At 42.1% G+C, this 71,452-nt stretch overlaps 4 protein-coding genes across 4 annotated transcripts in view; 2 read left to right on the forward strand and 2 right to left on the reverse strand.

Moving 5' to 3' along the window:
- Positions 1-4,926: 4,926 nt before the first annotated feature.
- LOC139663316 (serine/threonine-protein phosphatase 4 regulatory subunit 1-like) lies at positions 4,927-23,822 on the reverse strand. Its single transcript, XM_071541955.1, is given in 22 exon segments — positions 4,927-7,316; positions 7,450-7,591; positions 8,189-8,323; positions 8,750-8,870; positions 10,123-10,223; positions 11,394-11,555; positions 11,805-11,990; positions 12,171-12,257; positions 14,032-14,067; positions 14,197-14,330; positions 14,510-15,030; positions 16,059-16,183; positions 16,674-16,711; positions 16,714-16,831; positions 17,142-17,207; positions 18,316-18,423; positions 18,769-18,915; positions 20,266-20,408; positions 20,867-20,973; positions 21,653-21,782; positions 22,384-22,428; positions 23,775-23,822. Coding segments are annotated over 22 exon segments (2,805 nt in total). The 5' UTR covers positions 23,782-23,822; the 3' UTR covers positions 4,927-7,170.
- A 233-nt stretch (positions 23,823-24,055) lies between these two features.
- LOC139663313 (ras-related protein Rab-22A) lies at positions 24,056-34,959 on the forward strand. The gene is made up of 7 exons (XM_071541952.1): positions 24,056-24,344; positions 25,007-25,086; positions 25,822-25,903; positions 29,646-29,717; positions 30,311-30,417; positions 31,261-31,370; positions 31,598-34,959. Exons 1-7 carry the CDS (start codon positions 24,309-24,311, stop codon positions 31,693-31,695), a joined length of 585 nt encoding a protein of 194 aa, XP_071398053.1. The 5' UTR covers positions 24,056-24,308; the 3' UTR covers positions 31,696-34,959.
- Positions 34,960-36,189: 1,230 nt separating this feature from the next.
- LOC139663315 (vesicle-associated membrane protein-associated protein B-like) lies at positions 36,190-54,257 on the forward strand. The gene is made up of 6 exons (XM_071541954.1): positions 36,190-36,403; positions 42,064-42,216; positions 46,613-46,716; positions 49,032-49,112; positions 49,984-50,163; positions 51,503-54,257. The coding sequence occupies exons 1-6, from the start codon at positions 36,346-36,348 to the stop codon at positions 51,659-51,661; spliced, it is 735 nt and encodes a 244-aa protein (XP_071398055.1). The 5' UTR covers positions 36,190-36,345; the 3' UTR covers positions 51,662-54,257.
- A 5,323-nt stretch (positions 54,258-59,580) lies between these two features.
- The window catches only part of LOC139663317 (protein APCDD1-like), a 12,645-nt gene continuing 773 nt past the window's right edge, over positions 59,581-71,452 (reverse strand). The window contains exons 2-4 of the mRNA XM_071541956.1: positions 62,874-63,057; positions 61,708-62,227; positions 59,581-61,261 (exon numbers count right to left, since the gene is read on the reverse strand). Of these exons, the coding sequence (XP_071398057.1) occupies positions 60,488-61,261; positions 61,708-62,227; positions 62,874-63,057 (1,478 nt within the window). The 3' untranslated portion in view covers positions 59,581-60,487. The remainder of the gene's footprint in view (positions 61,262-61,707; positions 62,228-62,873; positions 63,058-71,452) is intronic.

The following is a 71,452-nucleotide window of genomic DNA, read 5'->3' on the forward strand; positions in this document are numbered from 1 at the left end:
GAAGCAGGATGTGAATTGTCGTTAAACAACCTGGTTCACATGGGAAAACATAAGGCTTTTACTCTGAAATGGCTGAAATGGAGCGTCCTCTCCGGAAGTTTTGTTTACTTCTGTTGTGTACTGACAAACTAAAGCAAAAGGGAAAAATGCACATCTCTCTTTACTTTTCCGTGGTGTCCACTCAAATGCAAAAAGCAAAGAGGCAGCGAAATTGCGTTTTTATTTATTGAATTTAAATGTGTAAAACGATTGAAACGATGGCAAACGCAAACCTGCACACAGTTTACAGCGGCATTACTCCAGTATGGAAGTAGATTAAATTGGATTGTCTGATTGACTGAAATCAATGAACTTCCATCAACACATTCAGGCTGATCAGCCTGAAAGCTGAAGGGTTTACTAAGCAACCGGTCTACTGTAGAGACAGCAGTCTGCAATTGACCAGAGTGTGGCGCTGTAACTCTCAATATCCTGCTCAGCTGGTTCTCACTAAGAAAAAAAATATTATAATAAAAAAATATATATATTAAAAAATATATTATAATATTGTCTTTTTGGAAAATTTTTGGCTGTATTAATTACAGAATGTGGCATAGACTACAGATCTAGTTATATACTGCTCTCCCCAGCAGCCATGGCCAGTGTTCCAATTGGATCACAGCCATTGTGATGTCATCAGCCATTGTGATGTCACTATAGCCAAGCCGTTTTAGTTAATTTGGTGTGTTTACATCTGTTGCGTTCATTCGATCAGTTCTAAATAAGGAGCAATGCATCGAACAAAGCATAAGTAGAAGTAGAACGAAAGAAGAGGTGTAAGGTCAGATACTGATCCATCCAAATTTAGATCCATTCTTGATCCATCTAGGTTTCACCCTCAGGGCCTTCCCAGGAAGGCGACATGGACCCAGACCGGGGGTTCAGTCTGGGGCTTTCTGAGCTTCACCAGACTGGCCTCTATACCATGATAGTGAGCTTCTTAAAAAGTCTGGATGAAAGACAATGGAGGGAAGTCACTACTGGCTTAAGCGATCTGGAAGTGAAGAAGGAGTTGGCCGCGATGTGTATGGACATGCAGAAGTTTGTCACAGAGTCCATGGTTGAGGTTTTTGTCCCAGCTATCCATCGCTTTGTCATCACATGTGACACTGTGCTCCCTGGGGTCAGGCAGCAGGTTAGCCAGCAGCTGTCCTCAGAGCCTCTCAGCGAGTACTATGGCATCACGGTGGCCAAGGTCCAGAGGGGTTTGGAAAGCTCCTTCAGCGAGGCTCTCTGCGAGGTTGTTGGTGTGGACAGTGCCGACGGCATGGTTCCCAAAATCACAGAGGCCATAGTGGAAGAGGTCGTAACAAAAGTGAACTCTGTCCTGTCGGTGGCCATCCAGACTTCTCGAGGATCCTCGCGTGTCACCATTGCCAGCAGTCTGATCTCAAGCCCCCAAGTGGCTGAGGAGATGTTGGAGGGAGTTGGCAACACCATGCGCTCTGTCTCCGAGAAGGGCATAAAGACTGCCTGGAAACAGAAAGTTTCTGTTCCTGACAGCAACAAGCTGGGTAAGTTATTGTCTGTGTTATGCTATTGCAAGGGAAGCTCCCACGTCTCCCCAGCAGCAGAGGCTGTGCTGGCCGCCCAGTCAACAGCCAACAGTTTATCCAGCAGCGTTTCTGCATCTGCCATGTCAGATGACATCAAACTGACCTCTCCGTCTCCTCAAGTGTCCGTCACCGAGATGTGCTCCAGAGAAGACATCAGGGCTGTTGTCAAAGCAGACTTGAGTGCCAACTACCTGCTGGTAGTTGACAGCCCGGTGGATGAGGACATCACATCAGAGGAGACCAAAAAAGAGGACGGACCCTCCACCACCTCAGCTCCACCCACTGCCTCAGTAAGCTCCTGCAAAAAGGTGCAGCGGTGGCTAAGAAGGTTTTTCACTCCATGTTGTCAATTTAACAAACATCGTCCTGTTTCCTTGCAGGATGATAATGCTGACAACAATGAGAAATCAACCACCGGAGGCATGATTTCTGAGGCGTATCTGCCTCAGAAGTATCCAAGTGAGATACTTCATCAGTGCAGTTCCATCACAGATATGACACCCCGAAAGTGCCAGAGCGAGTCCTTGATGGCTCTTGAGACCCAGCTCCGAATATATGATCTTGAGACCGGCACCGTGGAGGTCATTGGTCCAATTTCTTCCATTTGTGAAGACCCAGTGCTGGCAGAGTCCATGCAACAGTCTGTATGTCTCAGGAAGACTTACAAAGACTTCCTGAGACAGACTTTGCAGTCAATTATGAATATGTTGACAAGGTCAAAAAGGAAAGCCTCAGAGGAAAGGAGCTTAATCGCGTCCGCTGTTGACTCCTTGCTAAAGGATGTCGACATGCTAGAAGACAGACCATCCTCATCGAAATCAAACATTTCGTTGATGACTCCTGATAGGACATCTATTCACTCTGAGACATCTGGTTTTGAGTGGACTTCTGATGGGGCACCTTTTCACCCTGAGCCATCTGATTTTGGGTTCACTCCCAGTCCCAGCCCACCTTCTCCATCAAGGTCCTCCATACAGCTGGTGCAGAAATCAGTGTCCAAAATAGTGGACAGTATCATCAAGGAGACCGGCCTGAAGGAGGACACCGTCCAGGACATTACGGCCGCTCTGTCTTCCTCTGCACAGAGGCTTCAGACACTGCTGTCTAGTGAAGCCATTCGCTGTGACTCACACAGGCTCATTGACAGAGTCTGCTCTGTGATTAAGAATGAGAGCAGCAAGACTCAGGAACAGTTCCTGGAGGCCAGTAGATCGATCTCTGACTCTGTTTTATTTGGGACATATGGAACAAAGCAGTTCCCAGAGACATCCAGGGACTTCTCCAATCAGCTCAGCTATATGTTTGCAGAGGAGATGATAAAACAACTGCTTCAGCAGGTTGTCCATGCTTCTACACTGTCCGCAGATCAGATGCCTGCTAAAACTGACAATGTGAAAGAGGAAGTAGTGACTTCTTCCCATCATCAGACCACTGATTCTGGTGATGACAACTATGTCAGTTTAATCTCTCTGCTATTGATTCAGCTCTTCACGGAAGTCAGTGAATCCCAGAGTGTTGCAGAAGACATGAGAAGAGCGACCGCTGATCTCGCTAACAGGATTGTCTCTCGGTTCTGTAGAGACTCAGGCATCAGCCACAACCAGGCTCATCCACCAGATTTAGACGTCAAGAAACTCTACAAGAGCATGTACGAGACTCTTGTTGATAAGTACGGGACAGAGAAGCTTTTGAAGGCTGCTGTTAATACCAAGGACAAGTGGTTTCCCACTGTCCTGGTGGAGACCTGCTCCCAGGCCCTTGGAGCCTCATACAGCCAGACCTCTGTGGCCCAGTCCCACTCCAAGAAGACCAAGAAGAGCAAGTGGAGCTTCAAGTTCATCCGAAAGCTGTTTTCAAAGGCTCCCGCTAAGGACCAAGTTCTTCCAGAGGAAAAGGCCTCTACTCCAAAGTGTAAACGGCCTTCTCTGATGAAGAGAATTCACCTGTCCCTTGTGAGACTGTGCTACTGACAGTCCCACCAAATGTCAGTAGACCAAATAGCAGCGATCCATCCGCTGAGAGCCCTTTGGCGCTGCCTCTGATGAGCTCAAAATAAAATAAAATAAAATGCTTTAATAGGCTTTGGTTTGTATTGTGGTTTTGATTTAGTTGTTTTATCTGTTTGATGAAGCTTGGTTTAGTGTTAATGTGTCATCCAAAGGTTTTCAGAGAAATTACGCTTAACGGCAGGTGAGGGAACCACCTAGTGGTGAAAGTCAATCACCCAGTACAGCCGACAGTCTTTATGGCTGACTTTTAGGGCCTGTCATGATTTCTCTTAAACCACTTTGGCCTAAATGTTAGTGTATTGTGAAAGTACTGTTTTGACATAGAACTTGTGCAGTAGGAAGGTGATGAATGAAGGTGAACTGTGCAATTTAGTCTGTGTTCTGTATGTATTCTGCACAGTACATGCAGCCTTTATAGTTAAAAATGACACATATTATGGCATTTTTCATTATTATTATGACAACAGATATTATTACTGTTATTTTCATAGGATTTGTTGACAGTAAGCAATGCATTAAAAAACACCAGCCTTATCCTTTGTATATCCTGTTGAAACAGGATATTGGAGCGGGACATAACGCAGGAAGGGATCAATGTAAACCAATAGGGAGAGAAATGCAGGCAGAGGGGTGGCATTGTTCAAAAATCTGTGATGTTTTATTGGTTGAAATTTTTATGTACGTCTCCTGGTACACAATGAAGTCACCTGAATCACTTGTTTTCCAGGAAGTAAAAGTAATTACATTTTTATATAAAAATACAATAAAATAAAATGTAATTTTTGGGGCTTAATTGTCAAATAAGTGTATGGTACGATGGTTAGAATGAGCTACAAAGCTGAAAAAAATAAATTTTTCATTCCAGCGTGTCTTTAAATGGGAATAGTGTGGCTTAAAACTTGACATAAATAGCCTGCTGCCATTTGGCATATTATGATCCCAACTTCTGTGTGTTTAAACTTTAAACCATCTGCCTCACCATGTGCGAATAAAATGTAAAAATATGTATCAAAGACTGTTTAGCTATACAACTGCTCACTGTAAAAAACCTATGTAGAGATGTAGATGTATGCAATTTTTAGCATGCATGAGCTGTGCGATTATTCAATATTATCGTTTGTCTTTCAGTAGAATAATAGCGTGATGATATGGTGATTTTGGGATATCGTGACAATTCTGCAATTGATAACAAGCATATTTAGGTAGGAAAAAAGATAAAGGTTCCTTAAAAAACATTTTAAGGAATATTATTTGAAAATTTCAGATTTGTTTGGCATCACACCTGTTACCATTCGGTTCAATGGGATTTATTTAATGTGATTTTGAATACATGAGCCATATTGTGACATACTGTATAGATAAAAATCCTTATGATTATTGATATTGATTTCAACCATATTGCACAGCCCTAGGTGAGTCAGTATTTCAGATTTGTCCACTGTTGTCCATTATCCAGAGGCTATTCCCAGCTGTACCAGTGCTTACTGAACCATAAATTTAAAAACAACAACATTCTAATTTTCATCATTTTAATTACAGAATACTAAAAATAACATTACATAAAATGTCTTTTTAAAAGAAACCATTGAATATTACAAAGGTCGTAAATTTTGTAAAGTTAGGATATAAAATCTTTGAACAGTGGTGCATAATTGAAAAGAAAAATAATTTTCATAAAATGCATATATTAACAGTTCTACTACATAAAAAAAACGAGATGGGCACAAATTGCAGACAGATGAGATGAGTAGACACTGCATTACCGCAGTGAGCTCTCCTTTCGAAGGAAGAAAGACTTGAGATACACAGCACACACCACAATCAGCTTAAGTTCTCAAGTTATGTCTATGGTCAAAAATGGGTTACCATTTGCACACAGAGGAAAACAAAAGACCTCAAAGAACTACGAAAAGTGACTTGGTGACTGCTCCCAATATATTCACACACATCTCATTAGGTAAAAACCCTACTAAACTGGCCTTGGTTCCATAAACGCATACCGTTTCCACAGGTTTAAGCTGTACAAAGCAAAATTTAGAGAAACCTCATACTTTAACGCATTTCACCAAGACAGGGAAATATCGATCAGTTGTCTTTCAGTCTCTTAAGCTCTTGACTGTGGAGCCACACACAGTCATTCCTATATTCTACTATACAACCGGTCAATCAGATCCACTGAAAAGCTACCATGGTCACATAATTCATTATCAGGAGGTCAACCTAAAGGAACCGGAACAGACTGTACACAAACAGAAAAAGGGGAGGGAGGTACGGTGAGGAAACATGCATATTCCAACAGTGTGCTTGCTATCTTCTTCTTCTCTCTGAGGTTTATATCACCCTGTGTCACTTCATCATAAGCCCTTGTTAAGATGTTTTCATCAACACCACAGAACACCCCAAAAGCATCACCAATCTAGGACATTCAAAGCCTGTTGAACCCTGGACGTCCCTCTACATATGACACACTGGCCAGAGTCGTGTCCAAACAGAGGTATTTCATTAGTCTCCTGCCGTTTGGGAGACGTGCTGTGTCACATTTTTGGTAAACACACATACACACAACGGGGGGGAAGCGATCAACGGTGTTCTTTCAGAAATGTCAAGATATGGTTTTAATCAAGAGTTACGCTGAGTGGCAGAGTCACTGTCCCTCCTGTGCAGTAGTAGTGGTTTCAGTGGCCCATGAAGACAACGCGGAGAATGACGGAAAGAACGAGCAGGAGAGAAGGTAGAGGGAGAACAAGACATTAACCCAGAGGACATCTCAGTAGGCAGAGAACATCTGAGAAAACAGAGGCGTTGAGGAGGAAATGAGGCGAGAGACACCAGCAGAGCTACTTGGTTTGGCTGGTATGTCGCTCACACAGCTGGAGTTTTCACCAGGGATCCGGGAACCGCTGCAGCAGCGGCTGCTCATTATTTAAGCTAATGCTGTTTAGGTTCAGATCAGTCCCCCTGAGTTAGTGCACACGTCAGAGTCAGGCAGGCTTCGTCTGCTTGTTCGTTAAGAAATCCACAAAAAAAGAAGCGATAAGAAAAATCAATCAAAATTCAACAATTTTATATCACAAGCTTACAATTAGCTTTGGAGAGTGAGCCCGTCGCACAGTTTTATAAGTCTGTGATGAGGGAAAGACCGAGTCATTCTGTTGCTAGTGTGGAGGAGGGGCGGAGTCCAGGTGGAAATATGGTTGCTACCACAGTGGGGTCCAGCTAACCTGAGGCCTGCTCATTTTCAGAAAATTCAGAGAAGTATGTGTTTTGAGTCATGTTGAGTGAGTGTAATGTGCGTTATGTAGTGCACACCCAGAAACTGGTTTGTGCGCGAGCATGCTCATGTTTGTGTTTGTATACTGTCATCTGAACATGTCTGTATGCAAGGACGTGTTTCTCAAGTGGTCATCGGTGCCTCGGTACAGGTCTGTCCAGCAGGCGAGTGGTCGGGGGGGTCTGGTCTGGTCGGGTGCTGGTGATGCAGTTAGCTGACTGTGCCTCAGTCAGACAGGTAGACAGACAGACAGGTAGACAGGCAGGTGGGCTGGAAGGGGACTTGAGAGCCGAGGCTAGATTAAGGGAGCCGTGTCCATCAGGGCTTTATTGGGGTCCAGGCTGGCGAAGAAGCGGACGTCCCGGTCCTTGTCAGACTGCAGGGCCATCACGGTCTCTTCCAGCTCGTCCGAGTAGGCACAGCCTGGCTCCTTGAAGTATGCTGCAGACAAACCAGAAGATACAATTAGTGAAAAAAACCTACCAACAAAAGGCTACGGGGTGCGTGTGAGAGAAAGTCGCATAGCATGTTGTGCGCTGAAGATATCAATTGTTCAGTTTATTTGTACTTTTACCTTTCTCCATGACGCTCTGTCGTAGTGCCTTGGCTACCAGTACGCGGACATTGGCCACAGGGTCTGAAGAGAGGCTGAGCAAGCTGGGCAAGAGGTGCTGGGCGAACTGCTCCATGGGCATGCAGTCCTCCTCCACTATGGCCTAAGGAAAATACAAGATGACAAAAACCACAGACAGTTAGACAGCTAAACAAACAGGCAGGGCAATTGGTCCAGAGGCGTACATGAGTAAGGTTCTCCCTCACAGTGGCCAGGGGAAGATGCAACAGAACAAAACAGGAGTTGATCAGACAGGTTGACAATAAAGTACTGTATTGTATTGTATGAATAGAGTTAGACAGGCTCATGGACAGATACGCATGTGAGTAACATGCACGTTAAACAGAAAATAAATAACAAAAAAGAAAATTACCATCACTGCTAGAGAAAAGGTAAAATAGTATAATTTAGCTAAATTTCCCTCTGAAACGTTAAGATATGGAGTTCTAATGTTTAAAATCACACTTTTCTATTAGGGTTAAATATCGAAAATGTGCTGTGACCTTTACTAAAATCTTAGTAAAGGTGCCACTGCAACCAAATAGTGCATTTCATAACACTAGCTTTGACAGTCAGAACAGGCAGAGCAAAAGGCAGACAGTTACACAGCTATGTATGGAGTAGAAAAACAGCGAGTCAGATATGTGGAAACTGCTCTCTTCCACCATTTCCTGTTGAGTAGTGTGACAAACCCACGGACCTGACAGATGAAGGCAAAGGCCTGCCGCCCCACCCACTTGGGACAGTGGCAGAACCTGACGATGAGCTCGTTGATGAAGTTCAGGCCCAGGTCATGAGCTCCACATGCATACAGCTTCTGGAGGATCTCTACCACCTGAGAACATAGGAGACAATGACGCACTTAAAAAAAAAAAAAAAGTAATAACCAAGATGCCAAGATGTGAAAAAATGAGTTTCTCAGATATGAAATGCACATAGCCTTGGGCTGGGTTAGACTGTCGGGCACAGACTTATAACTGCACACTCATTTACATCTCATAGGTGAACTGACTACAAAGAAGTTGGAGAGTAGTTAGCTATAGGTTCAGGTATTTATTCTCCAGCTAAGACAATAAATTACCACCGCTATCAGTGTAATACTATCTACCATACACACATTCCGACTGAACATAACATCGTCCATCAGTGTGACTTATATTTCCCTTTTATCTTACATTTTCCGCAGTGTTTTTGCTGACCCACAACATCAGTCACAAGCAGTTAAAGCTTCAAGCCGTTTTTAGGTGTCCCCCAGACGTACCAGTTTGTAGGAGATCCACCTGACTTCTGAGACTTTGTCAGAGCAGAGTGTGAGTGCTATCTGTCTGAGATAGTCATACACATCGTAGTGGCTGTACAACTCTATGATCAGAATCAGCTGCCTGGAAACGCAGAGAGAGCACTTCAGTCAGACGTACATAAAGGTTACAGAAACTGTCCTGTAAATACAGTCAACAACAATAATTTAAAGCATTCTGCTTGTTAGGCATGGAAATGATTACAGTCGGTAAACTGCTTGGTGACACTAACTGACACTATTTGGTGGAAATAGTATTTAATCCATATACAGTTAGTTGCCAGAGCAACTTCAATTTTCAATATTCATGGTTCATCAATTTGAATAAAATTGTCAAACCATATACTTTACATTTATCAGATAACTGGGGAAAAAGGGGTTGGATGTTTTTCGGCATACATAATAGAAGGAGACATCAAATGTGTCTGTTTTTCATATCTTTCCATTTTTATGCAAGTTGGATACATGACTTTAAGATTAAAGGATAAGGCTGGTGTTTTTTAATGCATTTCTTACCGTCAACAAATCCTATGAAAATAAGAAAATGAGCAATGATTTTGTTTTGCCAACAAGTCTCGCCCATGTAGCCGGTGCCCAATGAAGCCATGTCCGAGCAGCCATAGAACTCCATTGTATTATAAAAACGATTAAAAACATGTCAAAGAGCCATGCCATTGCTCTGGGCATCATATTTCATCATTGCGATGCACCGGGCCAGCCGACTTTTTCCTCTAACAACTTAATAAGCCAGCTGTAAAGACGTTTGCGATCTCAGGAAAGTAGTTCCGTAGCACCGAAAGTAGTCCCTGTCGTAATGAAGAATTTGTTCCCATTTGAATTTGATTTGGTAATAACTACAACAGTCTGACTTTTCATGGTTAACAGTTAGCGATTTTTAAAATTGAAACTGTCTTTGTGAGCTGTATTTAAAGCTTTTTAGCTTACAATTGGAGCCAATGACTTCCGGGTTGAAGGCTAAAAACGGTACGTGGAAAGTCGGAAAGTAATGGGAGTAGAGCAAACGCATTGTTGATTTTGTTATTTTCATAGGATTTGTTGACGATAAGAAATGTATTTAAAAACACCAGCCGTATCCTTTAAAGTGAAGGTTGGCAGGTTGGCCAAATGGTTAGAAAGATTGACCCGTAGAGGGTCACAGGTTCGATCCCAACAGTCATGAACCATCATGTGTCCTGTGACTGTCAAAGTGTCGTTGAGCAAGACACTGAAATCCCACCTGCTCACTCATTATAATTGTTCACAACAGAATCAGCTAAATGTCTAAAATACAAATGTTATCATTCTCATCCCTACTGAAGAAAGAAAAGGAAACCTACTCTGCCAGCTCGTATCTGAACCTCCAGTTGCGACTGTTGTCTGTCACCATGAACTCCTGCAGCTGGTACAGATACTCCCTCCTCTTGTCTGCATGCAGCAGCTGCAGCACAGAGATGCACATGAATCAGTTTGGTTGTTATAATTAGCATTATTCTCTTTCCTTTGCAAGTACCATTGCTAATGATGTCATGTTGAAGTATTCAAAGTATGCAATGCTTGATTGAAATGGATTTGTTAATAACCAGGGATGTAATGATTCAAATGGTTCTGTTCGATACATGACACTGTGGTCACAGTTTGATATTATTACAATATTTTGAGCAAAATCTACATGAAGACAATTATTAAAATTATGCTGTTACATCCCTATAAATAACCAAGCTTAATTATTTAAAATGCAAATTACTCCAATTCCATTTATACAATTTTACAAATCCCACCAATGAGAGCATGGCAATTGCAAACAGTTTTGTTACACATGAAACAGCAGTGGATCTGACTATATCACAACAGAAAGACAAATAGTATTAAAAAACAATCAAATAGACTCATTTCACATATGCTGGACCCCATTTATCAATATCACTTGTCTACCCATGTAACACAAACCAATATACATACATACACACACGGACACATTCTCACCCAGATAACAACCTCCCCCTACTGACACCAGTGCCCCCCCCCGCCACCTATACATACTTGAACTGTGGATTAGACAGCCCTCAAGCCCTGCCAGGACCCCCCTATACTACAATAGCGGACACTTCTAAATATCAATTACAAACCATCTATGTATTCATTTATTTATTTACTTTTCATTCTTCCCTTGTTATTACCTATTTATTATTCATTCTTCAATATATGTATTATTATTATTACTATTATTATTTTATTTCATAATTTTTTTCTTTTCTCTACTCTCCCATACACACACAATCATACACATAAACACGCGTTCTAACATAGATCTTCCCTAAAACACTAATTTTAAACTGCAGTAACTGCATGATGTCACTACCATCATAATTGATACGTCTATTTCATCTCTGTTTGTTTTGTTTTATTTTGTTTTTATTTTTGTTTTATTTTGTTTTTATATGTGTACCATGTCAAGTGTTGTATGTCACCCTGTTGTTGTTTATACATTGTCTGCCCTTGTTATTCCTGTTTCAATCATTGTTTGTTTCAGTCAGTTTTGTTTTTGCACCAATAAAAAAAAAAAAAAAAGAAAAAAAAGAAACAGCAGTGGATAATCGTCTAATCTTACCTTCAGGAAGTCGTAGAGGTGTTTGAGAACACCGATGCGGACCTCATCCAGGTCTTTGAGGAAACCGTTGAAGATGGGCACCAAGTCAGCGGCTGTCAGCTGGTCCCCCAGAATAACTGCCAGCTCATGGATGGAGAAGGCTAGCGTACGGCGCACCTTCCACTGAGAGTGAAAAAAAAAGGCAGACGGTAAGAGTGAAAGAAATATAAAAAGGATTACCTACTTTGTTGGCAGAGGTGTGACGGCCCTCGGTGCCGCTAGAAATGTTGCTTGTTATTTTGTTATTAAAAGGCTTTAAATGGCCAATAGCAAAAATATTCAATAGTGAGCTTTACTTTCATTCCAGTGATTATTCTGTCAGATTAGTAGTCACATTTTTCATGTGGTGGGTTTTTCCATTGCCCTGCATACCTGCACATCGGTAGCAAGGGTTTCATATGTGTCCTTGAGGCAATGCCAGTTCTGCCGTCCCAGAGTGAGGGCCACCCCAGGCAGGCTGAAGGCACAGTGCTTGGCTATCTCTGTATCCACTGTCTGGGCCCGTGCTGGGTCCGTCATAGAAAGGTACTGGTCCAACAGCTGCTGGGGAATGACATTCTGGAGACAGAGGAAGGGGAGGATGGAGGAGATGAAAGTGTCGTGAGGATCAAAGAGGAATGGAGATACAGGGAGAGAGAGTATTTAATAATCCATTTTTAAGATAATCTACATGCCAACTGTAAGGACCAGCTAAATATTTCCTGGATGTACGACAGCATTTGCAACAGGCAGACGGACCTGGATCTTAGGCTTCTCCTCAGGCAGTGGGCTGGGAGCAGAGTCTCTTTTCCCCTCCTCCTCCACGCTCTCGATTAGTTCAGACTCCTGAGGAAAATACAAATATGCATACAAACCCCCTTAGGGAACAAACAAGCACAGCTGTACACAAAAGAATCTTAATTTCTTTAGCAGTATCCTTTTTGTCATTCTTTTCATAATCTAGGCACAAGGCCTCTCTGAAATCCTCTTAGGTCTGTGAGTATGGGTGGGCAATATGGCCAAAATCTTCTATTCCGGTATATATGTAATTTTATATCACGGCAATGGTATAGGGTCTATATCACGATATAGTAGTTTTTCTGGAAATTCAATTAAGAAATGGTTTATATATAAAATAACCATATGGTAATGCCTGTTTTTGGCTAATCTAGTGAATTAAATACTTGACAAATTAAAAGGTACTTCATTACATTTGATTATTTTCTCTTTTTTATTTTGAACTAGTCTATATTTTAAGATCGACCAAAAACAAAAGATAAGAGTAATCATAACAAATGAATAAATATGACCAACTGGCAGCTGCCTTACATTAGAAAACACACAAAGCGAAAGACTAAAAGTATAACTAATATTCTTTTAAAATTTAGGCTTTAAGCTTCCAAATGAGACCAATATTTTCAAGTGTTACAGGTATTAAGGTTAACAGGTGCAAATAAATGCCAGTCTGGTTTCATTCAGTGCAAAATAAAAATCACAGCATCCCCAGAAATATGCAATTTAAATTATGTAAGGGCAAAAAAAGACAGAAAATATGACATCTCAGTAGATTACAGAGTTCTCGCGGACAGCTGATAGAATGTTAATGCGTAATGGTTACCATGGTTACCATGGCATGCTCAGCTTTAAGCTACTTTACACTGAATAAATCCTAGTTCTGCTCCGGCTTTTTTACTAGATGGAGAGGTTGGGTCAATACCGGAATAACTAGCCTTCCTTTTTACTGCACACATCATTTTTATTTTCAGCTTTATGCCATTCTCTGTGCAAAGACGGCTCTAAAAAGGACAAAAAATGACGCCAGTGTTCTGAAGTGAAACGATTGTACTGAGTCCAATATTTACCTCACTATCTCCTAGATTTTCCCCACTTCTACATCGTCACAACTGTAGCAAGCCGATGCTACCTTCAAATGCTGTCAGAAATCTTGCAATTACAGGTAGAGCGTACTTAAACGACCCAATAAAATGGTAAACACAAATGGGAAAGTAGAATTTTAGGCTGCATAATAACCAAGATGCCAAGATGTGACAGTCTCACTCACGCAGCACAAAGTAGCCGAGCTCTGTATGGTACTTTGTGTCAGGGTCCATTTTGTTATTTCTCACTTAAAAGTATATGAATACACAATGAGTTGTCATTACGATTGTGAAACTTGGAAGTACAAGCTTATGAGGAGCGCCTGAAGGCAGCAAGACTCTTCCACTGGATCTGACAGCCGAACGACCCGTTCTGTCTGGCTCGACTGTTAATAAAATGCATTTGTTCAATCATTGCCTTTGGTTTGTATTGTTTATTGCTATCTAAATTTACTCTAGCCTATTCCGGTAAATATTCTACTTGTCCAGAATCCTGGAATCTTACCGGCCTAGTTGGCCAGTAAAAAAAAAAAAGTCTAGCAGAAACCCTGGTAGCCAGAGATACTAAAGAGATAGCTACCACGGTAGAAGCTCTACCGTTGTATAGTATATACCGTCATGCCGCCCAGCCCTATCTCTGAGTCCTGCATATTTACTTATTGAGAATATTCTGTATATTTGCTCAACCAAATAATACACAAATGCTGACTTACCACACTGCTGTGGTCTGAATCGTCCCGAACTAGAATGGGGGTGTCAGGAGGAGACTCTTCCTGGTCCTCCTGGGGCTCCGTCTGGGTCTCTTCCTCTCCTTGCTCCTGGACAGGGCATGACTCCAAGGCTGGAGGAGGTTCCACTATTTGCTCCTCTTCTGGGGTACTCGCTCTGTCCTCTGATTGAACCTCCACAGATTTACTCTCCACCAACAGGATATCAATCGGGTTCTCAGGTTGGCTTGGTGGTTGGGTTTCAGTCGGGCTGTTGTCTGTTGGACTGTCAAGCTGAGCTGCCTTTAGAGCTGCTGACAAAACCTGGACTTGAGCTAGAGGTAAATAAACAAGCAAAGCTCAGTCTCAAATACATATATGTTGCCAAAATAAATAAATAAATACAGTGACAGCAGATTATCAAATAATGCCTGGAAAGAGAAAGGTCTGTCATGTTGCATGTCCATGGCTCCATACTCCTGATCGGAGAACTTTTCTGGCTCTGTATACTCACCTTGTACATCAGGGTCATCCATGTGTGGCTGCAAGCAGTCCAAAACTTTCTGGATCTGGTCGCTGGTAGCTTTACCAGGGCCGCTCTTTGAAGGAAGACATTCATCCTCAGCCACCTCCTCCTCCTCCTCCTCCTCCTTTTCTTTCTTTTCTACCACTTCCTCTGTTGTTTGACAACTTAGCATCTCCAGTTCGCCACTGATGTCTGGTAAAGGAGGCCTCCAGTAGTGGAAAGAATTAAAGTTCTCATCTGCCTGCTCCGTTTCTTTTGTGTTCCTGGTGTTCTCTGTGGTTGTAGGGCTGTCACTGTTGTTTAGGGTTGTATGAGCGAGGCCTTTGTACAGCTCTCTAGGAGTAGGTGTGGGGTTGTCACCGAAGGGATGCATTTCCTCACTGTAAGCGGTCGACAAGTGCTCCGGGGATGGGGTGGCACGGCCATCCTGGTTGGGAGGCGTGTGAGTGATGGTCCTTTCTGTGTGGCAGCCACTGATTTCAGTGCAGTTCAGGGAGTTTAAGGAATCGCTGCAATGAGATGGACAACAAAATATATAGGATTACTTGACTAGAACCTTTCATATATTACACATTTACAAGTTCTTTTGACATCCTTTCATTAGCCTGCTCCAGAAACTAAGCACTAGCCACATCCATTCGTTCAGTTTCTCCACAAGCATTTGAGCTTACCAATGTAGAGTTTTTATACGACACAAAAGTTAAAGTCCAGCTAAAAACTGGTCTATTCCAAACCCAGCCAAAGAGTGCAGCATGGAAGCATTACTGAATTACATTTTTATAAAGGGACAGGGGTAACCCTAAACTCACTTTTTCAGCTGTCAATCAATGTTCATGTTCAATAAATCTTAGAATTAAACATATACATCCTGGCCATAATCTTGGTAGTGCACTGCATAATATTTGTTTTCTTGGTTTTGTGCGAAAATCACGGCTTTGTATGGCCAACTAGCATGATGTTTTGGTGGTGCGGAGATTTCGAAACATCTCCCTTTCCCTCAGAGGCCCACATATGTGCCCATGTGCCACCTACTCAAGCGCTGAAAGCGTGTAATTGAACTACAACGACCATAATTCATTGCATCTATGACATTGTGCTATGTCTGTGCCAACACAAACTGAATAGAGAGGTAAAGTTTGAGTAGCCTACTTTTGAGGAGGTAACCTATTTGTAATTTGCTATACGTTATATTTGCTTCACAAAACTAGCGATAATAAGATGGGTGTATAATAATCAGCTATTATTGTAGCACCAAGTTAGAAAATTCAGTGCCTGAACAAAGATATTGCGCTTGCTAAATGAAACGTCAATAACAATCCAGCCAAAATATAGTGAAATATAGAGACACACACACACACACACACACACACAACATCAAGTCCATCATTACTTGAGGAATAAATAACATTTCAAAGTAAACTGCCAACCTGTGGGCACTGAACCCTATGCTTCAAATCGGGCACAATACAGTTTGGAAACAGAGCCAAACCTCCATTGTAACAGTGGTGATGATGGGCAGTTGACTGAGTGGTCCTACCTGTCTAAGGTACACCTGGGGACCTCTAGTAGGGTGCCGTCCTCTCTGAAGAGGAGGCCTGTGCTGGAGGGGTTGGCGAAGGTGGAGATGAAACGCCCCAGGGACTGGAAGGCAGCCTGACGCACCTGAATAGAAGTGGAGGAGAGATGTCTCAATACTTATCAATCATCTCTAATGATGACAACAGAGAATTGACAGAAGTCTGAGGACCAAAACATCTTCCTTCGCTTTTTCTGGTCCTCATCACTTCTTTAGTGTTTGTTTTACATTATGTAACTGTCAAGTTTCTCTTGTTTTTCTAGTTCAGTTAATTTGCACAAAGATAAAACATTGAAGCAGCGATAAAAACAGTGGTAAAATAAAAAAAAATTAAAAAAAAGAAGATGAACATTACAAATTTTGCACATGGGGAGACAACAAAGTGGAAAATAAGGAACAACAAGAAGATGCATAAAGTGGCAAGGGAAATAAAAATCAATTACTTTACCTACTTTCAGGCCAACAACTGCCACAATTTTATCATCAATGGGGACGTAGTTGTATGTAAAATCTGTGTCTAAACATTTGCAATCGCCTGAATGATTTTTTTTACCAATGTGTGTATGTATGTCTTACCCAGCGGGACTGGTCACTGATGAGGCTGATGAAGAGGGGGACAGTTTAGTACGTCGCACCTCTGGAGAGGTGGAATTGGAGACGATCATGAAGCACTCAGCACAGGCTTTCCTGATGCCCCACAAGCTGTCTGAGCACAGGTCGAAGAACTTGGACATCTGCATCCAAAACAAAACCAAAGTCAGTACAAGTTGAATCTAACATCCAATGACTGAACTGTGGTTTGGAGTCTGGCCACAGTGCTATTGGAACTGTGACTTATAAACGGAAAGTAAAATGTGATGTGCAACCAAGTCACATGGCAGCAGTTAGGCTAATTTGCTGTACCATAGGTCATGTTATGTGACTTGCCTCAAGAGAAGGACACCGATGTTAAAGCATATTGTTACATAATGACAGGCTTATATAGAGGGGTTGTGGTTTTGGAGTTTGCAATCTAAGAAAGAGAGGAGTCCCAAAGCCTCTCACCAGTAGTTTCTCTGTGGCCTCCTGGCCTACAATGGAACAGAACTCTCCGAAATTGGCTGCACAGACCTGTAACATAATGAAAGACAATGAGACAAAATGAAGGTGCCAAATCCATCTCTTCGACAAATGAAGCATACATGTTTTGATGACAACTCATTCAGTTGTTCAGAGCAGCGTACCTGAAACAAATGGGGCAAAAAACAGGTCACATATCTACATACATTTATCTACATATCTAGAGTGTTTCAAAAGTAGGTATACAATTTTGTATCATTATTATTATTAATAATAACCATCATCATCCAAAAAAAAGCTGTATCATTTTAGTAATTTTAAACTTAGTCATTTTAACAAAATAATTCAACATTCAATTGAAGAATTTATTAGTCCTACAAATTATACTTGTATTACGTTAATACCAGGAAATAACACGCAAGTAAAACTTCACTTGCGTCCTCACTTGCGTAAGTGTTCAAATTGTTTCCCCATCACTGTTAACACATGCTTTCATTCTCTCTGCAACACTGTCACAATGTCCTTTGTCTGCACTGATATAAATATAAAAATGCATATCTACTTTTGAAATAGCCTGCAATTCTGGTGGGTCCCTATATGACAAGAGGATTTGTACATCTTATTGAGCTTTTAGCCCTGGGCAACACCACATTTACTCATTTTGGGCCCCAAAACAATACCTTAAAGAACAGCTGGTTTAGGAGTGTAAGAGTGACACAGAATGGCAGAAAAACTCTCACACTTAACAAGAGCTCAAAAAAAAAGAAAACTCACAAAGTTTGACCATATTTGCTACTCCTAAATACCCTTTCCCAACTGGCACCAGTTATGCCAGGGAATTAACATTCCAGACCGAAAACAACAGCATAGTGTAGGCTGGCGTGATGCGCAAAACAGAATTAATGCTGACTCTCAGAATATTGCATCAGTCCTCATGCAAGACCATAAATATAATTCAACTCTAACTCGATAATCCTTTGATCAAATTCATATGCATTATCCACAAATTCAATAGAATGTAGTTTAAAACCGAGAATATCTCATTGGTTTATCATGAATAATTCTGATTGATTAACTCTCTCTAGCATTGGGGGGGGTTTGGGCTTAGTCGGACATTGAAGAGGTAGAGGAGGAGGTGAAAAGGGTTTAGAGATGTTACCTTGCGGACTTGGAAGAGTCTGGCATCGCTGCACAGCTCACAGAAGCGCAACAGCAATAGATGCTCCACTGTGTCTTTACTCAGCATGGTGACCAGTTTACACATGATCTGTTAAGAGTATATGGAGAGCAATTAGTGCCAGCAGAGACTGTATTTTAATTGCATACAATTGAATTTGTCATGTGATGTCAAATTCACAGTTTTCTTAACTCAGATTCAGCTTCTTGAGACACACATTCAGGCACAAGATACTTTTATTTCCAGAGTGACAACTAGAAGGCAGCAGCCTCCTCCAAGGCTGCCAACAGTGGGCAAACACTCTTCACTTAGTCAGTCACAAACCATTTGGCTCTGTGCTTCATCTCGTACCATGACAATGAATCAACAGGCCTTTTTTATGGAATACCCTACACAAAAACCTTCTGCACTCTTAATACAAGGGGATTTTCTTACAGCAACTGCCTCAATTTTGTAGTCATCGTCACTGCTGGGTTCTGTGAGGTCCAACAGAACGGGACAAACTTTGGTCTCCATGTCGGCTTTAGAGATGAGGCCCTGCTCTAGCAAAACAAGCAGGGCTGCCTGGCTGGTTTTCCGCACCTGAAAAAAACAAAACAAAAAACATAAGATTATAGCTGCTGCTGCAGTGTCGGGGCCGGGCATTTTGAGGAGGAAGAAGAAGAAGAGGAGAAAGAGGAAGAAGAGGAGGAGGAGAAGGAAGAAGAAGAGGACGACGAATGAGAAATGCATGAAGGTCCATCAGCAGAACTGCCCAGACCATAATTATCATTAAATCATCTTTTGAAATCATGTGTCTCTAATCCACACAACACAATGCCTGAGTAGGCATAAACCTGCATCCCCCGGGGCTCGAACTCACAACCTTTGCCACCAATGACAAGTTGTGATCGAGTTGAGCTACCTGAGAAGTGGGAAAATTAGAGGTGGCTTCACACTATGACTTAGCCAACAACCAGGGTGCAGGATAACAGCTGTCCATGCATGTAAAGGCAGATTTCAAGCTAGCGTCAAAAATTCAGTAATCAAGACAAATTTCTGAGAATTTGTGTACTTCATCTAGACAACATAGAGATGTCTGTAATTTTCTTTTTACAACGATTGATAGCTCCATTAGTGAAAAACTGATGTTTAAAGATGCTCTATTTCCACTGACTGCAATAGTTACATACATGAGGGCAGAATTCAAAATACTGTCAAAAATTCAGTTTTTGAGACAAAATTCTGAAATTTTACACACTTCATCTACCATGACAGCAAAATTTTGTCATTTATTTTCATGAACATTGGAGATTTATGTAGCGAGAATCTGCAGTAGCTGTTTACAGTACTGTTTACAGTAAAACATTTTGATGCACTGTGGGCTCAATTTTTGATAACTCAAAAATCTGGCTGGATCGCTTGTGGAGGACAGTCTGAAGATGCAGTGTAGCAAGTTTGGTGTCAATTGAGCAAAAAATGTGGTAGGAGATAGGTTTAATTAGTTTTACAGTTTTTGAGAAAAACAGAGTGATGGACTTCATTATTCCTGGCAGCTCAAAGCATCTGAACATTTCTGCTCACTTGGGCCTACATTTTGGTGCAACTTGCAAAGCAGTAGCACGTACGACTGATTTGTAATGAATTTTCAAAGTTTTAAACTTTAGATGGTTGCTGCAGCGCCACCATCAGGACTATTGACCCCCAAAGTCAGTGGAGTAAGTTTGGCATGGGACTGGGCCTATGTGCAAAGTTTGGTTTATTTTCATGCATGGGAAGGCAGATTAGGGGCAGCAGAGCTGCCCGGCCCCTAATAAGATATAAGAATACACAGTGTCACCATTTTAAAAAGTCAGTTTGAACAGTGGATCAAGTTATTTTTGAAAACTTGCACCTCCATTGACCATTTAATTTTAAAAGACAGCTAGAACAGTCTGCTCATTTAAAACCCACCTGATTATTTGGGTCAGTGAGGTACCGGACCACAATGGGTACCAAGTATCTTGAGAAAGCTGCTGGGAAGTTGGGCCGACTCTCGTGTAAGAACATGGCAATGTTGGGGACCTGTTCCATCAGTTCAGCTCTCACTGTTGGCTCTGAGCACATATGTTAAAATATTAGCCTATGTACACACACAAACATGTATATACACACTCACTAAATCCCACTAGTGTTAGGTGCTTGCAACAGTAAACAGGTCAAGTCCTAAGTGAGTTTCTATAATTTAAATTACCACCAAAAAAAAAAAAAATCAAACTGCATTGCAGAAATTACTAATTAAAATGGAATGAATCCTAACATTCTGCTAGAATTCTCCAACCATGTGCCATCACAAGCCACGTGTTTGCAGGTTTTCATTCCACTCAAACACTATAACAGCTGATCATTAGCACATCATCAAACAGAGAGGAGGAACTAATCAGCAAAATCACCTGCTATAGTCTTTGGTTGGAACAAAAACCTGCCTACACATGGCTCTCGGAACATGGTTGGAGACCACTGGCCTAGAGACTTGAGACACAACTAAACAGACAAAAAGAAAAAAAGCATCTACCTCCATCTTCTGACATTCTGGCAACTGTCTCCATGACACTGATAAAGTCATTTTCATTGTCACTGAACTCTCGAAGCACATCAAGCAGGCCGCGTGCCACGATCTGCCTAGAAAGCAACAGGAGCCTCAGGTTAGTTGCCTGCCTGCCAATACCTACAAGTGCACACTGCGCAACACAGCGCTGCCAGAGCTGACAAGTACATGTACTTGGAAATGACAGTTGGGCTTGAACCCTGTGAGCTGCGCATGAAAAGCATGAAAACAGGATCCAAGCGGGTATGTGTAGGGGCAACACAGCGGTGTTAAATATTCGCAGAGGCAATGCGCTCAAACTAAGCAAAAAGCACACCCTGAGGACTTTAAAAACCATTGAGGCTATCTGGCAGGCTTTCATCTTTCACCAGGAAGAAAGTTGAAAGAACAACATCAGAAAACACACATACATAAAACAAAATGTGTCCTCAGGGCAAACAGTTCATGGCTTTAAACCCATAGTAAACTGGCACCGCTATACCCAGCCTCATGCCATGTTTTGAAACCATCCACCCATGGCTCGACATCAAGACTTGTGGCATTCCTGCAGTATAGAGTTAGCCCAGGTATGTGCCTAGTAAATAAACAGGAATGCAGACAGCCTTACAGACGACTATATGAAAGTACACTGTTCTGGTTACAGAACCTGCTGTACCACTGTGCCAGTCATAAATATTCCATTATCTGATATTTTGCATTTTGTCTGGTTTGGAGTAGTATTGAGTCAATAGCCTGACGAGGGCCTCTACTTACCTGTTGAAGACATTCTCGCTGAAGGCATACTTCTCTAGCCTCCCTAAAGGAGTTAGGTTGTCCTGCCCCGCATCTAGGAAGGCTGTGATGCGGATTCCATCGCACTCTGAACCATAGTCATCAAATCCAACTGTGGATGGGGAAGAAAGTCAATTTTAAAATCACACAGACTGCTGACACATTTCTGAACGCATAAACACACAAATATCCACATATACTGTATACAAAAACAAAACACTTAAATGAGGATACTGATAGACGAACTACTGTCAAAGAGATGTATTAACCATACAGAGCCAGGCTAATTGTAAGGAATGATGAACCACCAATGAATGAATGAGTGAATAAAGCAGAAAGGCTCAGTTCTAACTGATTTGATTTAACGTTCCAACCCTGAACACATGCTGGCTAGAATGCCGTTTCATCACCCCGTCAAGGAAGACAACAAGGACAGGATGGGCTGTATAACTGCTAATAATAGCAAGGCGTAAACCCTGAAGGAATCATCTAACATAATGTTAAGGGAGGAGAACTGTTGACAGCTTTAAATTTCACATGGGCAAACAGGGTCACCCAGAAAGATCATGCTTCCTCAAGGCCACTTACATCTGAGCAGCGGGAAAGAAAACAAAGTTCCATAAATGCATGAAATGAACCCTTCAATTTGGGTATGCTTTAATAGAGATTTGTTCACAATATAAAATAACATATAGGAAAATGGGAATACTCACAGTCATCCAAATCATCATGACCATCTTCAAAGTATAAAGACAGACCTGAAAGAATAAGCCATTTAAAGGGGAAAACCATGGCGGCAAACATGTAATCAACATACCATCACTCTACACACCGCTCCCCCCTTTAGCGTGAAGGGAGTTCCGGGTTGGCTGGTTTACAGGCTGACAATTACTAAGAAGGGACAAAGTCTGCTTCAGTAAGATTCACAATAACAATACAGTGGTCTAGCCAATTAATCACTCTACAGTAGAAAAAGTTAATGCATTCACATGACATGTAGGCCTAGCCATGTGTTCGAAGAAATTAGTAAATAACAACAATTGTTTTCCCTGGATCCGACACACAGATTAGACCCAGATGGACTTAAAAAAAAAATCAGACTTTCAGTGGGGGATTGCCAGGGATGACACCGTTTCATACAGGATTAGTCTAATCTATTCAATGTCTGGGTTTCTCCTCTCCTGGTTTGACATTGAGGGAACTTGTCTAAAAACTGCAAGATGGCCAATATCACTTAGACAACTGCTAGGTGACAGAGATACAATGCTATGCTTTAACTGTCTTCGACCATTTGCAAATATGAGATTCCCCGAGATCTAGTCACAAACATCTTGACTAATTCCTCCATTATTTGCAAAATCAAATCACAGCAAGATACAGGACAATAGGTCTGAACAGCTCAGTCAAGAAAACATCCCATAAAGAGGTGGCAGAAGGAGCAGTGTGTGGCAAGATGGCTTATGCCAATGTTTACAACTGAACAAGCAAGGGCATGTGCCCAACATTTAAATAACAGCCCAATCTTGAAAAGGGACATTGAATATAGCTTTGTTTGGTGTGTGCAGTAAAGAGGGCTGGTTATCTGCAATGTCCCACAATCAAGTTGGCTAATAGCAACGTTTCCCTTTGTTATGGTTTGGAGGAGGATTTGGTCAGCTTATGGCTGAAAATGACGTTAGCAAGTAGGCTAACGTTAGCTAGGTCAACTCGCTAACCTTAGCTATAACAACAGTTCGATGTTGCACGCCGCTGTAGACATTGAGATGGTGGCTAACTATAAAAGAAAGCGGTAAACTAAACATTCATATATAAGTGCTTAATATTTATACGTTCAAAATTTAGCCTTGAATTCAACTATTTCGTTACTCTTGGGAAGGTTTCGTTAGCTAGCTCGCTAGCCATGCTAGCCATGCTAACTAACACAGCTTGTCCAGCCCTTTCGCTTGACTTGGCTCGCCATAGCAGTTCGCTTGAAAATACCGCAAATGCAGCAAAGTGTTCGCCTCAATCTAACTATTGAAACACTGAGGACCATATGCTGTTGAACAAAAGAGAATACTTTGTCAAAGTAACGAGGAAAACATTATTAAGAAAGTGCCATTACCTGCCATCTTGATTATCGGCTGTGCTCTGCGGGCTGCCGTGTGGGCTGTCACCACCACACAGCTGTCACTCAAACAAGGCAGTAAACTACTTCCTGAAACTACTTCCTGATGCGGCTTTTCATGGGTTGATTGTCTATTAAATATAAATTCCGACAAATATTTATCAACTCAGGCATAAATGTAGCATAAGTAAGCATAAACACAGCCTCTGGGCTTTGTGTATCTCCAAACAAAAAGAGCCAAAGCTGTCACGTGACCACACACTGTAGTTCAAGATGGAGACGATGCGATTTGGTAGCTAACTGGTAGCTAGCTAGCTGTTTACAATAATTAAAATATGGCAAATAGGACAAGTTACCACGCGTTTGAACGCTGATAACATTTATCGTCTCACCGAAATGTGCATGCGGAGGCCTTTGGCCACGATGAAGTAAAGTTGTTTGTAAACACAGACCACCTGAAGAATATTCAAGAGGTAGCAATAGAAGAAACTGTCAATGTTCATCATAAACTAATTCTGAGAGGAGATAGATATGGCGCTGAGAGAGTTAAAAGTTTGTCTCCTTGGGGTAAGTCGGGATTGATTTTATCTGTCAGTTGTGTTCACTGTAATTTGTTAGATATTCGTGTCAAGTCCCTACTGTACCTCTGACTGTACCTGTAGCATCAAATGACTGATCGATACTGCTCTTCCTTTAGCCTTTGCCGTACTGACTGACTGACTGACTCTATTTACATGAGTCAAATGTGTTGGCCCTGTGATCAAGTGGGTAACAACCTCTAAACCCTTGTCTCAAATAACGTTATGGATCTTATGGATGGTTGTTACCCTATGTTATTATTATTAATGTGTTTTCCTCATACATATCTGGACTACATACGGTCCTGCTAAAACAACATCATCACCCTCCTGGAGTAACCTCTTCATGTCTGCTCCTCTCCATCATCTACTAAAAAGATAAAACAATAACTGTAAACAATGACAGCTTGACATCTTCAGGTTAACTACAGCTGCCCTGTTTAACTGTCACCAAGTTACAGGTCTAGAAAAGAAGGGGGGAGGTAGAAGAAGGCACAGTAGAAGTAATAGTGTCTAGGCATATTGCCAGAGAATGTGTTTTTCAGTCAGTGAGACCAAGTTGATTCTTGCGATCGTATTCCAGGATGGAATAGTTCTAGTTATTATTTCTGACCATGTTTAGTAAGCATTGTCTTTATTTTGTCTCTTCAGGACACTGGTGTTGGAAAGTCAAGTATTGTTTGGAGATTTGTAGAGGACAGCTTTGACCCAAATATCAACCCAACAATTGGGTAAGTTCCTGCTGTCATTTCTACTGTTTATATTCTTTCTCTTTTGTTGTGCACATGGTTGCTGTCGGGCATTTTCATCTACTGAATGTTTTGGATGTTGGGATGTTACAATTCCTTACTAAGGGTGGCACACACTACAAGATATTTTGACCCAATTGAACCTTTTCATAAACATGGCTGATGTATTCTGCAGGGTAAAGATCAGTTTGCACGATTGCCGCCAATGTTAAAAAGCCAAGTTTCTGTCGCCTCCGACTCACTCATGTACTTGTGCTTCAGTGTAGCTTACAACACAATACAGGTGTTGTCATAGACATATCTTTCTGTTTCTGTTGTCAGACAACTACACAACTATAAAACAGTGTGATCAAAGGTCACAAATCCTAACAGCCCAGAAATTACCATTAGCCACTTTGTATTTTGTAACCCTCAATCAAATCACTTTTTTATAGCCGTTGTCTGATAACAGAAACAGAAAGATATGCCAATGAAAATTTGTGTTATAAGTTATACTGAAACACAAAGTGAATGATCACAGACAGTCGGAGGCGACAGAAATTTGTCTTTTTAACATTGCTGGTGGAAATTTGGATGCTTGAATGTTTCAAGATATCTCTTCTGTGTGTCTAGCCTACAGTCCCAATTCTATTGTTAGCCTACGCTTTGAAAAATGGTGAAATCATATTTCCATTTTTGTAATGTGACCTATGCTATAAAGGCCTTTCTCTTCACCAGGGCATCCTTCATGACCAAGACAGTGCAATACCAAAACGAGCTGCACAAGTTCCTGATCTGGGACACGGCAGGACAGGAGCGGGTTAGTAAAATCCATTGAGGTACAGGCCATAGCATTTTTTTAATAGACTGGTGGATATAAAACCTGAGCAGGACTCACCTATGTTTTGTTTTTTTTACAGTCAAGCCACAATAGCACTCTTGTTTTGATATTGTAATTAGAGAAGTTTGGCATGGCTTATTAAAAATCTGCTCATCCCTGGCACTTGGTTCTAAGGAACATGAGAAAGCTGCATAGACGTATCACTCACTGAACCAGTCTGGGGGAAAGAAAGGGGCTACTTTGTGCAGTAATTCATTATTTCTGATAGGGGGCAATATTTACCTTTCTATAGGCAGAGTTCTGCCTCCTAACCAACATCCCACATTTTAGTGCTCTTGTTTCAGGAGGCCCATTTTCCATGGTTTAAATGGCATGCATGGTGTGATGGGTTTGCGTTCTCTAGATCAGTCTGTTTAGTCTAGTGAATAACATCAATATGTCTGTCATGATTTAGTCTCTCTCTCTTTCACTTCTTTCTCCATCTTCGCCCTGTCTCTCCCCTCTCTCTCCCTCTCCCTCACAACACACATACATTTTTAGACACAAGCAGACCTGCAGACTATGTGCTGCTTCAAAGGAGCGCCATTGTTATCCCTTTGTGCGTATTTTGTGCTGCATACGCCTTTGAACTGTCAAGCGGAGTTGTTTGTCAGCAGTGAAGACATGATAGGCAGTGCTAACTTGGTGTGTAATCTACACTGATGTTTGCCTCCGATGTTATATGATGCCAAATCTGAAATGCCTTGTCGCCCACACACACGGTGAAGGACTGAAATGCACACTTACAAATGATACGTGATATAAGAAATATGATAAGGTTATGTGTCTAGGTACATTATTAGCATTTAAGTCACCCAGCCCTAGACAGCAGTGTAAGGAACCACTTTCTTTTTTGACTCATCTTGGCCTCATACACTGCATCCTACATTTCTCTGCAGTAGCTGTCCACATCAGTTCCCCTTTCCTGTTCATGCCCTTCCCTTTCTTCCTGCACAATCCCCTGCTATTACAATGGGTTATTCCCTGCCGCTGTCTTCTCCAGAGGGGTGAGATAAGATGCTACTTGTCTTTTGTCCTGTTCCCCCGGGGCTCGGCTGCACCACAGCCTCGAGGGGACATAAATGAAAGTCTGTTTAAGATAAGATGAGAGGATGAAACCCAAGATGTCTCTACAGTGTCTTATCTGAGAGTCACTGCCACTCCATGTCAAAGTGTCCTTTTTTTCCCCTTTGCACTCTCTCCTTCGCAACATCTATTTTTTTTCATTTCTCGGTAAATATCGCTCTGTTTTTTCTGTAGCTCTTTTACGTTCAGTTCTTTTTTCTCCACGTTTTCACTCCCCCAATTCTTTTTCATTCCCATGTGGCCTCTTGAGTCTCCCAAGTGGTTCACATCTGTGAGTGAAAAAGTAGCAACATTCTTTTGGTAGGCTGTGTGTCTGTGTGTGTGTTTTCATACAAAGCTGCTGTGGTATTTTGAAGCCTTTCATGGCCTGTTTTTTAACCTCTGCTGAGTTTTGGCCTATCAAAACCTGTTGAATTGAGAGAGGGGAACGTAGAGCCAGCCAATGCACATGGAAGGAGAGACAGGGGCAGGATTTCCACAATCCACAATCCACATCGCTAGACCATATGGGGCCTTACGGGTACATCTCAGCCCTGCTGTCAACAGTCTATCCAGGCCTTTCCCCCGCTGACCGTTCCTCTTTGCAGAAAACAAGCAAGGCAAACTCTGCTTCCCCTGGCATGGGAGGGTGCCTTTCACTGCGCACCAGACTCACGGTTTCAGTAATTAATCAGCACACGCTGGGCATCGTTGGAGCTGTTTCAGGGCTGCTGTGTGGCCAGATGTCTGGTCTGGCCTCTTTGGGTGAAGGCTGAGAGAGACCACACAGGACTGGCGGTGGTGCAGCCCAGCGCTAGCCAGTGAGACAGACAGCATTCTCCTCAGTGCCTCTGCCAAATATCCCGAGTTGGATTCCCTTTGGCGGACTTGGGGCCAGTAACAACTATAATTATGTGGAATGTGTGCTTTCCTGAGGTAACTGTGTCACTCCAAGATGGATAGTTTATTCCATCTTATTGTAAAGGAAAATAGAATTGGCGGGAAAGGCAGGGTCGTTCCAAGTGAAGGTCTTTTTGAGACTGGGGTTGTTTCTTTTCAGATTAATTTCATTAGTTAATGCATGACACATGTGATTATTAGCCTATTAATTTCTCAAATAAGCACATTACAGCCCCAATCCAGAATTCATTTCAGTATATCAAGTGTAGGAAATTATACAAAGATTCTTGAAGCGTAGGACTTTCTGGTGGAAAAATGATCTCTTTGCAACTTTCAGATCTCAAAATATTGGTCCATTTCGCAGAAGCCCTCACAAAATGTAACATATATAAACATATAATGGTTACAGCTTCAAAATCCATTAGAAACTGTTGTCAGTATTTACATCAAGAATTGACAGTCAGCATTTGTAATTTGCATTTGTCAGCAGTCAAAACAGTTTAACAGTGAAACAATATTTTAAATGGAATGAAATGAAACAAAGCCAGTGGCCTCACACTCCGCTGCTGGCTTAGGACCTAAATGGTGTTAAAGGAATTGGCAAGACCTTTTTTCCCTCTGTCTTTTGTTATGCTGGAGCTGTCCTTCAGGCCTATCTGTTGACAAAATGCCCTGGATGTTCGGCCAGCTCAGATGCTGTTACACTGGAACAGAGTTAACTTGTGTTGTAGTTAGGCCCAGCCTCATCGCGCTCTTCAGAGTTGGTTCATCCTATTCATTGTGAAAACAACATAAAACTGTTTTAAAATATTATGACAGCAGGCTAATTGTTGAAGCCAGGTCTTACTAAGCACTGGAAAATGTTTTACCAGAAAAATACCAAGACCTGGCAAACATAACAACCTCCCCCCACCCCCCACCCCCCAACTATGGATTTAGAAATTTTGTACAGATTGTTTTGATTATGCAGGGCTTTGTGATGTATTGGGTTAAGACCAAATGCATAGTCCTCCATAAATATCAAAACGCTAACAGGTTTTGACACATTCTGCTCATCTTTCTCCTGATGGCTCCCACATGTGTGAGGTCTTGGTGGAAAGGCTTGCCATACTTCCATTTATAATAAAGCCACTTGGCTTATGGGCTCAGAACGTGGGGCCTTTTGGTTTCATAAAATGGTACTTGGTGTCTTTTTTGCTTACTTTTATGCTCTGTTTGGGTTATATTCAGTCGATATTATTCAGCCAAGTGAAGCACACAGTGATGCAATCACCATACTCTGTGTTCACCTCTATGATGGATTAGACCGTCTATGAAAAGTCTAGACACTGTTAGTGTGTAGAATGTAGACTTCATAATGGTGAAGTTATAATGTAACGCTATTTTTATAACCTTTTTTTTTTACATGCATGTCCATGTACAAACGTTTGGGAGGAAATCTAGATAAACAGTCTTCAAAGAGGAGTCATTAGATGTTTTAGATTCTTGGTCTGCGCTCTGATTGTCATGTTCAGTTTCACATAGGCCAAAGCTATACGCAGACCTAACGTCAGTACATCAGAGGAGCCAGTTTAACCAGAGATAAAGCTCAGTAGGAGGCTTCAGACAGGCAAGCCTCCCCTCTGTCCAGTGGACTTCCCCTTTCTTTGAAGAACGACTGCAGGACATTACTCATCGTTGTCCCTCTCATCCTCAATCTCCCTCTGTCTTCCCATAGTTCCGTGCTCTGGCGCCCATGTACTACAGGGGTTCAGCGGCGGCCATCATTGTTTATGACATCACGAAAGAGGTACAGTCTTGGTATCATATTATGTTTTTTCCTCAACCACAAAATACAGTGTATAGTTTAATTGTTCCTACCTGTCTCCTTCTTTATTTCCCATTCAGGTGAGTAGCAAACTTCCAAAGGAATAGTATATTTTTAGGGATGGGACAATATATTGAAATTCAATATATCGCAATACAAAAATGTGACAATACATATCGTGGGGCAGAAAAATGAATAGTGATATTATCTACATTTTATTCTGCTGTTATAATCACAAATGAGACAGCTTACCGATCACAGTTTCACAAGCTCTCCTTCAAAATTATATTGTTGGCACTTTGTAATGACATTTTTAAATTGTTGTTTACATTCTAGCAAGCCAGTGCCATTGCCAGAAAGATTTGTGGCTCAGAAATAAACATAATTCTGCACAGTCAGACTTTGTTGTCATTGAACTCTTCTATATTACATCATATCATGAAACCCTATATCGTGTGTCGAATCGTATCGTGAGATAAACATATCGTCTCATCCCTAGTATACATTAATCTTATGTGCTTATTGATTTACTCACGTGTCAATCAATATTACATGTTAATTACCTGTGTCATCAGGAGTCCTTCCAAACACTGAAGAATTGGGTGAAGGAGCTGCGCCAGCACGGTCCTCCCAACATAGTGGTAGCCATCGCTGGCAACAAGTGTGACCTTTCAGATGCCAGGTAAATTATATAATGAATGATGCAGTGTCAGGTTTGGCTTGTTGCTTCACTTATTGTAACAACCTCACCCAGGAACTGAACTCATTGACACCTAAACTTATCCAGAGACAGTGATGTTTTATTCAGCATTAGAAGTTTAATAGCGACTTCAAAAGACTGAAGAAAATCTACATGCGGTATAATGATGCTCCCTCACATACAGCATAAACTTGAGAGAAATGATGGCAAATTAGATATTTGTTTCAGATGGAGGGGTTTAAACTGTGGTGATTAGTCAGAAGCAGCTGAAAAATACTTGAAGTCCTCATTTTTGCTTGAAGGGCCATTACCTCCTCGCATCAGAATAATGTTTGATTTCTGACTTAGAAATCCCATTGGAATTGATACAGAGCTGAAGTGCATTCTGCTGTACAAGGAGGAATTTGATACTGATGAATATTCTATGTAATTTGTTTTGCAATATCAGCTGATAGCCTCTCACCTCATTTGGCCTTTGTCGTTTAACTTCACAATCATTATGGTGAGTGAATGGCTGTAGCACTGCAGCGGGGATGCCATAGTCATAAACTATCTAAACTATCTCTTATAATCTCTTTGTTCTTTCCCGTCTCTATGCTTGAGCAGCAGTTGTACGAATTCTTTTGGTGGGTCGCCTGTATCATCCACAAAATCGAAAAATCTCCCAAACTGCAGATAGACTTTTGATACTGAGATCATCCATGAAATTGGGAAGTCTTTCAGATGGTAGCTGTAGAAATACATTTGACGGTTATGTCATCCATGAAATATGAAAGTCTTCCATGTTGCAGTATAATCATTTTGACACACCTCTTGCATTTACAGGGAAGTCTCAGAGAAGGATGCCAAGGACTATGCCGATTCTATCCATGCCATCTTCGTAGAAACCAGTGCCAAGAATGCCATTAACATCAACGAGGTGTTTATAGAGATAAGTGAGTGTGTGTCTTGAGCATTTGGTTCTGTTGCCTTGTGCATCCACAGGTCCCTATTGAGTCGTGTAATGCTGTGATAAATTAAGCTGTGTACAGTATTAATATACTTTGCCTGTTTTTTTTCTTGTTTACTGTGTGCTGAACAGTATTGCCTGATGTATACTTTTTCTAGATATATATAGAACATTGTCATTTTTTTCTGCGTGTGTGTGTGTGTGTCCTCACAGGTCAGCGCATCCCTGTTCTAGACGCAGCAGGAGGAGCGGCGGGGAAGGGTTTCAAACTTGGACGGCAGCCCTCAGAGTCCCGCAGAACGTGCTGCTGATGATGCCACTGACTGTCCTGACATGATCCGTGACCCGACCCTTGCTCACCCTCTGTCCCTGGCCTGCTTCAGCTTGCAGCTACCACAGACCCTCCGACCGTAGCACACACCTCCATCACCGAGACCCCGAGTGCAACAGTGCCACCGCAAAGGCCGCTGCACATATATTTTCGCAAAACAAAAAGGCGGCGCATGGAACGAAAGCAAGTCGTCATGTGTTGTCTGTAATTAGTTGCGGGAAGATACTTTGAGGTTTATGGAGCATTTTTGCCAAACTTTGGACAGAAATGCTTGCATTAACACACCGTTTGTTCACATTGTTGTGTATGTGAAATAGCCTTGAGGAATCCTTGAGTCCTACACTCTAACCCCCCCACATTGCTACTCTATCAGAAAGGACAGACAGCCCATTTGCTTGGAGACACAAAAAGATACTTCTACTCCAGTGGACATTAGCCTCTGCCCTGTGTATTCAGCCCTAGTTTGGATAGAAACCACAATTTACAGTCACAGATTTGTAGATTCAGACGACATTCGTACTTGCATTATCTTCTACCCAAAGATGGGTTGAATGTGAGTTAAAATCTCACCAAACTATTTAGATAGTACTTAAGTTATTGCCTTTTGTTTTGTTTGTTGGGAAATCTGTCCTCAAACAATGAAGTCTTCTCCAACTTCTTGAAGGATCCAGTCCTTACAATTAATCAGTGTAATTACTAATTTATCGTAAGGTTTTGATGAATAGGGTCATGTTTGAAGGCTTTACATGGTCTAAGTTTGTAACCACCGTCTCATCTCACTATTTGCACTTTGGAAAAATATTTGGAAAGATATGTTGATTGTCACAGTCACAATCACAAAGAATGCACACATCTAAATATTTTATTGTGTGGTCGGTGTTTGCATCAAGACCTTTTTCAAGACAAACACCACATAGGTCTGTTGACGCAAACCACGGCCACACGATAAAAGATGCAGAGGTGATAGGTGTGTGGGAATCTTCCTCCTTTACATGGATTGTGAACTTTGGGATTTGATTCCCTGCTGCACAAAGGAGAGTACAGTGATGTGCATTGTGTTCGTCTCTGCTAGGCTTGTAAAGACGTTTTGATTGTCACCTGGGACTGAGAACGGTAACAAACTCTTGCAAAGTCTTGTCTCTGTGATGAGAGAAAGTTTACTGTCAGCAGCTTCCAGTGATGGTGCTTTAGATAAGGCTGTGTAATGCTGACACCACTGGCAGTCTCCAAGTGTATTATATGATAACCGTTCCAACTGCTCACATGTGTTCCACGTTTCCACTTGTAATCGCTGAAAAAATGAGCATATCGCCAGAATTTTTCATATGAATTGCCCCATAGTGCCCACAGTATTCTACCAGTTGTTTTACAATATTAATTGTGATTCATTTTTTCTGTAATTTCATTTTAACTGTTCATGTTCATTGGCGAGCCTTCCTGTCCTGAATCCCTTGCTGTTATTTTACAGCAGTTTTACAGGGGAGGCTGATTTTGTGAGGTCTTGCCAAATTCTTTAATTGTCCCATAAACATTTTTCATCTTTCTTTTCTCATTTTTTCACATAATAAGAACTGGCTTGCACATCCAATATAGTTTTACTACCTGGCTGATGATGAAAAGAATGATATCTGGAAAATAGACCTCTTCCAGGAGAATATGAGATTTTACTTTGAGAGCTTAAATCTCCCTTTAGCAAAAGGTTGTGTGCAGAATGAAACGTGGCGCAGCATTGACATGCTGACCCCCTAATGAACTGCGGTCTCCATTCTGCTCTGAATTAGTGGATGTGCTCTGTCTTTCCTTTCTCTCACTCCCTCTGCCTCATTCCTTAACACTGCTCCATGCAATTAGGCCCAACTTCCATTTTGCCTGAGAAAAAAGACCTGGATTACAGTATAGCATTGAAAGAGTCCTGTCATGACCTTTCACATTCATGAAAATCGTTTTTCCTCTGTGATCTATATGCATAGTACATTCGTTTTATTTAGGTCCTTTTATTGGCCTAATTGTTTTCAGTGGTAATTGTCTATATGTCTTGGGCTCTTTTTGCCACAACGCCTCTATTCAAATTTGCCAAAAAAATTGACAGATATGGCTTAAATTAGACTGGGACTCCATAGACTTAAATATGGACTGTGTGCTTTTTCTTTGACACAAATGACAATTTTATTTGCCTTTATGCATTTTAAATGTAGGTGTTATTGATGAGTTGTGTACTAAGCAAGGCTGCCTATATTTTCAGGATTTTCTTTACAGAGTGCAATAGTTGTCATTACGACAAGGGTGAAATGTGACCTAAACTATGGTGACTAAAATCCAAAAAATCAGTTACAGTGTAATATGTTCATGCAATATTACTTTAAGATGAAGACATGGGCCTATATTGACCTCTTGTAGTTACTTGATTTTATGATATTTTCAGTCATTCATAGTTGATAAATTGAGCAGTGTGATTGGGGTAAACCAACTCCCTTGAAAGCCAGAGTGGCATTCCAGATCGAAAACTATGTCTGTGAATATGATTTTGGTTCACTCTGCTGTTTTTCATACAAGTCGCCCCACACTACATCATAATGCTAATTCTACCTAATATTCACTATAGCTTCAGCAATGCATTATATCAAAAAGGGAATAACTCTGGTACTTTGAAAACTGCACTTTGACCAGCTATTTGTATTAATTGGCCCATATTACTAACTAACATTCTGTCTGCAGCCTGTTATTATCTGTGTGAAATCACTTGATGAAACATTCTTGTAATGGTGTCAGGATTGTTAATGTCCCCTCCTGCTATTTTAGATTATGACTGTTTGCTCAGTTCTTATTGCCATGCAGAACATGGTGCCAAATAATGTCAAAGCCATTTTACTACACCATGCATCATTAACCATTTTTTATTGTCGATGTAATATAATGATCGATTTAAAGTGACATACCATGTAATTACTTAAATGTCTGAAAGCTGATAACGATGACTGCTTTGTGACTAGATTTCCCTTATTTTGAAACAGGAGGCATAGCTAGAAATTGTGTGGCAGTTTTGCTTTGACAATGTGGAAAAATACCAATAGTCTTGGGCTGGCCCTAGGAATGTGATGAATCTATGTTAATTATGTGTATTTTTCACTGTAGACAGATACCATCAAATTGCACACAAAGGAATGACTATATTCTATTCTAGTAAGTTGTAAGACCACAATATACTATTGTACACCATTTGCAGTAATTCCATCAGCACTGTAGTTGTCATATTTAGCTTTTTATTATGTTTCATATTGATTGTAAACAAAAATGCCTGAAAACACTTGTTGGCAGTGTATTTCTGAATGTGTAAAAAGGGAATTGTCAACCTGTTTACTAATAAAAAAAGATTGACAAAAGTACTTATGTGTATGTGTCTCTGTGTGAACAGTTTCTCGCTCTGTCCTGCGGTGGGCAGGTGGGGGATGTGTGTGTATTAACTTGCTCCTTGGGGATACAGTGACAATGTTGTTAGTAATTGGTTATGTTGCTCTGCTGGCAACCAGCCCCCTGGCTATATATATAAATATGACACTTGAGATATGTGTTTGACTGGGAGAGGGCTTCTCACTGCACTTTGAATAGTGCTGAGAGGGCAGAACATTGGTTAGACAACCTCTCAACACCAAGTTCATAGTCAGACACCCCCAGTAGGGTTGTATGTATATTCCAGTCCAGTGCATGAGCATTTTGCCTGCACTTTTTTTTGTATTCTGATTAAGTGGGAGATATGAAAAATATGACAGTAAATTAAGATATCTTCACTAATTAAGGGCTTAGTTATCATGTTATATTCCTTGAGGTATCAATATTAGTGTGAGTGATTAATCAGAGTAGGAATTCATTAGTGTGAGTGCGCACTGGTGGGTTGCCTACATTACATCACAGTGTGAGAATAATATGGGAACTCATGGAAAATTGCAGAAGAGAAGTGGAAGTGTGAAAAGCCAACATTTGACAGGTGCCTAGCATCTAAAGCTATTAGCAAACTGGAATATAGTTCCCATTGCCTAACTTTGCAAATAAAGCCATGGAGCTGTTTTCCATCTAGAAGTGAAGTGTGGGAATATCATCCTACTCCATGCATCCGTGTTATTGCACAACTCATAAAGCAGCAATGGAGGAAGATTAATGATGCACCTTGGTGGCCCATGGCTGTATGCAGGTTTTCATTCCAACCATACACCACACCAGCTGATTTCACCAATTAGCACGCCTTCAACCAGAGAAGGGGGAAGTTACTGGTAAACTCAGCTGCTATAGTGTTTGGCTGAAATGTAAATCTGCATATTCTTGGGACATCCATCCACCCTCGCTTGGTGGCCCTCACAGCCCCAGATGCACCCTTGGCATCATCACCCCGTCACCCTCCCCGCTGAGTGGCTATGCAGAGGCAGTGACGTCACCAGCCTCTCTCTCACTCCCTTCCTGCTGCATCACAACAGCCGTTAGTAGCTCGAGTAGCACCAGTGACCGGGGGGGCAGGATAACCACAGCTAATTATCATAAAGAAATAACTCCAGACGTTGCAGTATTCAACAACATCATAACAAGGGGTATCCTACAGAAACTGGTTGCATTGCGATAAGCCCACTTCAACTGTTGGGACATGGCCCGGCCAGAACAGGTTCTGCTCTTGGAGCCTCAGCACGAACTGAAATTCCGAGGTAAGAGGGGAGGGCCCGGCTTTGACGTGAAGGGGGGAGCTATTTCTGCCAGCAGGGTGGGGGTACAGGCCAGTGCTACCGTCACCAAGTCGGGGAGAAGCTGCAGTACGTACCCTGACAATATTGCCTTCGTTTGAAAAGAAGAAGCAGTGTATTAAAAGGACGACAGGTCAACTGCTAGCTCGGCAGCTAGCTAGTTAGCTGGATTAGCTTGCAATGGCTAAGCTAGCCAGGCCCTGTCAGACATATATGCTGCAGCAGCTGCCAGTAAGCAGTGTGCAAACGAAAGACATGAAAGTATATTTCTCAGTACAGTAGTCAATATATCAAATGCATGAATTACCTTACAAATAGCTAACCCTACAGTGCGCACAAGCTGCAACATCCTTAGCAGGTCTAGCTAGCTAACATCAGCTAGTTCTCTGATTGGCTGTCTCGCTCTGTTGGACAGCCAGCTGTCATTTAATAACATGACAGCTCCCAGGACTGAATAACTGGGCAACCTTTGCTTCTTAGTCTGTTTTACAGGTCACCATCATGACCACCATTGTCATCATTTAGGTTTTATAGTAGTTAATAGGTATTTGAGTGAAGCAGTTCGCTTACTATAAAACTGCAACATGTCACGTTGCATTAGGCCCAAATAACATTTCACATATGGTTATTATATAGATTTTATTCCTAATTTAAGTAACTGCAGCCAGGGGAAAGAAGAAAAATAATACTGAAGGACCTGCAGTTCATTCAATTCTATCATAAATCCATTTTACAAATGTGCAGCTTCAGTAAGGCTTTAGCTTGCTAACTTGTCTCTTGTCATTTACTGTGTCCCTCCAATATGGCAGTGTAATGGCATATTTCAATTTTATTCAGCGTAAATCAGTTGCTTTCAGTGTTAGTTGGGAGATGCCTATCTATGTGCTGTGGATGGTAATCAGGTGTCCAGAACTGTTGAGATAGGACCCACTGTGAGCCTGTAAGTTGCCACAGTGTTGTATCAATCAGACGTCTTAATGCATGCATGTTAACTGGACAGAAGAAAGTCTGTGCCTTGCTCAACCATACCTCGAATCACATGTGGCCAATTAGGCCTCAGCTAATGAGTAGGCATGCAGTGTGAAACTGCAGGGAATAGGCTATAGAGTAGGTCTGTCACTGGCAACTTGTTAGCCTATACCTAGGCTGAGACCAGCTTTGGACCAAAGAATCTCAAAGATGAGGAAATGGATTGTTTTTTTCACCTTTCATTATTTTTCTTCTTTTTCACGGCTAATGTTGACTAATTTTTGCAAAACACACCCAGCTCCCCACTCTTGATCTGCTATTTATAAAACCATACCCTTGAAAGATCACAGCCTCAAATATCAGCCCTTCAGAATACTTTTTTAACTGCGTTTGTGGTTTCCGTGAGTTGGACCCTATCCCGAGGTACTTTCAGGAAGTTGTAGATCAGGTGTACAGTAGTCAGTGGCGTGAGTCCCTTTCATTGAAACCCCTTAGATGTTGAGCCAGGCTTGTGAGGGTCTGAATTTCCTCTCTGTCTTCGCGCAACAGGGAAAGGAAGTGTCAGTTGCTGTGGATGTTTTGGGAGGTGAAACCTTATCTAGAATCTGGAATATGTGCTAATTCTGAAGTAGCTCTATTCCACATTTCCATGCACAGTGTGCCTCTCCGTCCCTCAAATGGACAAATGCAAACTTTTTTTCCTTTCTATCCTAGCAACTGGAGTGTGCTGATGTGTTATTTCATTACATGAGTGACTTAAATCCTCAAAGATTTCCATGAATACCCCACCCTTAGATTATGTTGTCATTTTCTTGAGTATAACCAATCTTAGCCTAATTTACTCTTGAACACCCATTAATGAAATGTTTAATGCTTGTTTGGGTGCCAGGGGAACAGTTACTGTGTAGGCCCTAAATAGCTATGTTGTTGCTCAGTGTCAAGTAGCTTGACCTGCTTTAAACACATTTTGGATCTCACCAAAACGGGTTTCACAAAACCAGCACTGACCTGACTGAGTTGTGAGCTTTATAATACTAGCATAAGGTTACCGGTTGCCTTAAATGTTGCCTGCAAGATTCAAAGTTGGGGAGCAAATGCATAGTTCAGTGTTAGTGTTTTTTCACTTGCCCGCTGAGGCAAGTGAAGGTGATTTTTAACGACTCTGTAAAACTCCAAAATACAAATTGGGCCGTATGAATTGATGCTTATTGACTTCTTGTATGAGCCCTCATTACCAACTGATAGAAGCTTTTCTGTTAATGTAATCAGCAGTAATATGAAAAAAACATAAATCAGAGGGGAAATTCAATTGATTCTCTTTATTCTGGGACTTACATTACATTACATTGACCTGATATGGGGTTGTCAGCTATCTGCTTTGCCAACAGGATAGGTGCTGCCGGCTCACAACATAAGATATGAAAAAGATATGAAATATATGCCAATGCCAAATTTTGTGGTTCATTCACTCTCCCTTGGATTAAGATGCAAATGATTGTTCATCTGCAATAAGGCCTTAGGCGCACCCCCTTAAGTCCTTGAGGGGATTCCAAGAGATTCCAGCAAAATTTGCAATAAGTCTAATTTGCTGTCTGATCACATGCATAACTCTCCTTACTTTTATTTTCCCACATCTATGTTGTGATAGACCATTTTGGGTTTAACCACTACAAATGATTACAAATTATTGACATTGTCAAAATGTTCCTGACATGTGACAATATTCATGACAATACATTGTCCATATATCTGTGTTTCCAGCCAAAAGTATAGCATGTCTGTTTGGCGGTGCTTGTCTTCCCCTGTCATATAGTTGTGAATAGCAGGGCTAAGTGGAGTGATTTGACACAGCTTAGTGAAGAAAGAGACTTGCTGGTTGTTATGCCCTTGTCCACCCACGCCCCCTCCCACCCCCTCACCTCCTCCCTCATGTCCTCAATTTCTCCACTGTTACCTCAGATGTTAATCAAAGTTGAGCATTACCTTGACCGCCCTATAATTTCAAGACTAAAAGGGATTATTACAAAACAAATTGTATGTAGCTGGAGTCCACTGTGATTCAAGGCATTCCTTAAGAGATGAAAAAAAGGTGCCAAAATATAGACTAGCCTAGGTGTATGAAAAGGCATAGGCCTAGATCAGATTAAAAACCTACATTTATTGGAAAGTTAAAATTCAACAAATTTGTATAAGAACAGGGAAGAACGGAAGCAAAGGATAAAACAACGGTGCAATATCTTTGAGGATGAACGCAAAAAAGTCAGCGACCTAACTTTGTCCATAAAAAAGCTTTGATAATCTTATTGCTGCATCTGGATGGATAACCCACTTAAACTTAGTTCACCTCTTAGAGTTGGCACAGTGTTCTATTGCTGTGGCTTTTGTTATGAGGGTTTCAGCATTATTGACGAATCTGTGCTGCTCAGACGTTAATGCATCTGGCCCTCCAAAAGCCCCAGAGATGTGGTCTGCATCGACAATGCTAGCTGTAATTAGTTAAAGCCTAACTGCTTCAGCTGCTCTGCTTATAATGCCGGAGAACTAGAAGCTTGTGATGTATGGTTTTGTATGCGCACAGTTCACTGTTTTTGGTGAGCTGACAGAAAAAAACATTGGCTTCTCTTTTTAGTTTATAGTGGTCAGTGATCCAGGAAGTGATTCTACAAAGTGATTCTATCTTTTTTCTCATGGTTTAGCCTTCTAAGCATCCTAACCATACAGGCCCACAATATGACACATGTCATGATGCATAGGCCATGATATGATTGGATTGTGATACTGACAGTATTCTGATTCTCAAGTCAACAGTGTGGGTTATTGAGACGTTGTAATGTTTTGGTTTCAACATGAGAAACGGAGAGATTTGAACTTATCTTGAGGGCAACATTCAGTCAAAATTCTTAAAAATCTTCACTAGTTGAATTGGCAGTAAAAGCAATGTTTATCCAAACCTCAGGTCAATTGAAGAAAATATGTGGCATTAGGCCTTAATTGTGGGCAGTTGTTTGGATTTGTTATAATTAAAGCCATGTCCAATTAGACTTTGACAGGGCAGTCTTATCCTAAATGCATGTGCATGCATGTTGTCTCATATTTTTAAGCTTTGCCCACTGGTGTTTCAGTCTTTTCAGTTATCCGAACATTTCAGCGGTTTGAAAAGCCTCCATTGCTGCAGAGTTCAGATTGGCCAGGCTCTGCTGTATATAGAACAGTGCATTTTTTGGTAAAATCTCTGTTAAATGTTTAGCAATTTTGCCTATCACTATGCTGAAAATGTAAGATGGATGATGTCGCTCTATATTGGGACAGAAATTGTGCCAAAATATTAATGTTACAATTTATCATAATACAACCAATAATACAATTTTCCACACACCTACATTATGTTTAGTAGGCACTAAGCAGAAACCCTCAGTGGTTGAACTTTACTGAAAAAAAAAACAAAGCCCCCAGTCTGCCTTTTTCTTGATAAGTCAGTATTAAGACATGATGTTGCAAATCTTGCCTACTTCTTTGATCTCATGTACAGAGCCCTGCCTGCCTGAGGGGTGATTTTTTTTTTTCTTTTTAGCTGTTGTCAGTGTTTTTTCTCAAACTGGTGCTTCTTCTGTAGCAGCTTATGATGGATTTGCATTTCGATGTCTTTTGATCAGTTGACTAAGAGACACTCATTTGCTTTGATTAGTACGTTGCTTTCTTGCTGCACAGTTCACAAGAGCTTTACAGCTCACACACGCTACGGGCTCAGTTTGTATGCCAGTGGCAGTTTCATGCTCAAGCAGTCAGTGTACACTCATTTTTTCCAACCGTTTGACTTTCACAAAACTTGATTGATAAATGGTATTTTGTCATTTTTGATTGATACAACTGTATTTTTTTGCCATTTAGTTTCTCTTATCCAGTTTAGTTTTGCCTTTGTTCTGATCTTCATTGTTTTTTATAAGCCCCTTGTTTTTTGTTATCTCATGCACCAATCGATTTTTTTTCTCTCCTCTGTGTTTTATCATTGTGTTACATCACCTTGTTTTATTACTTCTATTCTGTGTATTATCACTGTGCAATTAAACTGAACTAGAATATTCCGACTAGTGATTTGTTAATTTCATCATGTCGGAAAGAAAATATGAAAGGCCAATATCTGATCTGTTATAATATTTTTAGCTTTACGTGTGTTTCATTTGAAAAGTTCTTAAAGGGAAACCAAACACAGAGACTACTTTTCAGACATCCACCAGTTAAAAAACCATGCTCTTGCAATGTGCTGCTGGCTGATCTTGGTTGCTATTGGCTGATCCATGACGAGCAAAAAAAACAGGTAACCTACATCACAGGTAACCAAGATCAGCCAATACCAGATTGCAATTCCAAAAGTATGCTTTTAACCAGTAGATGTCAGTCCCACCTGAAAAGAAGTCTGTTTTGTTTGCTGTTAACTCCAGGTTTTGTGTTCTTCTTTTGTTTTAGTTCAGTTGAAACTAAGTTTGCTTAGTCCTATATCTGGTGAGAATGTTTAATGACCGGAGGGTCCCATAAATCCCATTCAGAACACATTGTATAATTTTGAAAAAGCATATTTTGTCAAAGAGAAAATAAAGGTGTCTTCCTGAACTCCCGAAACCCAGACTAATTGCCCCCCTTGTCTCCCTTCTCCACAGGTCCGTTCTCAGACGTGGTCACCACGACTCTCAAGCTCTCCAACCCTACAGACAGGAATGTGTGTTTCAAGGTGAAGACGACAGCGCCACGCCGGTACTGTGTCCGGCCAAACAGCGGTATCATCGATGCAGGCACCTCAATCAATGTCTCAGGTAAGGAATGATGGTACGAGGCAGGAGAGAGGCCATGTTAAAGTAGCCTGGGGTCTAGGGCTGGGTATCGCCACTGATTTCCCGATTCACAAGGTTTCGATTCGATTTCCGATTTGATTCGATTCAATTCAATATCAATTCAGTTAGGGATATTTCAGTTACAATACCAATTTTGCTTGGATATGAAAGAGATTCTCAGAGAACTAATGCTGTAAATTGTACAAGGAACCCTCTAACCTGGTGCATTATTAAAAATATTAATTTTACATTAAGAATTGACCCCAAAGCAGTTACATTAATGTACTTTTTATTTAACATGACCAACACACTACAGCAGTCAACACAATATAGTGCAAGTTGTGCAACTCTACAGACTCTACAGGAATATATTGGGCATATATTAAAAGATCGATCTCGGGATTTTATGAATCGATATCGGATCATTCAAATGAAGATTGATTTGAATCGGAAAATCAATTTTTTAAACCCAGCTCTACTGGGGTCCCTAAATCCGGATCTCTATGACTGTCTTTTATCTTGATTTAAAACAAGTGCATATCTGTGAGAATAACCATATTGGAAGGAAGTTAAGCCCGGTCATAACTTTTTCCTCCCGCAATGCAACCCATTCTCATCCCAGAATTCTAAAGGGTTTCCCTCTCTTTTTACATAAACACACACACACACACACACATACTACTTTTTGCCTATGGTGACCCCTGACATCCCGTTCCTCCTCCCCAGTATTCCCCCTTCCTCTCTCCCCGGTCCTTCTTCCTGGCAGGCCTCATCCCTAGCCGTACTCTTGGAGGGAGACAGGTACAGGCTAGTGTTTCCAGGCTACGCCACCACTGCCATTTACAGCCACAGACTCGTTTTACAACCTCCCGGATCTGGTATCACCGCCTGCACACTGTGTCACTGGGGACAGCGGTCAGTAGTGGGCGACAAATCAGTGCAGTCCAATCTGTTAGCCGCCATCATTTATCACCCTCATTAGGCTGAGGAAGGTCGAAGGTTTGAGTCCCATAAGGATAGCAGTCTGTGTTGAGAATGTAGTCACTATCGATTAAAGGAGTTTTAACCTCTTTCTGTCCAACCTGTCTACAGGGAGAGCTCCGGCTTGCAAATTACTGTATAATCAAAGCAGCCGACTCAGTAGGATGACAAGGGGTCATAAGTTTGAGTCTCGCAGATGATTTGTGCATCGAAATTGCACACACTTTAAGTAACTTTAACGAAAAAAAAAAGGTTTATGCTAAATAGCATGGGTCCAAGAATACTGTATAGGAGCTGTAACCTCTTGCAGTCTATAGTCAGGTCTCTGGCCTCGAATTGTAAACAGAGCAGCACAAAAGCTACGTAGAACTTTACTTGTGTCGGAACAAACGAAAGGGAACGGCCTGCCACAGGATACCTACAAACCCCTGATGTGTCATTTGCTGGCTTAGCCAAGGATACACACACAGTGCTTTTGAAGCTAAACCCGAAACTTTATATGTTAAATGTTGCCCTCGCCACAGGAATGTTGCTGAGCTTGATTGGTGTTATGCAGTATTCAATGGAAAAATATGAGGCATGAATGTCTCAAAATCCTTGTGTCAACAAATATTGATCTTCTTTTGGGAGTGTGTCAGAAGTTCTTTATTGTCTCAAGAGGACCTGTTAAACTCTCGGGACATGTCAACATTCCTAGGGAAGCAAAATAACATTCTTTTGTTGCAATTATCTTCATTAGCTTGCCAGTCCAACAACCATACTTTCCACAGGGAATACATTTCCAGTGTGCCTGCTATTATGATAGCACAGGAAACTCATCATCAACAGATTCTCCTGTCACATGTGATAATTACCCAACATCTGGGTCCATATTCACAACACATTTCTGTCCACATGCCACACATGCTGGTTTATTCCAAAATTCGCAAGCCACTTTCACTATTTTACCCGCCAGCTAGATTCTTAGAACAGAATTGGATCACTTAATGGTGGTTGATTCCTGCCAAAGTGTGATGGAGTAAGTGCTGGTGACCCTGGAATAGGTTTCCTAGTCTATAGTCAGTTTTTTCCTGCTGAATTATATTGAATAAGATGGACCCAGGAGAGCACAATCAGGAGTCTGAGATCAGCTTTGCTACCCTGAGAAGCCTGAATATAAAGGAGTTTTATGAGTATAACTTGTAGGTCCTGGTGAGTTTTCCCTGCAGGCCTGTATCTCGGAAACCCCAAAATTTTAGCTTCTTTCCCACTCCCACCCTATATTGTCTCGGTAGGTTTGCTGATCTCTGACCAGATTTTCCTTATGAATAATAATGAACAAGGCAGACAGGGAGGGCTTGAGGATAAGCTCCCTTCTTCTGAAAAGGTTTGTGAATAGGTTACTGTTATAGCGAGTCTTGCCTTGGCCCAATGCGATTTCCCCGTAGGTGCCTTAATGCCCATTAGTAGAATTATTCTCCCTCTGCCTGGTCATTGTGAATGGAATGGAACCATTGGTAGACCACTATAAGCACTTAAAGATAAATATTTAATTAATTCTGTTGTGAACATCTTTTCTCGTGGGACATAATAAATTAGTGACAGGAAAGGAAAATTCTCTTAACCTCCCTACCGCGCCCGTCTAATTGTTCCATTCATCAACAACAAGCAGGCAGGCGAACATGCAGATTACCATCCTGCTTGACCATGTTGACTGCAATTAGCCTCTGTGAGTTTTATGAATGATCGCCCAGTGTGAAGTAAGAATACTAAATTATGCCATCAGTGGAAGAAGCTTTTTGTCAAGGCCTGTTTAAAGTGTGTAGATCAAAGACGATTTAACTCATTTTTTTCCCCCTACGGAGGGTATATTTTTTTCCATCTGACTGAGGCTTTGGTTTTGGACCCTTTTATGTTATTCAGTGTTCCTCAAAGAACTTACATGCTTTCCTGCCTCCATTCTCCAGTATTGTCCCCTCGGACCCAAGGTGGATGGCCGTGCAAATTGGGCCTGACTGAAACAGGACGTTCTCAATCTGTTCCCGCCGTCTGGTTCTGGTTTGCAATATTGAACTGCCCTGATTGCTGTAATGGCGCACTACAACTCTGAGGTTTTCCACTCTGGGGAGAATTGGCATGTGCCATATATGAGAACCGTCCTGGTAGCCACATCTGAGAACACCAACACTGGCTTTGAAATTAAGAGGTCATTTGTTTCTAATGAAAGCCAAAGAATCACGCATGCATTGCACACAGAGTTGGCATTGATGTCAAAATTTGCCTTTGAATTCCAGCCTTGCTCCTTTTTAAAAACAGTAATGAAGGGAGAATAAGATCACCCATCAATAGCCATTTTCATCCCCTCTGGACTCCCAGCCCCTTTAACTTAGACGCTGACATAAGAAAGTGATCATTTTAAATCATCGTTACAGCTGTAAAATACCTTTTCAGTCATTGGAATGACATCAAATAACACACCACTGACTGAGAGGACTGATGTGGTGACGGGTTAAAGTAGTATTCCAACCCCACACCTGCTTTTTGTTAGAGCGATATGTAATGTTAAGATGAAAAACAACAGGGTTGGAAGCTGTTAGAAAGATTACCCCCCGGGGTATTTGTAGATCCATCAGTGTTTCGCTGTCATGGTAACACGAACATGGAAATAAATCATCTCCACCATTTTTCCGAGCAGCAGGGGCGAGTAAAATCCTTGAAGCTGCTGAGGCCCTAGTTTACTGTTTGACAAATATATGGGTATTTGATACTCACTAATTCCTCTTTAATCCAAGGAGTTGAACTGGAACACTTGAGTTAAGAAAGGGAAAGAGATGGAAAGTTGCTGACGAAGTGAACTAAGGGCCTAGTCGCCGGCATTCCATAAGTGTTCGTATTTGGGAAGGCAGATTTTATTGCTTTGCTTCACCCACAAATCAAATTGTGTTTCTGCCTGTCTGCTGTGATTTGGATGATGCTAACAAGATATCCATCTGACACATCCTCCTTAGGATCTTTATAATCATTTCCGAGGGTTGAGGACGAGAAGTGAGGGTGAGATTTAAAAAAAAGGAAAATAAAACTGAGAGAGCTCTACCAAAAAAGTCACTGCAATATTCCTATATGGACTTGTGTCTGTGATACTCAATAGTGAGTTTATTGTGGCCTTATCATGCTTAATGGTATTTCTTTTTTTAATCTCCTATAGTATCACTATAGTATCCTTGCAGGGACATACAGTTTTGCTGTGATATTTGTGTAATATCCTTTGAAAATGTTTTTTTCTCAAAGGCATGATTAAAAAACAAAAAATACAGGGTGATGGAAAACATTGTGAAATTATCGCCTTAGGTTTTAAGAATGTATATTTTCCTTATATTTTCCTTCCTACACTGACAATGACTGTCTTTTTGTATTTCAGTTATGCTGCAGCCTTTTGACTACGACCCCAATGAGAAGAGCAAACACAAGTTCATGGTTCAGTCCCTGCTGGCGCCACCTGACATGACTGACATGGAGGGAGTGGTGAGTGTACTCCATCTTCTTCAAATTATTTTCCACCACCAACATGGTTGAGCCATTTTCATAAAATACCTTGCATTAATACACACAGACAGAACAGTCTCTCACACAAGCACACGCTCAGATGAACCCCACTCTTGCTAAGATAGAAAATACACCCTGAATTTTACTGTGAGGAAGAGGCGGTCGATTAGCAACTCACAGCCTGGATGAGGGCCTGTGTCGCAGTGCTGACACAAAGCAATAAAGAACACAATGAGCACGGTTTAGTCATAACAGTGTGTGTGGTCTCCGTCTCACTGCTGCTATCATTGGCCAGTGTACCGTCGTAAATTATCGTTAACATGCTGACAAGTGTCTTGAGAATTCGGTGTGATATTGTGACACACACACACACACACACACACAACTTGAGCAATGGTTAGACAAGAGACACTGTGCAGAGGCAGAGCCTGAAACCCAGTGGGCTATTGTGCAAGCCCATATTTGTGACAGAGGTTAGAGAAACAGTGAGAGGTGGGATCGTAGGAAGAGTGCAACAGAAGGAACTTGTCCTCCTGGTGGTAAATCTCCGCTGTTGTTTCCCCCCTTTCACAACAGACGTGGAGTCGGAGAACAATGGACAGAGCTGATCTCCCTGGTAATAGAGCAGCCCTGACGAAAATGTAAAAAATGCAAGTTGACTAAGAACACGGCCTTATTTACACACAGCCTGCAGGATTGTTTGCAAAGGGAGAGTGGGAGAGTTACGCACATTTATACTATCAACACCTGCCAGCTGCAGAGTGCTACCACAGTAGCGCCACTGAACAGTGCCACGATTGCCACGATCCCAGCTGGTACAGGATTCGAATTGGCAACCTTGGAATCACCAGCCTGTTCCTCTAACCTTCAGGCTGCTGCCGCCCCATTTGAACCACAGGAGGCGTGCCCGATTCAACTTTGACCCCTTGAGCAGCCTTAAAGGTGCTAACATCTTCTGAATGATAAGATAAATCAAGCAATCTTAATGCTTTCCCCCCTTTTTGATGGTTATATTGAAAACAAATAGTTCATACTGCATACTGTATGCGTTCTAGAAACAATCATTATGTAAAGTTCATCTTTCAATATCTAGAAATCATAGAGAACCTAGTATTAAAAAGTATTATTTTGTCAACCAAGGACTCAAGTTGCCTAATATCCTTTAAAAAGTACCATAAGTAGTCCTAGTAGTAGTAGTAGTACCATAAGTTCTAATGTAGTGCTATCAGTCATTTTGTAGGAATAGGTATCATTTTTATTGTCAGTATCTCAGTATTTCATTTTGAAACAAAACTCTTCAAATGTGTTCAGCCACTGTTTTCTCCTTGTCAACAGTAGATTTCTACCTGCTGGGCAGGGATTCTTTGCGTTGTAGTGGACTGGACAGGTTCGGCTTAGGGATGGGACAATAACTGGTGTTACTCTATATCGCAGTAAAAAAAAGCAATAATGGTTATGACATCGCAACGCAATTTTATTACCGTGACCACCACGATGGTCACGGTAATAAAATGCGTGGCGACTTGTTGGGAGGCTGAATAACAAGCTCAAACACACAGCACAGCCACAGCTCTCTCTCCTGTCAGCATTGATGTTTTATTTTATTTAACGTGCATCCAGGCCAGTAGCAGTTTTACTTTTATTTAAGATGCTGTTTTGTGAATTTTTATGTGTTGTTTAAAACTATCCTTACAGTTTTTATAAGCTAAACCAGCATTTGCAATTTTGTTTTTTAAGAAAAAAGTCAAATATTTTACACAGAGTTCTACAGTCTTACATTAAAACGTGTTTTCATCTTATTAATAATTATCAGGGTAATCAATCAGTCAATAATCAATCAATAATTTTGGCCAAGATAATCGTACTATGAAATTTTCATGTCGGCACAGGCCTAGTTTCCTTTTATCCCTCGTCTCCCTGGTTTTCCTGCTCAGTGATCTGAGGATGAGACCGCTGTAGTGCAGCTTCAAACTCAGCAGGAGGGTTTTCTGAGCTTTCCTCCTGTAATGTAGGCTACCATAATCCTGATGCCAACCACTTCCTTTCACTCTGTTTTTCCTCCACACAGTCCTTCTCCTTGCCTTCTTATGTCTTTATTTCTTAATATACTTTACAGCACCTTATGTGCTTTATCAACATGACACCTAGATAGATAGACACTATAACAATATTTCTGTTGTTTTGGTTTCGGATTTGCTCGCACCGTTGCAGTGTTCTGCGTGGGCTTGTCTGAATACAAAAATAATGTGTCGGTACTCGAAATCAAAATTTAATTTGGTTCTCTGTGTCTCCAGTGGAAGGAGGCCAAACCAGAGGAGCTGATGGACTCCAAGCTGAGGTGTGTTTTTGAGCTGCCAGCGGAGAATGAGAAAACGGTAAGCACGTGCTCTTCCTCCCCTCCTCTCTCCGCCTCCCTCCTTTTTGTTCCTTGTTGTCTCTTCCTTTTTTCTATCTCCCAACACCTCACGTCTTTACTGCTCTGCTGCACACGTCTCTCCCTCTATCCTTCTATCACTCTAGTCCCCTGTCTGTTCTGTCTGTCCTGTCTCTCTCGATCTTTTTCTCTCCTCTCCTTTCTCTCACTAACTTTCTCTCTTTCTTTCTCTGTCTTGTCTTGCCCGTCTCTCTCAATCTCCCTCTCCCTTCTCACCTCTTCCTCCGTCCTGTCCTCCTTCCCTCCAGTCCCTGCTCTCTCCCCCCTGGCCGCAGTCTCAGCCCTTCGATGGGCTGCTCTCTCTCTCTCTCTCTCTCTCTCTCTCTCTCTCTCTCTCTCTCTCTCTCCATTCTCACAAGCAGGTTGTTATTGTTGTGATTCTTCTCCAAACCACACACAGCTGTAGAGACATTATCTCCTCCTGATATGAGCCGAGTCTACAGGCTTCGTGAACACCAGGAGGGAAAACGGCCTGTTGTTGTTGTTTTCAATTCGTTATGAGCTATAAGATACAGTACATACACATGGCTCCCAGTCTGCACAATGCACCAACGTTAGACAGAGATACTGCTGATAAGAACCAGCTTGATCCACTTATGAAGGGCACCCCTGGGTGGACTCCAGCATAAACATAGAGATAGGAGGCTGGAGATTGTATTTCTGTGTGTGTGTGTGTGTGTGTGAGAGTGTGTGTGTGTGTGCGCATACGTACAGGCTAGCCAGGCCTTCGGTCAGGATCGCCGAGTTTATCAGCATTTTTATCAACAGTCCACTCATCCATTATAACTCGGCCCTCTCTAACCCGCCAACAGCATGACATGGAGTCCAACAAGATGATATCGTCCAGCCTGCTGAAGTCGGAGTCCTCCACGCTGTCTATGAAGTCCATGAGCTCCACCCTCGATGACGGGGAGGTGAAGAAGATCATGGAGGAGTGTAAGAGGCTGCAGATGGAGGCTCAGAGGCTACGGGAAGAAAACAAACAGATCAGGGTGAGTGAGATCACTCAAGGGCCAGAGGCGGTTCTTTCTTTTTTTTAAATTTACTGGATTTTCCAAGTTAATAATGGTCAATAAAGTGTTTCACAAGTATCATTCAAAAATAGTTGCATATAGTATAAATGGACCATAAAATAAGTACAATGAAATGAGTAACAAAAACAAATGGAGAACAAAAACAAATTTTATGTATATTACTTGGTCACATTTACAGATCTAATACAAATAGGGGAGGAACTAGATACAAGTCATACATCATTACAGCAATGGCCAATCAGTATCATTTAAGATGCAACTTGTAACACATGGTTCAACCACTCAGCCCAGCTTAAGACTTAAATCAGGAATGGACGGGAAATGCAATTCTTCTTCTTACACAAAGAAAAGCCCCCACATCTTATCAAATTTAGCAGATTACATCACTGCAAAGTAATTTTTGTGTTTCATGATTATATTTTGCATTGAGTCATATTTGTAATCAAGATAAGCTAATTAAATGGAAGGTTGAGTCACACAAAGTAGGGTTACAAATGATGTTGTGGTGTCCCCCTCCCCCTTGCTGCCTTGATTTGAATAGAGACAGTAAGCTTAAGATTGAGGTTTGGGGTAAGTGTAACCGCTGAAATCCATAATCAGTGGCAGACCCTTGGGTCCGAAGCTCATAAGGCAATTTTACCCATCAATGAGTATGCCATCAATCACAACAATCATTGAAGTAGGGTTTAAAATTGTACTTTTAAAGGGTTGGTTGGCGATGAGTCACACGCATATACACAAACATATGCACATACTCAAACACACACACACACACACATGCACATCACAGACAGCCAAGTGAGAGCCCCCCCACCCCAACACCACCACCACCACCACCTCCTCTTTAAGTTCTTGCCAGAGGCAGAACGACTGTTGGCCGCTCCTGTGGCTGAGATTAAACTAACAGAGAGCCCCCCCACCCGCTGCTGGGAAATGAAGTGTGTGAAAGCCTGGCGCCTTTTGCAGTCTTGAGGGGATTGGGTCAGATGGAGATTTAAGCATATCCCATTTCTTTGAATTAATGAATGACTGCTGCCTTATCTTACTGACTGATTGATAAACTGACCATCTCTTTTCCCCCTTGTTCTCCTCATCTTTTGTGTCTATCTGTCTCTCTTTTTTTCCCTTTCTATATTTCACTGTCTCATCGCTGCCATCCCTCTTTCTCTCCCCACACTCACTTCTTTCCTTTCACCCCCCCCCCCCCACACACTTCTTTCTTTTACCCTCCTCCCCCCCCTTTGATCCTTACCCTTCTCCCACCATTTTTCCGTCCCCCCTCTCCTCCGCAACTCAGGAGGATGATGGTCTGCGGATGAGGAAGAGTAACGTGATGTCGTCTCAGCACTCCTCCTCAGTCGGCGCGGTGAAAGAGGAGGGGTTGAGCGCCCGCATGGTGGCCCTCATCGCGCTCTACTTTGTGATGGGCGTCATCGTGGGCTACTTGGTCTGGTAGAGCGCAGTGCAGTTCGGTCGGCAGCAGCATGCTTTTGGGGGATGAAACAAACACGGGATCTGGGCTTTTGGATCAGAAATGCCATATCAGCTGGGTGGGGGGGTGGTACTAGTTTTGATTAAGTCTCATTTATGTAAAAATTTCAAAGGAAATGTATGAGAAAAAAGAAAAATGATACATCATCTTATGAATAAACCAACTGTTACAGGTCTTGCCTCTACGTAATCATTACATAATCGTTCTGGCCCTCTTCCCGAAGTTTCATGTATACAGATGACCAGTTCTGGGGGTGGGGGTGGGGGGGCAATGGAAACATGATTTAATGCTAGTGATTCAGACCAATGGATTTTCTAACGCCGGTGAGGTAGTGGTGGTGCGATTGAGTCAGTTTGCATTGTGTGAATGTCATTTTAGCGTAGCGTATTTTCTTTTTCTAAATGATGGAGGCCAGAGCCTACGTATATGTATACGTAATCCCCCTGCTGTACAGTATATCCAGGTTTGCCGTGTTCCTTCCAGCTAAACCCCCTTTAAGGAAGGGATTTACCAGAGAGACGATCCAGAGAGGCGGTAGGGGTTACACACAGGGCTATTGTCAATCAAACTGACTCCTCCAATCAGAGGCTTTGTATAGACCGGCTTGTCTTTGATTGGAGAACGATCTTGATCAATATGTCAGACACAATACCATAGGTATATTCTTCCGTCTTTTCCTTTCTCAAGTAACCCACACTACCTTATTACCTTCCCCGGTCGCTCAAAGCTCACCGGTTCCCCAGTTGGCAGAGGAGATGCTTGATTGCATGCGTCCACAGCGAGTGTTGGATTTGGACTTTTGAATCTTAATTTAATTGCTTTTTATCATTGAGTGATAATAATACGTCTTTTTGGCTATAGGTTTGCACAACTCAATTTTCTGTTTTGTTTTTTTTTCTTTCATGTTTTGTTTTGTTGCATTTTTATGATTTTAACGAATTTTTGTTTTTAGAATTAAAGCATCTAAGAATATTGCAGCTAACTACAATGAGCTCCAGATTGGTAGGATCGGATCATTTATGTTCTCTGGATGTAAGCCTTGCCTTGTGACCTGTTTGGGCAAGTTATTCTCGGGCCAAGAAGGAGGTATATATAGAGTTATATAGCGAGAGAGTATGAATGGACAGAAGGTGCATGTAGAGGCGACTGGTTGTGTGTTTCCCTGACATCAGCTATACCAAGGTGCGATACTGCTGGGTTTTTTTTGTTTTTTTTTTGTCATATTTTCAACTTCAAGTATTTTCCCACTGAGCCATACATTTGTTGACATTCTGTTATGTTAGGGCAAATGTATGTCTGAGATCATTTGAGTGTTTCAAGCTGCCCTGTTCCAGCTCTCCATGTAACTACTGTCTATGAGCTTGCTCTTTTTCACTCCACTGCAGGCCTGTGTACAGTTTTGGTGTTTGTTTTGCATTTTATCAGTTGATTATCAATGTAATATCCTCACTGCATTTGAAGTTGTGTTCATTTTAATGCACTAAGTTGAAAGCAAGCGAGGGAAAAGAAGCATACAACCTAGATATATCCTTAAGGGACCATATGATGACATTGTACTGTTTTAGAGCCAATGGGTATTTTTTTTTGTCAAAAAAAGAAAAAAAAGACATGCTCTTAAATTGTTTCATCTCACAATTTGCATATTGAGGAAAAGAAAAGCTTTTCCTCAGTATGCAAATTGTGAGATGAAACAATTTAAGAATGCTGTTGAAAGTTTGGAGCTGGGGAGTGTAATTCTACTTTGCATTATTGGAGTGAAAGAGAGGAGTTGGGCATATTGTATCCTACTGTATCTACGTGTGATGAGTGAAGTGTTGAGAGGAGTGTATTCACCTTTGTTAAACTGAAAGAAGGAAACAAATGTAATCCACTGTATCTACATGTGTGGTGGAGTGGAGGAGGATGGATTGGAGAGAGAGATTGAGAGAGAAAAATTAGAAGTGTGTATTTCTACTGTATCTCTGTAAAGTTGTTGGGTTGAGGATGACTTGCTGCTTAGAGGGAGGGCAGAGCAGACCTGAGCTACAGTCCCATCTTGGGTTGTGATCAGACCTGGGTCAAATAGTACTTAAAAATAATTCTTAGCATTTATTTTACCCTGCTTGGAGTGCCAGGTGGGTGGGGTTTGCGGCATAGGGCCATACAATGAGAATCAGAAAGGTTTAGAAGATGACAGGAAAGTATTTCAAAGTATTTAATGAACCTTTCTGTGATTTGAGAATGTATTTTACCAGAGTCTGAATTGTGCTGATGCAGTAAACCCCACCAATTTGGTTCTCCAAGTGGGATTAAACAAACACAAATAATTATCTGTAAATACTAATCGATCGAGGCCTGATTGTAAACACTACACTGACCTATCCTGGAGTCTCTGACCATCACCGTGATCAATGTAAGCAGTCGGGCAACTGTTTTGTATGTATATAAATAAATAAATAAGTCTATCTGAGAAGAAGATTAATATTCCTAGTCAAGTAGTCTCTCTGGTGTATAAAAACAACCCAACCTGGTTGGACTATGTAGCATCTTAATAAATTAAATGAATAAAGCCTCTACCTAACTCCGTGTGAAGTAATTTCCTGTTTGTTAATGAGATGCACACAGGCTCTCATCCAAAGACACACCTTTAAACATACCAGATCACACACTGTTTTTCTGTTCACTCCATCAGAAACACCCGTTCTGGCCAACAGGTTTTGTCTAATACATTAGCTTGTCAGAAGGCAGAGCTGATTTGTGATGTGTTTGGTATTTGTCAGTCTTATTACAATCTCCAGGGGACAACAATGTAAGAGCAGCACTCTCCCTGTCACAACATAACAACCACTGGCTGTTAAGAGACACAAAACTGCAATTACCACTCTCATCACAACCAGAGACATGCCGCAACTGAGACCCAAAGCCATATTGGCTTGTTACTTCTTTCCCGTTTGCTTGATTTGGCAGTAGCACTATTTGCAGTGGGATAAAAGTGTTAAAATATATAGCCAGCAGGTAATTAATTGCCCCTTGGATTTTACATCTGCAGTTGTGGTGTTGAATAAAATCATGTTGATTCATCCAGTGTTATTGTATTAGTAACAACCAGACAGTGTTTCTGTCTGCACCTCATGGTGCAGCTGCTGGAGGAGTTTCTGTCAGGAGCCCCCCGGGGTGCACCTGGGCCCGGTAGCTCCTCAGCTGTTTGGCTTGGCCATGGCGAGACGCAGCTGGATGCTCAATGGTGGAAACCAACCGATATTAATTTACATTTTTACGTTCAGCTGGGAAATATTCCATTTCCAAGGTAAATCACAAAGGAATGTTTCAAAATACTGAGAGAGTGAAAATTATTCAGGGGTCCTGGGGTTTGCCGCTCACCTGAAGAAGAGGTCACAGAGTCAACAACTGACATCAACAAATTTTTATATTCCTGTGGTTTAAAATGCCAAAGGTGTGATGCAAATCCTGAGGCTCAGACAGCAGTTGGCTGACTGATGTTGTTTTGCCTCATTGCCTTTCAAATACACAGCTAATTTCTGGACTGGATTTATCATCTACTCCAGTTTGCTGTGTGTTAAATGGCACCGAATAACATTTTAAGTTAATGTGTTGCATTACAGGCATTTAGCTGACACTCTTATCCGTAGCGACATAGAATGCGTGCAAAAGTAGAATAAGCTTAAATTCCTAGATCATCAAAATTGCAAGCAGCCAGTCATAAGGAGAGCAACGGTCAGAGCCATAGCGCCCTGAGAAAAGTGCTAAGAAGAGAAAATAAGAGCCAATGAGAAAGATAAAAGGGGTGTTAACAGATGAGAGCTAATCAAAGAGCAAATTTCCCCTAAAAGGGAGATATTAATGAGAGAGTCAAAGTTAACTTTTTCTTGACTTTATCCTGCCTGGTTCTTATTATCAACTATGAACCACATCAGATGTTGATCTCTGCCCCTCAGACTGGATGTCTTCCAGTGGCTGCAGGGCTTTTCGTCCTCTGTCCAGAGGTTGTGGCTGATCTTTAACCGTTCTTCTTCTCTCCCGCCCCGTGTTTCAGTGGATCTGGTCTTCATTGAGGTCTGTACAATAAACCTGATGTCTGGCTGCGTTTCCAAGTTGGAAAACATATAAAACATTGCAGCCCAAGTTCACTGCATTCAACTACGCATCAAGCCGACACACTCCCCCCTGAACTGAGCTCTTGGTGTTAACTGTGTGCCATAATTACTTTTGGCAAAGCGATGAGTATTGTTTTACACTGTTATTTAAATACACGGAGAAAACAATCCATCTTCTTCCTCATCAACAGTTTTTAAATAAAATTGGCATATATAAACCTTTCATTTATTTTCCCTCTCAAAGCCCAGCAAGTGCACCACTGAATACCCTTCAAGGCAGAGTTGTTTGGCACATTGATTAGCCAAATATCCTGCAAATTCTCTACTTAGTCCATGTGCGTGGTCAAGCCAAGAGGTCCATGTAAGAGTTTTGGGGGCCATAACTGTTTGAATAAGAGCTGCAGCATGCCAGAAAGGTTGGAGGCATGTCAACTGGCAGAGAGTGATGCAGTCTGGGAGAATAGCACCGTGGCAGCTCTCTCCAGCAATAACCTTTTCAATCATGTGTGTGATCTTAACCTTAGAACCGAAACATGACCTGATTTAACAAGCCACCAGAGCTGATAGATAGCTCCTGGGGGAATGCTTCTGTCAAAATAAGTCCCGGGGCAACATGTATGTTAGAAAGCTTGTCTCATCTGCTGGAATGTTGAAAGTTACTGTCCGTCTATAATGTTATTCTATTTCAAGGAGGTGTTGCAAAAGAGGAGAAAGGAATTGATTAGGGCTGATGGGTTTTCTTCTGGATCTGGGGCATCCTGATAGATGAGGAGTTAGTTTTAACAAAGCAGAAAATTAAGAGAATGAACTGGAATGCGGTCTTGAATAGGTGGGATCTGGTAGACGGTTGAGTCTAACCAAACGTCGTGCCCTGTTTCTCCGTAGATAAGCATGAGGTCATGACAGAAAGGAGCCTGTTTGTGTTTGGCACCAGATCAAGCAGGAGAGTGCTGCTGCCCCATGCTGCAGCTCTGTGGGCAAACACAACGCTTTGTTCATTTTTTTTTTTTTTTTTTTTTTTTTTTTTTACAGGAACTCATTTGTTTCAACCAAGCCAGCAAACTTATGGCTGATGTTATCTTTTATGGGGCAGCTGTAGCTCATATTCTTATAGAAATAATGTGATTTTCTTAACAGAGCTTGAAATTTGAATGAGTGAGAGAGAGAGAGAGATAGCGCAAATTTGGAAGCTGTCCGTACTACTGCGCTGATGTCATCCCATGATGTGTGTGTGTGTGTGTGTGTGTGCATTAACTGCATATGCAAGATTTTTATGGGAAGACAGGAGATGGGAGAGAAAACGATGGAGAGAAAAAACATACCTCTGCTGCATTTTCTATTGAGCCTCGGTCCAAAAGCAGCACTGGGTCTCTCTGTTACCAGAACATTTGTCAGACTAACCCACCAAACTGTTTGTGGTTTGGAAACTCAGTTTAGCTGAAAGGAAACTCCTTAGGGCTTGTTTTGTTTTCATTTTTTTTTTTCTCAGTCTATAGGAGCATTCTTTTTCTGAAGTCATGTTGAAAGTACGAGCTTTACATGATCCCAGCTCAGACTACAGAAATAAGAAAAATAATAAAAAATGAAAAAACGTTATATCCCAGCTAAAAACTTACATGTGGCTTGGTGGCAGCCCATGTCAGGGTTGTGAACTACACAGAAGATACTTTGGTCTTTTTTGCTTGCATAATAATTGCTTGTCCCCCTTTTGGAGCTTCCCGCAATTTCTGCATCACATTTGTTGCTGGCTTGATGTGAAAAATAGAATATCAAACCATTTTTATACCAATGTCTTAGCAACTGAAGTGACACAAAGTTAACTTCTAGGCTGCAGAAACCCAACTGCTTCTACAGTGAGGGAAGTTTGGCCGTTTGCTCATGTATGACCGCATGTGACCTGTAGCGATCCTCCTTAATTCCCCCTGTTGCTTTTGGTAACTACTTAGCTTTCTGTGGAAATATCAAGTCATGTAATAGTTCAAACTATTTCACACCATCTTTAGCTTTCTCATTATGTGTCTGAACTTCTGAAATGACACAAGGGCTGATCATCTTGGCTAAAGAAGCTAAAACTGTCTCCCCACCCACTCAGAGATTGCCTTTATACCGACTCAGTGTAAACACACAGAAACCCATCCTGAATGCAGTCATGCTTGCTTTTCCGATGTTTCACTAAACTGGAGCAGCGTTTTTATATATATTTATATATACAGTATATCTATATCTTTTTTTTTCTTTGTCGAACGGATGCCTTTAACGAGCCACTATAGGCATGATTGCTAACAGGTTGGCCCTGCGCTCTCCTCCTCGCTGCCTGGCGGTCTATACTTTATGGCGTGCAGCAGAAACCGCAAACAGACTATGAAAAACTGCGCTACCCCCCTCCCCTCCGTCATCACCACCCAGCCATCTCCAGTGCACAACCCGGGTGGATCCATGTGTTGCTGCTGGACCCCCGGAGGGAGCAAGGAGTCCGTTTAATGACAGATTCTCCACATTAGAGTACAGATAGATGCCATTCATCTTCGCCCCCAACCCCCCCTTCTCTCCTCATCTCTTTCTTTTTTTTTGGTTATATTCTTCATCCAAGCCTGAAGTAGGCCTACACTTGCTCAACCCCAAAGGATGACCTCATGGGGCGAGCAGCTGCCATCACCATTCTCACAGGAGTTAATAGGAACAGTATGTAGCCCCTGGAAAGGACTCTCTCTCTCTCTCTCTCTCTCTCTCTCTCTCTCTCTCTCTCTCTCTCTCTGTCCCCACAAGTTCAACACTAGAAAGCCAACTAACATCATTTCGCCTTCTTTTTTTTTTTTTTTTTTTTTTTTTTTACTTTTCTCGGAAACCACACTTTTTTCCCCCCTCATTTCCTCATTTTAATGCTGCCTTACAGATGATAGCCTAGATGAAGAATGGTGTGATGTCAGTTAAAAAGTTTCAATCCAAAATGCTATGTGTCCATTTTTGGAAAAAAACAGTCTCATTTTCATTTCTCATTGTTTCAAAATCCAGCTTTCTACATCCTCTAACTTGAAAGTATTGTGTAAGTAAAGGCCATAATATATCTGATAAGTTCAGTTATATTCCATATTGAATTTAACTTATTTTTTTGTTGGAACAGGTGTCAACATATTACAAATGGAGGACATCTCCTTGTGGAACATAATGCTTCACTTGTTTCAGTCATAACACTGAAGAGTTAGAGCACAAGCCTGTCAGTGAGTTGATTTGAGAATGAACAGCTTCAGTATGTGTAGTATTTCTGCCTCCTAACTGCCGCTCCTCTCGGCTCATTTATTGTCAGAGCAACTGTGAAATGTATTTTGTTGGCTGACGGTGGTGCACTCTAATGATATACTGTGCATCCAATCAGATATCCCTCTGTGTGTGTTTTCAGCAGTTGGACCTGCACTGGAATGCCTTGTGTAATGTGTGAGCCAATATGACAGTTATTCATCAAATGGCGGTACACGTACCCACTATCTGGGCTTTGAATCAGACCACAGTCTGATCACCAGAGCGGAGACAGAATCCAGCCCCTGGTGGATCCAGCCCACTGAGTCTATAGTCCAGGATTCCTGTTTCATTATTGCAATAAATCACGTCCGATCAGCATCCTTTGGACATTTCAAAAGCAAACTTTCATTCTTTTCTGATGGCTGCGCCATATTTAAAATAATTTCCTAGAAATGATTTAGTAATTGAACACCGAGACATTATGAAAAGCCATTTTTAATAGACAAAGCAGGAAAAAAAATAGTTCTTAAATTGCAAAACTAAAAACTTCAATTAAAAATAGACCACTATCTTCCTTTTTCCTTATCAAAATGATACAGTATAAACGGTTAAAATAAATATTTATTTGAAAACAAATTTATTTAGATTGACTGTTTATAGACAAGTAGTCTAATTAGGTGTAATGCACAAGATAGAAGAAATTCTGTACATAATTGAAAGAGGATAAAGGAATAAATCAAATATTGCTGTGCTCCAAGCTTAACATTTTATCATGCAGTGGCATCAGACCAGAGAAGATTTAGCTATTAAGGTTTTGATTTCACACTTTGTACTTTGTGGCTTCCTTCTTTTCCATATGGTGAGAAAACAATGTTCTGTACAAAGTGCTGAACTCATACTGCATCTTGGCCGGCTGCGCTCACACGAGAAGTCCTCTGGAATGTCCATTGCTTGCAGTTGGATGTGGAAATAACCGGCCCACACTCCAACACCGTGATCTTGTTTTGTAACAGCATTAAGGAAAAATCTGCAGCATTTGCTCAGAATATTTAAAAGGAAATGATCTGTGTAAAGCAAGAATACCTGTTTCGAGACTGCTCATTATACAAAAGCAACATGGTTTAAAAGAATACATTTTTACATACTGAAATGATGGCACTTGTGTATATATATTGGTAGTTTATATACAGGTTAGCTTTAGGTAGAAATGGAACATACACCACTGAAATAAGAGTCAATAAACTGAACCTACAGACAGCATAACAATGCAATCAGGTGTGAAAGCCATTTGGAAATCCAACGTGGCAAACAGATATCAGAAATCAGTCAGCTCTCCTGGAAGTCTATTTTCTTGACCATCAGTCATGTGGTCAATAATATATCTAAGAAGAGAGAAAGAAAGCTGCCAAAAAGACAATGTCCATCAACGGCTTCAGCAGCACTGATTCTGAACGGGTCTCTAATACACACAGAACCAGCTGCACAGCGTGGATCCCAGTACCAGCAGTGCCAGCTGTGCCAACCTCTCCGTCCCACTGGCTGCTAGCTGGACCTGCTTGCTGTTAGAACCTGAGCCGTAACGATGCGAGGGCAATGTCTCCCCCCCGCTGCAAAGCACCATGGGAGCCTGAAAAGAAGTGGGCCTCCTCTGCGGTCGGTCGGGGCTGGAGCCATCGGTCGGCCTCTCTCCGACGAATAGCAACGGATGTTTCCTGTGGTTCAGCTCAATCTTGAAGAGCTCGTACTCCTTGTGTGGCAGCTTGATGCCCAGCACACTGCACCCGTCTGTGGGGGTCAAGTCCTGCTCCGCCCCGATCTCCCAGCCACCCGCCCGGCCGCAGTTACCCGGCCTCGTCCCGTTCAGCACCTTAGCTGTGGACTCCTCTAAGGCCGTAACTCGCACTTGGGTAACCTTGAAAACGAACTCGGTGGCCCCTGCAACCTTGACGGAGGGGTTTCCCTGGGCGTAGTGGCCCGAGGCTCTCAGGGTGAAACTGGGCTGGGAGCAGGCGGGGTCGGAGTAGTGGCGGTAGACGCCCTCCCACGCGTGCCGGTCAGGGTCGAAGGTGAAGTCTCGGGTGAGGAAGAGGACGGCGGGTCGGGCCTCGCAGCGCTGGCTGACCCAGCGACCCGCCAGAGACAGAGGGGCTGCAGGGCTGCGGGGCAGCGCTGGGGGGCGCTGCTCCGAGGAGCGGTACACCAGGGCGCACACAGGGCAGGGATGGATGTGGTGCTGGAGGAGGGGAAGGAGAGGCATGACAGTGAGTTTTGATTCAAGACTGTGAAGAAGTCAGAATGAGTCTTATGAATATTGATAATGAGTACTGAATTGAAATGTTTGACTAACTTATCTTTTTATATACAGTACATATAGTTATGTATATGGGCTAACACTTTGAAACCTGTAGACCCGATGAAGCCTCCTGCGTGTGAAATGTTGTGTTTTTCTGGTGTGAGATAATTAATAAAATATGGGCGCTGCATTATATTGTGTGCGGTATACATTTTTCCATTTTCTAAGTTGATTTCCTTCATACCAGCACTGATTGGAAGTATTCTTCTGGGGTGTGCATTTTCTTCTAATCTATGAAATGTCTATAACGAGAATAGGAATGTGTTTGTTGTGAAGTTGCCTGGTTAAATAACGATTGAAATCCAAAATACACAGAAAGGTCTCACCATAGCGTTCTGCAGTGGCTGCTGGTACCCTGTGGGTCTGTACTGAGTTCTCTGTGTCCAGTCAGTGTGTATGTCCCCTAAGAACAGTTCCTGGACCTTCCCTCCATGGTTGTGGTGCCGGGTCTCCACCCGCACCAGACCCATCTCCCCCATGGAGAAGCCCAGGGCCGCCAGACAGGCCCTCCCCGCCCGGGCGTTGTAGAGCTCGTACAGCCTCCCTGGCACCGATCCACCCAGGGTGAGAGCCGTGCAGACCGGAGGCAGCCGGGCAGCCAGCCTCTGCATGGCCACGGAGCTGTGGACCATGATGCCCACCTTGCTGAGGTGGTGCTCGGCCTCTGTGCCCCCGCGGGTGATCCAGGAGGCCTGGCGCAGACGCAGCTTCCCCCTGATCACCAGGGAGTAGGCCGCGTCCTCGCAGCCGCTGTCGGTGTAGTAGTGCTGCAGGAGCCGGAACTGCCGGCTGGGGAAGAAGGTGTAGGAGCGGGTCAGGAACTCTGGGCCAGGCCGAACTTCACATCTGAACATGAAAGGAGAAGAGGGAAATGGTTAGAATAAGGCGGGGTTAGTGAAAAGTAGTGAAACATAAGGATTTGTGCTTAGTTGCCTTCAAATTCTGGCTCGTGATGGCTATTTTGCACTAGCCTGGACTGAACCATCTTAGTCACCAGCAGACAGTCTGGTGCAGTTTCTATCCCTGACACAATATTTTGACTTGGGTCAACATAAGGTGAAATGTTATTAATCCCTTTAGGGAAATTAGAAATTTAAAGAATAACCAATAAAAACTGTAAAAGACTCATAAAACAATAAAGCAATAAAATAGGAATGTAAACAACTGTGGGGTTGTATAAACATGCTGATGTCAATTATGTGCGCTATGTGAGTATAAGTATGTGTAAACATAATAATAAAATGTATATGTACTGTATGAAATAGTGGAGCCATTATGGGCATACCATTAATATAACAATGAGGGAAGTAAGAAGTCTGTGAATGTACAGCAATGTACATAATTTCATATTGGTCTTAGCACTTCAAATGACCCATATTATATCTGTAATTATGGAGAGTTTCAAAAATTGGATTCGATTATTTTGTTTGTCCATCGGATCTTTTTTTCTGCTAAGCTGCTAGACTGCTACAACATCTTGTAGAAAGATTACCTTGTTGACACCCAAGTGCCGTCCAGTCTGGGTGGGATGTCTGCTGTGATTCTTGCCCTGTCCTGTAGGTGGCGGTGCTGACAGTAGGGCTCCCACTGCAAGCTTTCGCTGTGGTTGGAAGAAGAGCCGAAGGGGGCTGTGGGGACCTCCCATAGTTTACTCCCTGACCCAGCCACAAGCACGGCTGTAGCGGAAAGCCAGAAAACAGTCAGTAAATAATCTCAGTTATCATTATCTAGTATTCCAATCAGATAAACACACAAGGCTCCATTACAATTCATTTAGATTCCCACCCTGATTTTGACCATACTGTGGTGTTTTTAAGAAACAGGAACACAAAATTATTCGCTTCAGAGATGATTATCAGCCTCCTTCATCAGAAAATGAAGGGAGCAAATAATAGCCAAATAGCCGTGGGGGAATATTCACCCCTTCTCCTCTTTACAGCTAAACAAAATTCTGGTTGACTGCAAGCAGTTTGAGGGTTGTGATTCCTGTAAATTTTCCATGTAATGAGTGGTGAGTGGGTGCTATAGAGACCATACATAGTGCTGAATCGGGACGTTGGCCACAGTGCAGACGGTTTTGGCTTGTCACTTCAATCAGCCTGCAGCTGCAGCTCACACTCCTAGTTCTTTTGGTCTCCCTGGAAGATGGAGGTGTGTATGTATGTGTGTATGTATGTATGTAGGTATGTGTGTGTGTGTGTATGCATTCATCTCTGTCATCAGGATGAAGCAAACAATCTGTCACTGACAGCAGCAGGCCGACCTAGCCAAAAACATCTGTTGATAATATGATTCAAAAAACACTTGTGATGATGAACGGTCTTGCTTAAGATTTCCCAAACACTGACAGTTAAGTTAATCCAAATGAAAACATTATTCATTCTATAACACTTATTGATCTGACACATGCACATCTGCAGTCTCTCTGCCTGTCATTAGCCATAACTACGCGTTCTGGTGTATCCACTTGTTGCGTAGAGATATGTGCGTTGTTGACAGGGCAAGGCCAAGGTCTACGATCTGGTTTCAACACAGACAAAGGCTAGAGGATTCTCTGATTTCCCCCTGATGGTTGGAACGTGAGAAGAGCCACTGGGGTCTGGGCAATGTGTGTGCGCATTTGTGTGTGTTTGTGTCTGTCTGTGTGTGAGTATGATGAAAATTATGGCTTCAGTTTCATCCTCCCAAAACAAATGTCAAAAAGCAAGGGGAATGAGTCCTCACAGGCTCCTCCATCTCCTGATTGTTCTCTGACTTGCTCTCTTTTTTCCTCTCTCCGCCATCCCACATGGTTTCTCCCTCTGTGGCTCTATCTGTCTCTGTCCGTCTTCTTGTCTCTCCCACTGGGTTTAATTCTTAAGTCAACTCATCTTGCTTTTTCCTCTATTTCTCCTTTTTCTCTCTCGCCTTCCATCTTCCCATTTCTGTTATTCCCTTTCACTCCCCTTTACCCCCCTCCCCTCTCTCATTTTCGCTCTCCCACTTTCTCTCCTTTCTCACACTCGTTCCTAGGGGCTTCAGGATCTCATCATTGGCCCTGTGCTAGACAGCTTTATGGACGTACTCTGGGTCCACTCTGAAAGGTCTTTCCCTTGTTTGACCTAGATCCGCTCACTTCACCCCTCTTCTTGCAGCTCACATGGGGAGAATGTCACCCGTTGAGCCCTGGGTTGAACTGGGAGTTAGTTATGAAAGTGTCAACTGCTAGCTGAGCTGTCCGGTTCAGTCGCAGATGGAGCAGAGTCGCCTCAGGGAAATGGGGACTTTGATTGGAAAGCGTCTGATATTTATTTGCCAATGAGTTTGTCTTTAAAAGGCTCCAAGAGGGAGCCTAACTGGTCAGCGTGTATTAACCTTATTAGTGTCAGGAGGATATTTTTGGTTCCCCTAACTGTGGGAATGCTTCCCATGTGTTGACCACAGCCACACACACATGCTCAGTTCAGGCTACGTTCACATTACAGGCCTTCATGCTCAGTTACGATTTTTTTCCCCTTAATTCTTAGTTCTCATTCATGTTTGAAAAGTGACCTATATCCGACCTCTACGATGAAATGACCCACATGTACAAATGAACAACAAATGATGTCATGTTTACATCATGGAAGCTAGTGAAATTGCGGTTCAAGCGTTAATTTTAAGGAATATTTGCAGTGGAGGTCAAATGAGACTTTGTCTGCTGATGAAGAGTTGACTTCCATCGTTGTTGCTGTCCTCTGAAAATGAAAATGACAGTGATCTGCGTCGTGGAGTGTGACGTAAAAACCACATGATGATGATTTCTGATCTGACCGGTCAGACTCAGGTCGCTTTGCCGCGTATCAGATATGTATTGGATCTCGGACCACATACATGTGGCCCAAATCGGAATTAAAAAGAGATTCCATATGTTTTTGGTCTTCACACCGCTCTGAAAAAAAAAAAGATCTGTGTCACATGTAGACAAAAAAATAAGATTTGGGCCACTTCCACCTGTAGTGTGAACGCAGCCTCAGTCCTCAGTCCACACACACACATACACATACACAGCTGGGGATGTTTGAACTACAGTCACACACCACAAAGACAGATTTAAGCTCAAGGCTAATTTCTTCTCCTTCGAGCAGTTTGATTTATGTCAATTTGTTGATATGAGTAATTTTTTTTTTTCTGTCACAGGCGTCGAAACATGTTTGCAATTTTCCCCATGCGATGATGTGTGTTTGTTTATGCTCCGTGTCACTGCAGCTGGCGGGGGAATCCGGTCAGACGGACTCAGCTGAGCTCCCATGGGAGAACTCAGGGCAGAAATACTAATCAGGATTAATTAATTTCCACTGCTCCTTGCGAGTCATCCGATTGGCCTGTTTTGTGTTATCCCCCTCTGCAACTGCATGCAACATGCTGCCAAAGTAGTTACTCACACACAGAGCATTGAATGGACAGAGAGGCAAGAGTTACAGTATGTGATGTGGAATCGTTTGGGTTGTTATATTTGAGTTTCTGTTTTGCCAAAGCATTTCTATAGAGTGTTTCTTGAGGTCACTTGTCATTCAGGCCCTTTCCCTTCTTGGATCTCATTCCAGTCGGGCATATGGTTGCATTTACTAAAAGAGCACTCGTAAAAACAGAGCTTAGTAAAACAAAATTGCTCATCGTGGGGTTTTAAGTATTCCTCTACAAAAGAGGCTATTCTAACCACAAGTGAGACAATGTAGTTATACATATGATAATATCCAACAGGGAGCCAGGCCCCATCACAATTTGGAGGAGGCGGGGGACTATTTAAGTTGATTCACTTCCTGCATAGGCAGTGAAATATTATTAGTCTCATCCTGCAGTGGTTCCCGATCATTTTTCCATTAGGGCCCCTAAAACTTCCCCGATAGGACTTGCATGGTGCTGTCCCAGTGTAGACAGGGCCACATGCTGGGTGCATCTTTCAAAAACACATTGCACATAATTTTGAACAATAAAACTCACTGAAAGAATGACTTAATGCACCGTCGGCTGGGGAGCCATTGTTCAGGGCTATCATTCCTCTCTCTCTCTCTCTCTCTCTCTCTCTCTCTCTTTCTCTCTCTACTGCAGTGAAGCTGGTTTCATCTATATTATCAGAGACCAGGGGAACAACACACACCAGCTCTGATGACAACACTTGCCACCCATTTGTCTTCCTGTAATGTCATCATTCTGCCACAAGGGGTCAGTGCAGCAGTCTTTGACCTGTGTGTGGTCTGGATGACCAGCCTATCATCACCAGCAGCCCGCCACAGTCACTGGCCGTTGCTGCAACTGGCCCGTTTGTGTGACTGATGACCAGCCAAAGTAATCTACCTGTCTTGGAGCTTCCAAATTCATGCTGTTGCCACACACACACACACACACGCTTGCACACGCGCTCAAAAACACACTGGAGACATTGATTTATAGAAGGGATGCCATTTATAAAGGACCTCCGGGCTGCACACTGTTTGTTTGTTTGTGTTAGTGATTAAGGTTTGGCAGCTCTCACTCTCCTCTCATGTCTCATCCACAGCGCCAAAGTCAAAATACGGTTTTATGTACTTCTCTATTTGGAGCTGTTCTGTGCAAACAAGAGCTAGATCCAGCCACTTTTGATTCACGGCCCACATCGACCTTTAAGCCCGCCCTGCGCCGTTCGTTAGAGAGAGACTCCTCTGTCAGCTTCTTAGCTCGCTCCATTGAGGCTTTTCAAGGAGAGTTCGGTGCACTAAACTCACCAAAGTAGGGATAGGCACAAAAAGGACAGGACAAAATATTATTGGTGCACTATTTGAAATAATGTCACAATGCAAGGCAAAGCGGGACCAACAATTCATACTTTATGTGCAAACATTTTAACTGCTTCCTCATGTACTTCCTATGTTTTTTTACAACATCCTGGCCCCACCCTCTGCAGCTTAAGTCCCAAGTGTGGTCAGCCGCAAGGTACTGTAGCCACTCTCCGTGTCTCCCTAATCTCTCACTCCCTCTCACTGCCTCAGTGCCGCAGGACAAAACCCTCTTAACTGTCCCTGAGTTCCCCCCTCATACACAGCCACATGGCTTTTGTGAGGCCTGCGCCCTCCTGGCCCGGCCCGGCCCGGCCCAGCCCCGCTCCGCCTTACCTCACCCACCTCCCCTCCCCCTGATTACTGTTCCCCTGATGAAAAAGCCATGATGTTTACGCCTCATTTCTCCTGGATGGATTTCAGATTCCTCCCCTCTTTTTTCTCTTTCCTTCTTTGTTTCGTTTTTATTTTTTTCTCTGTGTCTGTCAGTGGTTGATGAGGTGAAGTTGGTCAGGATGAGGAGGGGTGGGGGGGGGGTTGAGGTAAAGCTTCTTCATGTGCTGTAATGACCCCAAACTCTTAACAAGTCATGATTACTGGGGTGAAGGATGTTTATGTGTATGTGTGAGAGAGAGTGTGAGTGTGTAAGCATGTGTACACTTCCTTGTTCCTTGTGTGCCCATGCATATATGTGAAGACCAAGGTAGAGCACAGAAAAAGACATTGTAGTCTGTGCTGCACTGTTGCTCCACACATAAGAGGAACTGTTTGGAAAATCCTGCAGACCAGCACAGTACCATGGCATAGATAAGGTGTGTGTGTATATGTGTGAAGTTAAAAAAATGTTAAATGGCACAGTAGCTTAGAGATCCTATCCGTTCCACATGTTTACTTGGCTGCTGCACTTTATTCACAGTTCACAGCTGCTTTTTCAGGCTCTCTGAGTTGCTGAGTTGTCCTCCAGATCTTGGACCGGTGTTATAAGATATCTGGATTGGTTTTCTAATGGGAAGGATCTCACCGCCCACGTATTGATGGATAAAAATGATTTCACATAATCCTTGCAGGAGAATAACCCTCTAAATCATCTGCTTTTTTTTTTCGCAGCATTAGCCATAATCCCCTCACAAAATATGACCAGCTATATAATGTATGCTGTTCTCTTGGTTCCAGATTCTTCTTTTATTTCTACTCTGTGAAAGTCAGCATGCACATACAGAGGATACAAATACCTCACTGACAAGCAACAACAGTTTTTTTTTTTTTATTATTATTATTATTATTGTTCAGGTTTGCTATGCAGTGGTCATTTTAGATGTCACCCCACACTGCATCTCTCCTGCATTAGCACTTGCTAGAAGCAGTGCAGCAAGCATGTAAAAATGACTTACAATTGCAAGTAATTATTGGCCTTTGTTTTAACCTGGAGGGAGTACCAGATAGGTGGGGTTTACCATATGAGGACTATTCAGGTGGTGTCTGGTTAATTTGCCAACAATAAATAAACTGATTTGTCTTCCAAATGGTTTCCTATGATTGTCAAATGCATTTCTTGCGATCCTCTGGCCCAGTTGTGGCAAACCCCACCTATCTGGCACCAAAGTAGGCTTACACAAACCATGCAAAGTATTTTCAAATTCTATTTGGCCCAGGCCCGCCTGCTGCAGGAACCCGCATCTGTCTCTCTCCCTCTCCTTTAACGTTGTCGCCTGTGGAAACAACAAAGTCAGGCACAGGTCAGATTGATTTAGAGGTATTTCAAAGAACGTGAGGTCTGTTGAGTTATTCCAACCCTGAGTCCGCCTTCCTGTTTTGGGCTTTCACCCCAGACTCTCCTAGTAGTCTCCCCGACTCGGAGTATCCCTCGGTCCCTGGGGCGGCACATGGACGACTGCTGTTGTCTTTTCATCACAGTGTAAGCTGGTTAATCCAGCGGCCTTGTTTATTTAGACAAGGGATCTAGAGGGGTTTGTCCAGCGGACCTTGCTGCCAGTTACACTGTGGTTAGCAAACTCTGGCTCCTGTTCACACAACAACACACAGCTGCTCCTGCTGCGTCTCACACCCTCACCATGTAAAATAACCAATGGATTAAGCCAACACCTCCACCTACTCCACCAACACCACCACCCCGCTGCTTTGCTTATATACAAAAACACCAACACTAACAGTGTCAGTTCTCCCTCACAGGTAATTATAAACACACAAGGGCCATGATGTTGCCTAATACTGTACTTTGCCCAAATGCTGCATTATTTGCAATGCTACTAATTCACTTCATGTAATTTTCAAACAAAACTATGTCTGCTGTGATTCACAGTTCATAGGGCGCGATTTGATGGATTATTTGTACTTTTTCCACTGTCTCATTTTGGGTTATTAGACAGTAGTGAGGACAGTAGTGAAGATCCCTGATTATAATAGCACCTGACATGCATTGTGGTGTCTCTCCTTTGTGGACAGCCGAGGCAGTCAAGATGTAGATAGCAGACAAGGAAAGTTGATGGTCCATTGATGTTTTAGAGCTGAGATTACATTGGTTTCACCTTAATCCAAAAACTTGCCTCAGAGAAGTTTTGGAAGAGCTGGTGGCTGTCTCACATACTCAGAATGTTTCAAGTTGGAACAGGACAATTAAGGGGCCAAAGAGGACGACTGCATCCAAGGTTTAATTAAAATGAATTGGATCAAGAGTTTATCTGTTCAAAACATGGTAAATGAAGCAGTGATAGGGCATGATCGTTAATTTTTCCCATCTAAGGATCCACCAGACCTTATGCAAATATTTACTGTGGTTTCTTCCACACAACGAATCGCTTACTTTTATCTTCCTTAAAAGCTTAAACAAGGCAGACAGCAATCTGCCAAGAGTAGCTTGTCTGTAGCTTAAGAATCAAAGAGTTAGGGTTCAAAGAGTGTTAAGTAAATAGGAAAAAAAACACTGAATCTGTTACTATAGTTACAGCAAAATGACAAGCAAAGTTGCCTAAAGGTCTGGCTCAATATGGAATCAATATGTAGAGATAGTTTTCTGTGTCACCTCACAGTCAACATAAAGTACACCAAGTTGGGAAGTTTGACCAACAATTTTTCCTCCTGCAGAAATCACATTACACCTGTCATAATTCATCTAAATACAAGTGTTGTGGTCCAAACCCATTCATGGTTTATAATTCCACTTTGATATCAATGGCAGTCCCTTGACTTAATTTCAAACAAGGGTTGTGTCCAGATGACAGCCTCGGGGCCCTGAGCTGAGGAACCGCTCAGCTCCTTACGCTGTGTGTCTGGGGCCAGCGACTCAACCGCCCCTGTCTCCTCTACTTGACTTGAGCGGTGGAAAAGAAAAACAGTTCGCAGATACCAGTCTACCAGTCTACCATTCGACCATTGAGGCAGCGAGCGAGGGTGGGAGGGTGGGAGGGAGGGAGGGAGGAGGAGGTGTGCAGCAGGGGTGCAGGATGATGATTATAACTGGGCAGATGCCTCCTCCTGTCTCTCTCCCTCCACCGTCACCTTAACCAGCGCTGACGGCCAAAACGCTGCGCTCCCCTGACCAAGGCTGTGGCGGCTGGACAATCAGCTCCGCACAGCAGCCTGAGGTAGGGTCAGTAATGGCTGGCTCCTGTTATTCTAACCATTAACATAATGGCAACATTAGTTCCAGGGCCACGCTTCCCTGCTCCTAGGGAACCATTGTTTAAAGGCACCAACCAGGGCGCTCTTTAAGACTCCTCTGCTGGCCGCACATCCAACTGAGGCTTTGAAGATCCAGAGAGAGAGAGAGAGAGAGGCTGAAAACAGACTGGCTATTCATAAGACTAATGTCAGCGCAGGTTATGTTTTTGTTTTTAAAAGTGGGGATCCGAATGTGGAACTTTTCAAATCATTTGAATTGTGACAAATTGCGTAATGATTTCCTTGTAATTATGAGTTTGTCTTTTATAATCTTTTCCTTTTTGTCTCTATATCCTGCCATGTGTTCCTTAAGCTAAATCACCAAGAATTCAGCTGATTTCTCACATGAGAGAGTTTTTATCACATTGTTTTCATACCGGCAATGCTATGGTTTTGGTAAAAAAAAAAAAAAAAAAAAAAGAAAAGCTGCAATTTCATTTTTAGATCATAGATTGTAAAAGAAAAGATTTACAATGCAACAAGTTGACATTCTCACACATGATTCCTCAAAAAAAAATTGAAAAAACAGCAGTGTAGACTACATCATTCTTGAAACTCAGAGAAAACCATGTGACTATTTAACAGCATCATGTTTGTAAACTTTTTTCTCTTTTAAAAT

Source organism: Centroberyx affinis, unplaced genomic scaffold, assembly GCF_046629955.1.
Source record: "Centroberyx affinis isolate AG114_WGS23_722 - 3 ecotype Tasmania unplaced genomic scaffold, CSIRO-AGI_Caff_v1 ptg003980l_1, whole genome shotgun sequence".
NCBI classification, from domain to species: domain Eukaryota; kingdom Metazoa; phylum Chordata; class Actinopteri; order Beryciformes; family Berycidae; genus Centroberyx; species Centroberyx affinis.

What these genes read in the sequence shown, in the direction of transcription:
- LOC139663313 (XM_071541952.1), top strand. Translation starts at nt 24,309, where the DNA reads ATGGCGCTGAGAGAGTTAAAAGTTTGTCTCCTTGGG. An exon ending in TAAAAGTTTGTCTCCTTGGG is followed by an intron (nt 24,345 to 25,006) that starts GTAAGTCGGGAT and finishes TTGTCTCTTCAG; the next exon opens with GACACTGGTGTTGGAAAGTC. An exon ending in CGAGGTGTTTATAGAGATAA is followed by an intron (nt 31,371 to 31,597) that starts GTGAGTGTGTGT and finishes GTGTCCTCACAG; the next exon opens with GTCAGCGCATCCCTGTTCTA.
- LOC139663315 (XM_071541954.1), top strand. Translation starts at nt 36,346, where the DNA reads ATGGCCCGGCCAGAACAGGTTCTGCTCTTGGAGCCTCAGCACGAACTG. An exon ending in GCACGAACTGAAATTCCGAG is followed by an intron (nt 36,404 to 42,063) that starts GTAAGAGGGGAG and finishes CCTTCTCCACAG; the next exon opens with GTCCGTTCTCAGACGTGGTC. An exon ending in CACCTCAATCAATGTCTCAG is followed by an intron (nt 42,217 to 46,612) that starts GTAAGGAATGAT and finishes TTTGTATTTCAG; the next exon opens with TTATGCTGCAGCCTTTTGAC.